Genomic DNA, 72,089 nt, shown 5'->3' with positions numbered 1-72,089 from the left:
TTTGGACATGATGTTCGGTTTTTCCTCCCACTCCAGAGAGTTTGCTGGTATCTCAGGCCTTGCTCATCTCTCTTAACCTAATGCCTATAAGATGGTACACAATTGCACACACAGTGGATTCTGCCACATGCTGTTAGTTTCACTGTTTGTGAGTGTCTTTTTTATTTCTGAAAATAGACTGTGAGATTCTAGACCAAAGCTACCTGGTCAAATCTACTTTCTTGTTCTTTCTAGAATGTATACTCTACTCAACAAATAGCCACATACTGAAAGCCCATTTACGTTTCCTGTCTGTAATGGTATCATCATGCCTTTGAGAAACAGTGAGATGCCCATGAGGTGATACAAAGACCTAATATAAAAGGACAGCTAGGAATTAAAGAGTTGGCACTGTCTAACACATAAGGCCTGAAATGGCAAGCCTGAAATGGTATGTTTTACAAAAAAAAAAAAAAAAAAAAAAGATTTTAGAGGAAACTACAGATTACAATCACACATTGAAAATACTAACAAGAGAAAATGGTTTGCAAATGTATTTTTAAAAGGTCTACGACCTTATTTTTTTATTAATCATCTTTTTCCAAAGCTAAAAAGGTTTTGTGTTACAAAAACTGTTTTAAAAACATTTTGTGAAAATGTTTGGCTAGAGAAGTGTTTTTAAAACATACAGATTCTGCTAAATGATATATGGTTGTAATTATCCATCACCCACCCTAGTCTCCCCCAGATGGCTCATTGTCACCCTAGAAAGTAGCAGTTCCTTTCCTTTGTTATGACTATCCTCAGCTGCCTTTGCATTGAACAAGGGGTCAGTGCCACTAGAGAATATAGAGTCAATTGCAAATTCTCAGCCTCAGAGTCTAATTAGTGGTAGTGTATGAAATGCCTTCCTTAATTACTTCTGAGTCATTGGGGTATTTCATTAGTCTCAGTTTTTATCTTGTAACTTCATTCATAAAATATGTTCCTTATCAATTAGCTCCACTGGGAACTGATCACGGGCCCTGTGCATCCTGCTCTCTGTGTGATCCCTCAGCCCTGAAGAAGGAGGTCAGAATTACTCTGTATAACAGCACTGTCAACTCTCTCATCCGCACTAAGAATACCATGGTTGGGGAGCAAAGACTTTTGGTTATAAAATAAAATGCTATCTCCAAATTTTGATGAAAAAATTAGGTAAAATTTAGTATCTTCAAACAAGTGAAGAACAATTGTTATTTATACATAAATTGATCATAGGTTCTGTTTGTCATTCTGTAGAAATTATACTCTCCAGAAACTATTTTAAAAGAGAAATTAATATGACACTCTGAAGAGAGATACAAAATTCATGCTACAGAGAGAGATTACCTTGGGTAAGAAGAAAATTAAATTTAGGTGTCAACATAGCTGTAGAAAATCAGGGCAAAGAAACTAAATCACATAGATAGATATCAGCAAGGTCATGAGACATGTGGGTCTGTCTGAGAGTTACCACACCATGCATGCAAGCACGCATGTAAATTAGTTAAACATCTAACTCCTATAGTTATCTTTCTGTATCAAATTCCACATTTGGGATGATTAATGTCCATTGCCTACTTGACTGCACTGGAATCATCTGGTAGACACAATACTGAGGTATGACTAAGGATCCTTCTCTCTGAATGTGAGTTTAATGTGAGCAATGATGGACAGTGTTCCTTCCTATACCATGAACCAAAACTAAGCCTCTTATGTTACGACTCTCAGGTATTTTCTCACAGCAATGAAAAGGTAATTAATATAGTAACCTACAGTGATTGAAGTGACCTTTGATTACAATGTATTTTGTAAAGTTTCTACAGGCCAACAAAGACAAAACTCTCAGTGTTATTTAGAGCTACTTACTTCCTGGAGTATCTTACTCATTTTAAGTGTTTCACTAGGACAGTTTTTATTCTTATTCCAGCTTTTGTTTTAGGACAGGTCCTCACATTGCAGGTCAGGCTGTCCTTGAACCTGTAATTCTGTCTCAGCTTCCCAAGTGTTAGAAAGATAAGCATATAACATCATACTTTGCTCTCTCCCTCTCCATATGCTTATCTAAATACCACTTCCCAAGGATAATTTAGTAATGGCAAGGTCTTTCTTCCATGGTCCAGCCATGTCACTAAATATTGTTCCATTAGAAACAGTGTTTTGTTTTTCTTTGCTTCTTTGTTATCTTGTTTCATTGAATATATGTTAAAGAAAATTTTAATCTCAATCCCAGGTTTCTACCCCTCCTTTGATCATTCAGTTCCAGGATAAAACACATACACAAAACCTTTATATTTATAATAAGTCTTAAACAGCATAAGAGCTGGGCAGATATCTGCCCTCTATGCTATTTGAATCTACTTTTCTACTAATAACCCCAAGTTATTATTTACTACATTTCATTTGGGGTGCTCTTAATTCCAACTGGCCAGACCTTGGGGCCATGTTCTCCTGAACTCACCTAACCCATGGTGGCTCCTCCTCCATTCACTTTCTTCTCTGCCTTTGGTTCTACTTCCATCCCAAGCCCAGGAATTCTAAAGCCTACCTATATCTTTTCTGCCCAGCTATTGATTGTTGCGTCTTTTTTTAACAATCAGAAATAATATGGGGGCAGGCTCACTTGGGTCTAGGTGCAGACTCCAGGTCTTGAGGTCACACTTAGCATTATAAGAGACAGCAAGATCAAACCTCAATAAGGCAAAAATTATGCACTTGTATCATCATGGAAAGAAGGACTTCTATCTTGTGGTATCTAATGCCATGGCATTCAGAGACCAGAGCTATTGATAACACTTGTCTGCTGATGAGCTGTTGATTCATATCCACCAGTAGCAAAAACAGTGGCTCAAAGCAACAATCATTAAATTGCTGCTGAGTTGAGCAGTTCTGTTGCAAGATACAGTGACTATCATATCTCTCAGACTGCTGGTGGTAGGCTAATCTAGTGTTGCTCATGCCTGTCTAACTGCTCAGACTAGCTGAAATATGAAGCTCTTCCTCCTGCTATAGTACAGACACAACAGTGTGAATGGAACTACTCAAAACCAGCCTTAGAACAAGTCTAGGAAGATGCTACATAAACCTACAACCTGAGTCCAGATCCCTAGGTCCCCAGGATCTACATAAAAGTCGGATGTAGAAACACAATGAATCTTAATTCCACTACTCCCATGGGAAGATTAAAGGCAGAGCCAAGAGAATTCCAAGAAGCTTGTGGGACAGCTAGTCTAAGTAATACATAGTAGTGAACAGGAGACCCTACCTCAAGATGAAAGGCAAAGAATGACATCTGAGCATGGCTTCTATAACTTCACTTGTGTGCCTTGGTTGGTATACCCTCATTCACATGAATACACACACACACACATACACACACAGACAAAGAATAATTTGCTTGTTTCTTGTCACTACAGTAAAATACCTAGGTCAGTTGCCTTTATAGGAAAACATACCTATTTAGCTCTTAGTCTGGAGGTTCAGGGCATACATTATGACAACCCAATTGTAATTTATATGTTACACCACAATTGCAGGAGCATGTATGAGAAGAGACCACATCACCAAATAGGAAGCCAGTGTGGTGGGAGCAGGTAAAAAGTTTGCATTAAGCCTTGTCACTGAGAGGTCATACTATGCCAACACAGATGCCTTGAACTCTTGGGGGATGCATCACATCTGCTTCACAGCATGCTTCAACTCAAAGTTGACACTGCATCAGTAAGAGCAATTTAAAAGGCTAAACTCAGTATCAAGGGATAAGGACATTGTTTCTGCTATTTTAACAGAAGGGACTACAGTTACATGATATGGAATCTGGAGAGAGGCTGAGCTATCCATGGTGTCACATTCACAGATCCAGAAGCCTTAATAACTGCAGAAGCAGTATGAGAAGTTCTCAAATATTTATTCTGAGAATGTGATTTCTTTGGCTCAGTCTCAAAAGTGCAGAATCTCCCAGGAACTAAACCACATGTACACCAAAGCATACACATGGAGTACCATGGCTCCAGCCACATATGTAGCAGAGGATGGCCTTGTTGAACATCAATGGGAGGAGAGGCTCTTGGTCCTGGAAAGGTTCCATGCCCCAGTATAGGGGAATGCCGGGGTGGATAGGTGAGTGGGTAGGAGAGTGGGTGAGCACTCTTATAGAAGCAGGGCGAGGGAAGATAGAATAGGGGGTTTCCAGAGGGGAAACTGGGAAAGGGAATAACATTTGAAATATAAATAAATAAAATATCCAATAAAAATGGGGGAAAGGGCAGGGCAGTGGTAGCACACACCTTTAATCCCAGCACTTGGAAGGCAGAGGCAAGTGGATTTCTGAGTTCGAGGCCAGCCTGGTCTACAGAGTGAGTTCCAGGACAGCCAGAGCTATACAGAGAAATCCTATCTTGAAAAACAACAACAACAAAAAAAAAAAAACAAAAAACAAAAAACAAAAAAACAAAAGGGGGGGGAGGTGCATAATCTTTGTATCTCATAGCTGAATCTCCAAACACGCAAATCCATTATTATGACCTACACATTGATTTCTCTGATTTTGGGGGGAGCTTCTACATCTAACCAGTTTTCTTTTCTATGGGCAAGTCTGATTTCTTAATGTATTAATTGCTCCAATATACCTATATTTACCAAAATGGGCATTTGACAGTGTTTTCCAATTACTTAGCACTAGATAATGAGCCACAAATGAGTTAACCTTTGCTTCCTCACTACCATCTAAATAGTACTCCCGGATATATGAAGTCCTTGGTTGGTTACTGATCCCTAACCCTGACCACAGATGAACTCTGACTTGAGTTTGCTGCTGTTGACCACTGACCCTAAAGACGACAGCGAAGCAGGATAAGGAAGCCCAATAGAGTTTCCTTTGTCTCCTAGAGATAGGACAGGAAGGACAAAAGTGAAGAGATAGAGACATCACGTTTCCTCACATCATTTCTTTGAAGAAATGGATTTATCGCACCCCAGACTTGAATGACACATGTTACTCACAGAAAGCCTACAGTCAAAAAGAAAAATAGGGCTGAGCTCACACATAAATAAGAAAACAGTTTTTCCATAATACAGTATTTCTGCAGTTGTTTGAATGCAGAACTATCCACAAAATTCAGGGAACATTTGAATGTGCTAATGGAGATGGAAATTATCTATCAAATAAGTTGGTAGAATGCATTTCTATCTATTGTCATTATCTTGGAGGAAATGGTACAATTTTAGTTTACATTTACAGAAGGAGCAATGAGGTGCAAGTCCCATTGAAGGTGTGATTTTTCTTCATAGGAAGACACTGGGGAGGCAGCAAAGGACCCTAAGTGTGAGCCTCCCTGTGCCTGAGCCAATTATGGGAAACACAGACATAACTTAATGTCTAAGTACTATGTACATGATATATTGTTATTTTGTTCAAGGGCCCCGAGGCAAAAGAAAAATCAAAATAATTTTTGCAATAGCACCTGTTTGAAAATAAGCAATTTATTCCATCCTTATAAAATATTTATGGATTTCAAATGGATGTCCTTGAATAAGGCCATTTCATTTCTTTTTACAATGAGACTAGGTTAGTTAGAGAAAACTCTAGGTCTATTTCCTGCTAATTTAATACCGATCCAACCCTTTTGTGGAAAAGCAGCCACCCAATAACTTTATTTACTAAACTTTATTCTTAATGATTCTGCCTTAGCGATTGTACCAGCAACAGCCCATGGATCGTTTCACCTATTGAATAGAAAGGCACCACTTCTATGCAATGAAATAATTTGATTTCCATCGAGAAAATGTATTTCAAAAAACCCAAGAGATTGAAGAAAACTATTACTTTTTATTACCCATATCATAATGTTCATCTTAATTACTGCTAAAGCAGGTTCACAGATGTAGTCTAATTGAATGTATAACTTTTTAATTGAAATGAGGGAAAAGTATGAGATTTGAGTTCTAACAATAGGTTGAGACTCAAGTTAGATCCTGCCCTCCCAACAAGCTTTTCTAGGAGAATGGAGTCATTTAGAAATGTCCCGCTTATCAGATATTAACATTGCACCAGTGGAGTATTTTTAAATCTGGAGAAATATAGAATCAGGGTTAGAGCCTAGTCCACATGCAAGGGTCTTGAATATTAAAACAAAATCGCTACCTCTGAAATTTTGATCCTTATCCCCAATGAGAACTTTGACATATTAAATGAAGAATAGTGGGTGTGATTCTCTTTCACCTTTCTTGAACTTGAGTTAACAGTCTGTCTTCATGAAATCCTGCTAAGAGATTTCTCTGAAGCTTCACTGTCTTCCAGACCTGCATGCACCTGAAGGCTCCCTCTGGAAAAGCAGGCTTTTAGGACACTTAAGACATAAAGACCAATCAATATCTTGTGCTCGTTGAAACTCTGCTCGCTGACCAGTAAAACAAAGGAAAAGGGGATCTGGCTGCAGCTCATGCCTTTTCAACCTAAAGAGGACTAGCTGTCCACCCATGTCAGTTCAGAAGAAATGGGAACCAGTAATGTTCACAAGATATTTAGTATTTCCCTCATAATCTGATACCCTATTTATGCTTTTAGACAGCAGATAACAGTGCAGCAATTATGTAAGCCTAGATATTTTAATCATTAGGATCCTACCAATTGTATTTTTTACGTTATTGCCATCTTTCACATTTATGATTGAACTGTATTTTCCTGTGTTCTTTTTCCATATTAAATTATTTCTCATTTCCCCAATAGATCATGTACTATCTCAACTTACACAAAGAACACCTGAGTCTCTCAGGAATAAAAGCAATTAGTTGTAATAAAATACGTATGTGTTAGATTCTTGTTATCTGGGGATGGAGCAAACATGCAACTTTTCCTTTTTAGACATTTCACTTTGCCAAAACATCAATTAGTCTCACTCTTCAAGTCCCCTCTTCATATTCTGTATCATGCATTTGACATGTTGCTATTTATGCACCAGAAAACAACCACTCGAACTTCTACTGCAAACAGGCTCTGAATACATAGACGGTAATCATATGCTTAGACAGCAGTGCAAGTCTTTCACAACTATTTTTAATGTATCTATAACCACTTCAGATGTCTTTTTTGGAAACCAGCTGCAGAACCAATGTGTTTAAAATGGCATCATTCAGTTGTCATTACATATCCATGTCTTCAAGGCCAGGTTCTCTGCTTACCCCATGGCAGGAGGAGCAATATGACTTTAAGGGTGTGGGTTATAATTCTAGTATGATTGTATTAGCATGAAAGAACATAAGCTGCCTTTCCTGAATGCAAACACAGTCCCTAAACCAAGGATGTAAATTAGTATCACAATGAAAGCAGCCAGAAGGACAGAAGCTTGGAAGTGTGTGCTTCTCTGCTCAGCAGGGGATTGTTCAGGTCCTGCTGTTTTGAAAACCTTTCTCCCCCCATGCAGGCTGCCCTGCTAAGAGAAATCCATTTGAATATTTTGGCAATCAGAGAGGCCCCCACATAAATTATGGATACAGAAATGCAGAAGACAGTCTAACAAATGAAACACGGTGGAATCTGTTTTTCCACCACCATATGGTGTCGACAGAATGCCACTTTGTTTCTCAGGGAAACAGCTCATCATTAAAAAATAAATCGCATCTTTTCTGTGGGGAAAGAACCCACAGTCATTATTTTGAAAAATAACAAACAGGAAACCCTGTCCTTTCATTTCACAATCTTTCCCCCCTTACAGTATTATTATTATTGCTGCACATATAGACTTTTCTTACAGGAAAGCTCATGATGACTTGTTCCTTGTCGATGCACGGGGAACTCAACATCATGTTTTCTTGATTGCAGAGCTGAGTCCAAGCACAACTTGTACTATGAAAAATAAGAGCTCTTCCTTATAGATCTTTCCTGTGGAGAAAATCGTTGCAAAGTAATGTACGGATTTCACTTAGCTCATGCTTTCAGATACAATGCTTATAGTATAAACCATCATGGCTCATGAAAAGTTAAGCAATTTGCAAATTGAATTAATTATTATTATTTATAGAATAAAATTGTTACTGGAATTCTTTCCACTATTTGATAACTTACCCTGTCTTGGGCCCAGGAAAGCCTTTTAGCACTTAGTACAATTAAGTGCAATTAAGCTTGTCTGCATAGTTCTCTTTCCTCCCTACAAAAAGATCTTTCTGTCATCCTTATGCCGATCAGATTGCTGAAAATTTGTTTGTGGTGTTGTCAGTACATAAATCACATTATTCCTCAACTCTGCCTAATTCCTCAAGTATTTTTGCAAACACTGTTCTATTTGATATGCAAATGTGCGCATGAGACAGAAACAGAAACAGGGTTAAATAACCACACTAAATTTTATCTTAGACTTGGTACCAGCTCACTTGGTTCCCAGTGGAGGGCCTTTTCTATGCCACATTATTTGCTGAGGCAGAGACTTGAGACTGTCACCATATTGCTCATGTCCTCTCATGTCTTCAGTGGAAGATACTGATCATGTGCATACATTGGTTCTGAAAAGAGTTGAGCCATTTGCACATAATTCATATAACTCTTTCTTCCCCTATCAGGCCTGCATTCTTGGATACAGCAGAGGCAGGGGAAGTTGTTTCTAAAACCAGTTTTCTTGGAGCAAATGAAAAGCTCACATTGATAATGGTTTGAAAACATGTTTCAAAGGTTTTGTTGTTGTTGTTTGGTTGGTTGATTGGTTTTTATTTTTGTTTTGTAGGATTTTGAGAGCAAAATTATCTGCTCCCATTTGCTTAACTCTAAATTTGAATCTGGGGTCAGAATAAATGGTTGTGTTATAATCAGGTTGTTATCATGGTATGTTAGAATAATGAGATCATGAAACAAGTAATCTACACTTTTAGGAGATATTGTTCTGTTAGTCTAAATGACAAAGTTTCACCAACATCAGCTAGTTTAGGAGAACACAAAATCCTGTGGGCCAAAGCTAACATTGAATCTCTAACAATCAAAGGAGTCCTCATAGCCACAGCTGATAGAATTCATTTTTCCTAGTCCTTAAGAAAGCTTATGGAAAACCTAAGTGATCTCAGGAAGTCGATGTTACTTAATTTCTTTGGTTTAACACTTTAAGCTTTGTCCATTGGTATTACCTGAATCCACATTTGGGTTGAGGATTTTCTAAAGGAAGTTGTACAAAAATCTTTCCTGTCTGCATAGTTTCAACACACATGCTTTGTTCCTGGTTACTTGAAATGCTATCCTCAAAAAGTACTAACAACTGGCAGATAATTCCACAGTGTTGTCAACAGTTTGTCAATAGTGGATGTTGATAGCTGTGTGCATAAAGTAGAACATGCCCAAACTGCAAAACATCAAAGCATGAAAACAAAGATTGAAAAAAGGAAAAAAAGCAGTATTAAATCTATTATATGATTTGGCATTAAGTTTAAGATTGTTAACTTTTAATGCTGTGACTTGGGTTGGTGTACATCATGGGTAAGTCAATATACCCAACAGACAACTGAATCAATAGAACATACCACAAGCTGCTGAACCTGAGAGAAAATGAAGAAAGAATACATTATGTTGTTATTATTAACTGAAAACTGCTCACCTTTCACTACAATCTGCATGATATCTTAAGTGTGAGTCTCAGACCTCAAGCAGCTCCTTTGGTGGGGAAGGAATAGATGAGTTAGTCCACAGATAAGAAGCTCTTTTATGAAGAGAGCAAATAATTGAGATTATACTTGACTCCAATTTTTTAAAATAAAGCAATAATATTTAGTTCCTCCTTCATAGCATGTACATTTTAAGTACTCACATTTTAAGTAGTACACTATCTAGCAGCTACTTTTGGCCATAGATGTATAATGCATCCATCCTTGATAAATGTGTTCTAGTACAACATTGATACAATGACTTAAATAATTGTCCTTGTGCAACTTTCAATTTTTTCATCAACAGCCTTTATAAATGAATGTCTCCCAAGAAGAATATCCATACAGATCAAAGACTTAGGATACAGAAGCCTAAGTCTGAGGAAAGTACATTCTTAGTTGCCTGTCAAGTGAAAGAGACACCCATGGCAATTACTATATTGGGCTGGTATAAAGATGTATATAAAAGAAACAAGCCTACAGTGCTGGCTACCTTCCAAGTGCTTCAATTACATTAATAATCATAGTCAATAGATCATATCCATGAATTTAGTTCTAAGAAACCAGTGTCACATCATGCTTTTTATGTGTTATGTTGAGAAAGGATTTTTGCCTTCCTTTCTGAGTTGCTAACAACTATAAATGTTCACTGATTTTTTTAATATTATCTAGGTGCATAGGTATCCCCATCAGTTCTGCTTTTGCTATACTTACCAGTGAAGCAAGTACTGAAATCATTATCTCAGCACATTTGTCTTGATTTTTTTCTAATACATGGAGTTGAGATGACAGAAGTTCTTGTGAGGAAAACATATATGCTGCATGTCTTGCTCTTAGGATACTTGCTCATGTATAGTAGATAAGTAAACACTTAAATAGCTACTTTTATCAAACCTCCAGATATTTTGATATGCACTGTACAGCTATTACAATATGCTAGTTCCTGAAAACAATGTAAGTTGTATATAATCATAGTAATAATCTCTGATTTGGTCAGAAAAGCTTGTCTTTGCAGTTGGAGGCAGCTAAAGCAGAGATTTCCAATGCTGAAAATGAATGGCTGTTGAGTGCTTAGCCCTAAACTAGATAGAACATCTATAACACATCCACTGCAAGGCCCAGGGGACTTCATAGAAGAAGGAACAGAAAGAACGTAAGAGCTGGGGAGTGGAGGGCAGTGTTGTAGAATGCTGTCAATATGGATATAGCATGACCATTGTACTCAAGAACCTGTACAGTTGTGGTTATCTGCACAATTCTGAACAAGACAAAGGTCTTCAACATTTGAACTGTTGTAAGGTAGAGGCACACATTGCCCAAATACCTAGCTGGGGAGTTATTGACAGTTAAGGGATACTGGCAACTGGAGGATAAATTTTTCCCCAAGGGTATGACCATGGATTACATGCCCATAATCCAGTAAAAAAACCTAGTTCCATACATATGCAAATGATCCTAATGAAGCTCAGCGAGTTACTATACGTACACACACATATGTATGTATATATGTATGTATGTACACATACGTGAGTGTGTGTGTGTATAGAAGGAGATGTATTAGAAAGAATTCAGAGGAAGAGGGAGGATTTAGAGAGGAAAATAATCAGAATATGATTACAATACATTTATTCATACATGAACTTGTCAAATACTAAACAAAAAAATCTTCTAAAGGGAGAAAGAGAAAAGAGATGTATGATCCTCAGTTACATTTAACACAGAAAAAAACTGGGACTTGAACAGATAAGGAATTTCACCAGTTCTGCACAGAGAAAAGAAGTGGAGCCAGGATTTGTACCATTCTGATCTGGAGCAATGGATGCCAGTCACCGACCTGACCTGTGGATTTATTATTGAGAAGTTTTAGGGAATAATGCATGCAAAGCAATTAGCAGCTATATTTTCAGTGATTGTATTATGGCTATGCCTGGGCTCATTAAGTAATGTTTTTCAGCTTGGTAGTAATTTTAGAATTTAGAAGTGAGTGCATGGTTTCAGTGTTATTAGAGTGGAGGTTGCATCTGAAGCTTTAATATTGCAGAGCACTTTAGAGCCATCTAATATGCATCTTTTATGTTCAAAGTGCTATTCTTCCTCTCAAATTTCTTTGTGCTTAAAAATAATAATTACAGCCACTCTATTCAAACAAACTGCTAAGCAAGGTCTGTGTAAGTGAGGGGCAGTAGCAATATAGTTCCTTGGAGCCATAAGCTATCTTTCTGTGCCTAAACAGTCAATGACTTCAAGGAAAATAGCTATAGGGGGAGCTGTCCCCAGACGTGGTGCTGAAGTAAGCATTCTGAACTTCCAGAACTACACTCAGACAGTGGTGTGCAAACTCCCTACCGATCTGGCATGGAATAACATCAAAAGAAATGCATGGCAGACCACAATTTTCTAGCATGTTGTTGTAGCCTGAAGCAGCCTGCTAATATTAGCATAAAGCAGCATAAGTCATTTTGGAAGGCACAGTAGGGGAGACAGCATTTTGTATTGTTCCTTTTCAGAAATGTGTTAAACTACAACTCTGGATACATAAGCTGACTATTTCTGCTCCAAATGACATCTGACCTGTGAAAAGGAAAGCTCTTTGGGAACCAAGATCAAATCAAAGAAGCCTTCTTTTGGGCCACTAAGGAAAAAAACTAAAAGTTGGTGATAAGAGACCATTTGGAAATTTGGGTTAAAGCTAACATGTTGTTACAATAAGAAATAACCTTTTACAAAATAAGTAATGTTTTTTCCTTATTAAACAAACTGAATAAATCAAATTTCTGCATTTTTATAAACAGTATAGACTGAGTTAAAAAGTAGATTGTATTTCTAAACAATTCTGATAGTAGCTACACAAGTAGCTACTGAAAGGCACACAAGTGAACTTAATAAATAGGTTAATACTGTAATTTTAAACATGGGATTGGTTAGAAAATGAACCAAAATAAACCAGGATGGATTTTAAGAAAAGTTATTACTCCACAGGAATTCCAATTTTCAAATTCCAAATTTGGGGGATACATGTTGTCAGAGAAATTTCTGTAGAAAATAAAACAAAAACCCCAGGCTTCCAGGAACTGGACAGATATGTATAGTGCAACAAAAATCCATGCAATCAAAAGCCCATATAAATTTGGACTGTTTTAAAGCAGGTAGGCTCTCCAGACCCTGGGAACACCTGTACATATTGGATAAGGAACATTTCCAGTGCTCCATGAACTTCCTAACCGAACAGCAGTTCAGATATGCTGGAAAAATAGAATCCAAAGTATGGGCAGTTTATACATAGATATTAGAAAATATAAAAACTGGAGGGGTCACATATGTCCAAAGGAATTGTAGTTAGCAAAGTGATAGAGTCTGAAAATTGTGAAGTGGGTAAGAGATATCTAACCATAATAGAAATTATAGCACTTCTATACGTTAACTAACAGTAGTTATATTTAAGGCTTTTTATAGTGTTTCATTGCAGTCTCAAGTACAGCAAAGCATTGGCCATACATCTGCCTCCTCTAAAACTACACAAGCCAGATGAGTTTAGTTTGATTTCTTATAGGAGTTTGTTTGCTTTTCATCTAGCATTGTATACAGTTGACCTCCCTGGGTCTTGGTGAGCTTCCCATAACCAGGATCCTGGCTTGCTTAGTTGAATGTTTCCGGGAGGCAGCAGTAGTCCTGTTGATTTCCCATCTCTTTTGAATGGAGTTTCTTTGTTATTAAGCTGAATACTGTTTAGAAACCCGAGAAGAGGTTCTATTCCATCTTATCTGTTGTTCCTGTTCTTCCACATGGGCAATCAAGATGATTTATCATTAGCAACCTCTTAAAATGAAGTAGTTAGATATTTTGTATCAAGGGTGCCTAGAATACAATTGAGTTTATATACTCCACTATCTACTATTTGGAATCCAAAGGAGGAACTTTTAGCCTTTGAGGGAGCAAATGTTCTAATTTAATTGTAAACACCTGCAGAGAGCAGATGATAGGTGTACAAAGAGAATAAGGAACCATCTATCCTCCAGTCAGTCACTTGCAAGCACACATTCCCATTTGTGCAGAGTACCTCAATGGTGTAAGTCAAACCTCCTTACAAGAAAGAGACTATCAAATGGAAAGATACTAGAATGCGAAAATCACTTTCAGAAATGTTGTTGATATCCGTAATGCAAACGATTTTGTCTCTTTCTTCCCATTACAATCTAAGTTATTAAGGGTAGGAATTCAAATAAATATATCTTACCAGAATAGTTATTCAAGTAGGATTGCTTGTCATTTCCCGATGCTTACTGGCAGAGGGGAAACAAAGCTAAATGACTTCCTTGCTGTATCCAGGGGTTTTTGCTATCTTTTAGTCTACAATGTTCATTCATTATCCAGGGATACTCACACCCAGACAGTGCATAATTTGGTAACCAAAAGCAAAATAGTGAAACATTTCTCAAGGTGCTCTCACCATATTTTAAAGGAATTTAAATGCAAGAAGTATATATACCTCCTATTGTCTCATTCCAGGCATTGAAATTCCACACTCAGAATTCTGTGCATCACTTCCCCCACAGTGTGCTAGAACACATTTCCAATTCCAGTTCATGGAACCCCTGGGCTTTCTGGGGCAGTGGACAGGTTCCCAAGCTTCCCACCATTATTTGTTTACCATGCTTTTCAGATTTTCAGATTAAGTCCTAGGCATGGGGAAAAGCAACCATCATGAAATGAGTGTCTTCTAGCCTGCTTACCAATGGACAAAATCACCCTCTGCATTGTTTATTTCCATTTTAATCAGCCAGCCAATCAACTCTGAAATGAGAGCTTGCTTAATTATGCTCTTAGCCCAGTACTTAGCTCTGCCAGGAAGTACCAAAGAGCACAGTGCAGTTCTGCCCTCTAGGAAACTTGACTTGGACACACCCAAGACAATTAGAGAACCAAACAGGATGAGAAGCAATTAAGAGAGAAAATGTTAAGTAGAAAGGCTGTAAGTGCTCTAAAGGGCTCAGGGGTGTGGTTCCAGCAGAGAGAGCATTCTGAAGAAAAGTGTTGACTTTCTCTCTGCCTTATGAACTTTCTCAGCTCTTCCTTAGCACATTGCCAATGCCCAGAGATGAGAAGAACAAGAAGATGTCCAGGTGACACTGCTGCTTTTCAGCTTCTTGCTGCTTAATTTCATTGCTTTTAAACAATACAAGCATGTTTTCTGAATTTTAGACTTTGTTTATTTTTGAAACAGAGTCTCACTCTGTAGTATATGCTTGCCTCAGATTTGTGGCAATCTTCCTGCCTCCATTGCTCATGTGCTAGAATCAAAGATATATACAGACATGCCCACCTCCTGATCTTTTTCTACTTTCTGTGCAGATATACTCTAGCTAATGCTCTTGTGTCAGCTTGAACTTCCAATGGCCAACTGCAAACTGCTCCCAAGTTGTCATTTCTCAGAAAATGCCCCCATCACAGCTTCTAATATCAGTTGTTCCAATCTCATACATTTCTAGAGTCCTCTATAATGTGACAACCATGCTGTTGCTCTCTTAACAAGACTATAGGGCTATACAGAGAAACCCTGTCTCGGAAAAAAAAAAATAGCCAGGCGTGGTGGCGCACGCCTTTAATCTCAGCACTTGGGAGGCAGAGGCAGGCGAATTTCTGAGTTCTAGGCCAGCCTGGTCTACAGAGTGAGTTCCAGGACAGCCAGGACTATACAGAGAAACCCTGTCTCGAAAAAAACCAAAAAAAAAAAAAAAAAAAAAAAGACTATAGGGTCACCAAAATATGGCCCTAAGAGGCTTTTAGTAATTAGAGAAGTTTAAAAATAGAGATATTTCAACTTTCCTTTGGGTGGTCTCATGGTGTGATATAACAAAGTTTGGCACTAATATGAAGCAAGACACTACTTGGTAAGACCCATTTCCTCTTGAGATGACATATTTATATTGTGTGTATGTGTGTGTGTGTAGTCTCTCTCTCTCTGTCTGTCTCTCTCTCCCTCTGTCTCTCTGTCTCTGTCTCTCTCTGTCTCTCTCTGTCTCTCTGTCTCTCTGTCTCTCTGTCTCTCTGTCTCTCTGTCTCTCTGTCTCTCTGTCTCTCTGTCTCTGTCTCTATCTCTCTGTCTCTCTGTCTCTCTGTCTCTCTCTCTCTCTCTCTCTCTGTGTGTGTGTGTGTGTGTGTGTGTGTGTGTGTGTGTGTGTGTGTGGCTGTGTGGCTGTGCATATATGTAGGTAGATACCAGAGGAGGACATTAGGTGACCTAGTGTATCACTTTCCATCTTATTCCTTGACAGCAGATCTCTTGCAGACACTGGAGCTAGGCTGGTGGCCAACATGTTCAGGAATGCTTCTGTCTCCACCCTGGCACCCATAGATGTATGTGCAATGGAGAACTACAACCTGGTCCTTGTATAGTTTCTGGTGGTTTGAATACATATCTTAGGAGCACAGCAAGTACTCTAACCTGGTGATCCATCTCCCCATCTCAAGGTAACATACTCATCTTGATAAATGTGGAAAATTTAGGATTCAATTCCAGATGAATTCTTGAAGAAAAATTAGTATTTTGAAGAATCTCTTTGTCTACTTTCAAATTAGTTCTTCCTGCCTACCTTTTCATGCTATTACCCACTGGCCAATGGCCTTTATCTCATCCTTCTTATCACAAAGCCACTGAGCACCAGATTCTTGTGAAATAGAACTTTTACAAGGAGAAAATGGAAGGAATCATTACTTCAATCTGACACTTCCCTCTGTCTTTCTTTTTACTAAGTAATATGTCAAACTAATTCAATTCATTGTGTCCATTTTTCTCCAGCAGATCAGAAGTAAATGAATGTGCTCTATATAATCAGGAAGCCAATGCAAATACAGAATTCAACATAGACCATTCAAAGACTATAATATACCCAGAGATAAAAAAAATTAATGCAAAAGTTAATGATTCATATATCACTTGTTATCATCACCTGTCAACACTTTTGACAGTCCATTATAATATTTAGTATTTTGATACTTCATCTTGTAAAAAGAATTTTATCCTTCTCTCTCTGTATGCCTCAACATGAAAAGAAGGTCAGAGTAGAGTTGTAAATGTTAGACAGGGAGACTGATAACTGTACTTTCTGGTGACAATGAAATTCCTACCTTCATAGAAGGGACTGGTTCTTTTCAGCCATTGCCAGCAAATAATCTCTAGAACCAATTCTAAATCCATCCTAGTTGATTAATGACAGCTTTGCATCATTAACCATTCTTCTGAATGCCAGTCAGTCAATGACAGCCCAATATTTCTGAAAATCAGCCAATGAGTAACAATGATTTTTAAGTAACCATGTTTTCATTGCTAAAGGTCAAGCAATATCTAAACACTCTTGCTTTTGATATTTTGTCAACATCTGAACTCCACAACTGCTCATATAAGATGAGGTCTCAGCTTTGCTCACAGTGGTCCCACAGGCAAAGGGCTCCTTTGAATAAAGCTACTCTTGTGTTTTATTCACAAGATTAAGCCCTGTCTCTCTAAACTTGCTTGATAGCTAATTGATATATTTAAAGATTTGAATTCATTTTGTACCATAGCTATTTGTGAATCTGTTTTATTCTTCCTCATTAGTTGTTAATGTCTTAGAATGTAAAATAATGCTTCTTTCCTATCATATGATACTTACCACATGCTGTGTGGTTGAACAAGTTCTCCTTGTTATGGGGTGGAAGTTAGGAAGGCTCCTAGAAGAGAGGCAATTAGAGTATATGATATTCAACTATCAAACAAAAGCCTGACCTAATCTAGTTTATTTTGTCCCAGTTCTACTTGAAACATTTTTTTAATGTTCCTTCTACAGAGGATGAATCACAAGCCCTCTAAGAAATAAAAGTCAGAGCAGTGTATTCACAAGAGTATATAAAATAAGTTTTAAAACCTCTAGCTATTGGTAATTGTCAATCATTCCAAAAACTCTATCAATTTGACTCTGGTGCAGCAAGAATTCTATGTGCTTGGATATCCCTAAGGATACCATGTACTCCTAAAATTATCATGTTTATGGATCTCTCAAAGCACAGAGGTTTCCTTACAGAGGCTTGTTAAGATGACTAACAGAGACCAACACACACAAAGAAACAAGGATACAACCATTTTCCTTGCAGGGTGGAGGAGAGAGCAATTGCCACCATGTCTTCATGACCACTAAAGGTATCGGTGACTCTATAGAGATTTGAAAATGTTGTTAATGCATATACCAGTGCTTTAAGAAACATAACTTAAGCCAAGGATACAAAAACAAATTTGTATAAAATGAAACCCAACTCCTGGATGGGCTCCTGTTTTTAGGCTTGCCAGTCTCCATCCTAATGAGGCTTTATGGGATGGACCCCCTGCTCATGCAGTACCCTGCCTGGACCTGAGTCTGGGCAGCATCTTATTCTCCCACTGCTCCAGCTGGTATCTTGTCTCCACCCGCTCTCCCCCTGTGCAGGATTCCACTGAGACTGTGGATTCTATCCCTTTTCTTCTCCACCTGTCTCCTCTAGGAGTTCATCTGCTTTCAGCACTTCCTCTCTCACCAGGATGTAAATGACTCCCAAATCTATCTTTCCACTTTACATGTCTATCTCTCTCCATCACAATGTACTTACTGCATGCTGCTGGCGGGCAATCATTACTTGGTAAATACTTACTGCCTGATTGTGTGATGAGATGGAAGTGATCTTCTTTCAAGTAAATGCATAAAGGGCTTTACTGGGTCAAGATGGCCTGCCCTTCCTAAATTCAAAACCAGAGAGAAAACGATACAATTACTATAGGTAAACACCTTGGAGAAAAAGACTATATAATCTTTGTTCACTGTTTCTTTATTTTATCTACTGAACACTGCCTTTGTGTTCAAGAAAGTTCCTCTTTCCCTTTATTCTAGTGCCACAATCATTAGTGTTAGGTCTTTTATTTCTTTTTTCATTCAATTAGCACATTTTAAAATGACATACCCATTATACTGACACTTTAGCCTAAAGAAGCTAGATCTCTCTTCCCTGGGATTGTTGAACTTGGACCTCATAGAGTGTTCTTTCTGCTGGGGTCTGAAATTGGAAAATATGAAATTTCCAAGATGCTTCTCATCAGTGAGTCACTGACATTGTTATATACCAGATATAACGTAGACAGAAAAGAACAAATGCCCCTTCTGCTATTAGAAGAAGATAGAAGATAAAGAAGCAAGTGGATAATGAATGTATAGAATGTCAGATGGCATAGGCCACATAGCCATTGTCCATCACTTGTGACACAGAAAGTCAAAAGACTCAATCTCGATTCTCAAAGGAAACAAAGCAAAAACGTTCCCCATTATAATACATGCCAACCTCCCGTTCCCAATTGTATAGGTTTTGAACATAAGAGCAATAATGACAAAAGTTGTGTACCTACTGCTGAGACCCCAGGCTCTACTGCATCACCCTAACCCATGGTCACAGGGATAGCTCTGGTTAATCCTCATGGATCACAAAACAAAACAGATAGACATGAAGAAAAGAGGATTTGTGGGGAGGATGTGGGATAGGCAGAGGTTGTAGGGAGCTGGGAAGTGAGAGAGGGCAATATTCATTACATACATGTTCCAAAATGATCAAGAACAACTTTAATTAGTAAAAAGGAAAAATCCCGATAATAATTATCAATGCTAATGCAGGAGTTTGAAATGTCATATGCTGTATTCAGTACAGTACAAATCAGAGTTTATCCAGATCTTGACCTGATAGAAACATCTGTCTGATTTTATAGCTGAAGACACTGGAAATCTGGGCAAAATCACAGACTGGGCAACAGAAGTGACACTGAACCTCAGCTTCCTCCCCTACAAAGGTTTTACTTCTCACCCCAACAGACTGTTACCAAGCAGATTCAGGATGCCAGAATCTATGCTAAATAAAGTGTATCTTTCTTTAAGGCACTCACAGCCCACCTGGGGAGGCAGATTCAGAAGGAAGCAAGTCAAAATAAGTTACTATCACAGCATAGGCCAAACTGAGTACTCATATAGAACACGAGTGTGGATTTTAATCCTCAGCTCCATTTAACTTTTTCATTCTGGGTGGACCAGGTCTAGTCTATTTGTCTGCTTTTTTCACTTGAAGGTGAAAATGAGAACAAATTCTCCTAGGTGATATGTGGACTATCCATCGCATTTATTTTGTGATACTGTGAGTGAGTTATGCTGGGTATTTGCTGATAAATAAGAAATGAAGGAAATGACCTCCTAAAACACCTGCCTGGCTTAAGTCATCTTACAGTTCACTCAAAAGCATCACTTAGACTGTCCTTAGAGCCTCAGCTTGGGGCCAAGTACTGGCACTGTGAGCTAAGAAAGATGGAACATTCCAAACATTAGCACAGGCTTCTAACAAAGAAATTCCTCTTGCTCTTCATCAAATGAAAATTTATCATCTGAACTGCAAGGATGCTACTGGATTGTGATTTTGATATGTTTGTTGTTTTTTCTTCTAAGTTAGTTGCCTGTGAATTAAAGAAGTAGAAACCAGGAATATATAGGCTGCCATTCCATAATTTATTCTGTTTTCCTACTTCTCAACTCTCCATTTGGTTTTTTCCAGAAAAGCACACATCAGGAATTATGTTGCCCTAAATCCCTGGCCTATGGCATAAGCATCAGCCCATAAGGACATTGCAGAGACAGAAGAGGGACCAGGGAATGGAGCAGAAAAGTAGATTAGGAAGCTCCTCTTAGAAGCTAAAGTGCTTAGAAATTGAATGTCAAAACTCAGCCAGATTTCTTGTCCCTAAGGGCACCTTAACTCATCTGGACAAATATTAAGTTCATTTCCACTCTGTTCTCCTAGAATTCACATGTGAGTTAGTTCAGGAAACAGAGGTAAACTCAAGATAGGTCAGCTCCTCCACAAGGTCTCCTTACACTCAACCCAAGCAGGGTTCCTCTTGTTCTGGTCTGCCTAGCATAGCCTTTCGACTTCCTTGGTGAGCACAGCAGGTGTTGCTACCTCTCATCTATGATACCAGTGCTTACAGTGTCAATTGTTAGTCCATCAAGAACTTGGTCTCATTGTTCATAGACAGTTTCCTAGAGTTTTCAGAATGGCAGAGACTCTGAAGTCAAGTGGTTCTAGTCTAAACTTAGACAGACAAGGAGATAAATGACTGAAAAGTTATAGAACCCATTCGGAGATTTTATTTCCTTACCAGAACAAAGGAGGATAATAAAAATATATATTCCTATTCAGGTTATTTGATCAAAATATAGGAAACAATAAAAATTAAATCATAACTTATAGTTATTGAGGAATTTCCTTCTGCTATATGCTACTTTGAGCTATCTGTGTGCATAGGTGTGGCTTCTTTTAAACTTTCTAATATACAAGAATGTAGACTCTAGTATGTATACTATGTCACAGGCAGATTAAACACTCATAAGTGTTACATACTACCTTAATGTACTTAGCTTAAAAGAAACATCATAATAACAGTAATAATACTAATTATGCTTTTGGCCACACCAAATGTATGTTGCAGAAGTAGCACGTATCTTGCATGTAAAAATTAGATAGTCACTGGCTTAAAAATGTATGTCTAATCATATTTAGGTAATACCTGAATTATATCTATGCTCTTCATGTTTTAAAAAAAAAGAAAAGGAAAGAAAGAAAGAAAGAAAGAAAGAAAGAAAGAAAGAAAGAAAGAAAGAGAAAGGAAGAAAGGAAGAAAGCAGGCAAGCAATAAAGAAAGCCACTTAAATGACTTGCTGGAACTATTCAGTCATTGTAGAAGTGAGCAGAGCTGACACCCCTGTACTTTCTGAGTCAGAGCCTTTAAGTGTGACCATTGCTGATACCGCATAGGACTATAACATAGTCACTTAATACATTATGTTAAGTCAAGTTGACACTATGGAGAGTTTTTTACTCAGGCACATTAGAATTTTTAATAGAAGCCATAGGTTTCAGCTTCTATATGTGGTGGCTTAGATACATTCTTTTCAATTCTTCAGGAGAAGATACATTCTTTTCAATTTTTCAGGAGATACAACCTGAAAGAAGGGACTAAGAGGAAGACTTGGGGTGCTTGGTGTTTAGCATCAGATGTTCATTCCTTGAAGTGAGGCCAGCCAGCACACCAACAGCTTAATATGAGAACAGAGGTCCACAGCACCCACTTGAGGTTCCTATGCTAAACTTCATGATCACATCTATGAAAAAATAGGCAAAGAAATAAGCTAAATCCTCTTGTGCATGCTTTAGTGCCCAGACAATGGAACAGGAGTTAAGTGTGAACAGCAGAGGAGAAGATGACCCTATGACCTGCCACCTTGGTACAATACCACACATCCATGAAAATAGTAATTATGAAGATGAGTTGAAGTAGAAAATGACACTTATGATATTTACAATGCAAAATTAACTAAATCAAAAGCAACTCAACATGATTGTTCTTATTAAAAATAAGAACACATGAATTCTAGTAAAAATCAATATAAGAGGAATTAATTTTGTATTAAGATTATAGGGTTGTAGGCAATGCTTCTTTATAGTTCCTAAATACTGTTATGTTGCAGTAAAACATCAAAATTAAGTGTCAAAACACAATGAAGACACTGCCTTAAAAGAACAGGCAATGACTATCCACCTGTAACTGTCCTTGCTATCATTTTCCTGCCTCACTGGGAGGCTAGCTGAAGGGTTTTTCTGTTGTCCAGAAGACATAGCCATGTTCTGCTGATTATCTGACATTTAAGTCATACCTATATATACTAGATATTTCTCTACTTCCATTTCCAGGTGAAATACAGAATATTTGGGGAATTTTTGATGGCTGAGACAAAGGATTAAGAATGATGAGTACCGACCTTGAACTGGCTGTTTTATAACTGCTTGCTCATTTCTATGACTCAGGGATTATTTCTGTTTACGACTATGAGATGTGGTATATTCAATTGAGAGGTCTAAGTCCATGTGCTCTGAGCATCACAGGAAACACTCTTCATATTTTACATTTTATCATGAACATTTTGATTGGAGATAGAGCTGAGCTGCAAAGCTGAAGGGTGGGTGTTACAAAGGGTGAGACATTTTGATCAGAACTTACTCTTATTTGGAGGCCTTTTTATTAAGATCACCTCTCATTGAGACAAGGATACCTCAGTGGTACATTTTCTGGCCTCTCTCCTGAATGCTCTCCTTTGCCAATGTCCCTATTTACCTGTCAGTGACTTAATTCTTTAAGTTTGGAGGGATTTTTTTCTCTGCTCCTCTGGGTTGACTTCAATCTGTAGCACTGGTGTTCCTACAAAATTAAAGGCTAACTTTCTGTGTCACACACTGGATATATCATAAAAATCACACAATTTTGTTCAACTGCTGATCTGCCCTACATCCCTCCCACCTGCATCTTGCTCATATCCCAGGACAGTAGAATCAGGAGTTCCACCCTGTGCAGGGGCCCAAGGCTGTCTGTAGTTAAAGGGAGGAGGTTCTGTTTGAGGGAAAATAATTTCCTAAAAGATTCTTACTCTATGTGATATAGTCAATAATGCATTGTACATCCATCTAGAGAAACTCCTGTATCTCAAAACCAACTTTTAAAAGCTCGTTTTATAAGAAGTCATCACTTGGATGACCATGTTATCATATGGAAGGAAAATCAATAAAACATTATGGCATAGATTTAAAGAGACTTGGGCTCTGTGATTCATTGTAAATATTTTTCCTCCTTCAATAAATTTCCATTTCTCACCACTTCCTTACTTTAATATATTTTAAATTCTTAATGATTTATTTATGTTATTTTATATGCATGAGTGGTTTATCTATGTCTTACTTTTATATTACTGTGAAGATCCACCATGACCCTTGAAACTTATAGAAGAAAGAGTTTGTTGGGAACCTTACAGATTCAAAGGGTTAGAGTTTTGTAACTATCATGGAAGAGAGCATGGCAGAACACAGGCAGGCACACCACTGAATTAGTAGTGGAAATTTGCATCTTTATCCACAAGCACAAGGCAGAGAGAGGGATTGAGAAAGAGAGAGAGAGAAACATACAGATGGAGAGAGACACACACACAGAGACAGAGAGAGACAGAGAGACATAGAGACAGAGCTGGGACTTGGGTGGGCTTTGAAAATATCAATGTCCCCATATCACCATGACACACCTTCCCCAATAAAGCCATACTGTTTAATCCTTCTCAAACAGTTCTACCAAAACGGTCACATGTTCAAATAAATGGGCCTATGTGGCTCATTCTCATTCAAACCACCATAGCCTACAAGTATGCATATATTCCATATGTGTGCCTGGTGCCCACAAAAGCAAAATCAGAATGTAAATTTTGTAACTAGAGTCAATAATGGCTATGAACTTTCCATGTGAGTGTTGGGAATTGAACCTGGGTCTTCTGCAAAAGCAACAAATACTAAGCCATTTCTCCATCCCTTAATATATCTTTTAAAAAAAATCATGTGAAGCATACAATCTTGAAGTTTCTATAGATGGTTTTATTTAGTTATTGGTTCTTAAAATAGAATTTCTAGTTTACCAAACCTTTCCCTGGAATTTTTTTATGGAGACTGAGTAATCAGGACATTGTAAGCTCAAAAACCATTAAAAACTAAGTAATCCCCTTGTAGAAGTCAAGAAATCCCCTGACAGACAACAATAAGGACTTCTTGGGACAGTCTTCCAGAGTCTGAGCTAAGACAACTATCACGAAGATCTTGCCTTTCCAGGACTGTATGGTTGTGGCTACATTTTGCTCTTTGGCCTAATTTTTTCTCTATTTGTGACGGCTAATTTTGGATGTCAACTTGACCATATCTAGGATCAACCCAAGCAGTTGGGCACATCTTTGAGGGAACTATTTTACTGGATCATCTGAAAAGGGAAGATCTACCCTCAATCTGAGCCACACCTTCTGGTGGCAGTCAATATAAAAAAGAACTTAATACGATAAACTTTAGCTCTTTGTCTGCATGCCCTCATTCTCACCAGCAAGTTAAGTTACCCTGATGCTGAGGGATAGATCTCTTTACTGGTGTTAGGATCTACTTCTTCAGGATACCACCTTAGACTAAATGACAGCTGAAATATCTAGCCTCATAGATGGAATAACTATCAGATTCTTTGTCTTTCCATGAGGAATGGTCATTGTTGGACTAGCTGGACCTCACCAGTAAGACACTTTAATAAAACCATATATATATATATATATATATAGACACTTTAATAAAACCATTATATATATATATATATATATATATTCCTTTAGAGAACTGTAACTAATACACTATTCAAACTTAAACTCATAAAAGTACTCTAAAGATGGACTGGGAGATTACTAGACCCCTTCATCTAGTTTATATGTACATTGAGGCTCAATATGTAAATTGGAGTCAATTAGCCAATTGGAACTTCTGCAATAAAGTACCGTATAAGTCAGACAGGGTAAAATTTTTCCAGCAGTAATCAGAGTACCCTTTAGATTCAGCCTCAGCTGAAGCCCCAATTTCAGTTTCATAACTGATGCCTTTTAGCTGTGTTCTCACATGATAAAAGGCAAAGTAGGTTACTGGGCTTGTTTTCAATAAGATAAATAATTTAATTTGTAAGACCCCTACCTTGTAGGTCAATAAGTCCAAATAGACCTAACTACTGTCACGACATTTGGAGAACAGTTAGAAATATGTGCTTGGGAGGTAGCATAGACACCTAAACCATCATAACAGGGAGACATTGGTGAACATAGAATACTTGGTGAGTTCTAAGTACTTTAGAAACAATGCCTCATTTAAGATCAAGGCTTTATTTTCTTTTTTTACAGGTAAGAAAACTGAAGTACTGGTTACCTGTGGTTCAGCACTTCTCATTTGTTAATTAGAACCAAGGAAGTTTGGATTTGCAACCTACAACCTTAACCTCCATTCAACTTCCTTCCCTCCATAGAAGGTCAATACTTGGATATTAGATCTCAGCCTGTAAAAGACACATTGTGAGGTAAGCCACAAGGAGTGGTACCCTTGCATGATTCTTTCTACTTGAGTGCATGTAGAACCTGAGGCTTATCTATAGATGAATTAACATGGATGAGATAGTAGAAAGGTTTATCATGGTGTTGGGACATTATATGAAAGTCAGTCTTAGCATTATGGACTGAGACGTTTTCCTACTAAGTCTAGAGAAAGAAACTGAAATGCTCTTGAGGGTTTATGCAAAGGCCACGGTGTAAACCGCAAGTGGGTATCTCAAGTTCAATGTAAGGAGCAAGGCTCTGACTCTCTGAGAACAAGAACATGCAGCTTCCCTCCTACAATAGCAAGGACCCAAAGCCAGCCAATAGCCACACAAGCTTAGAGAGGACCTCGCGCTCCAGGTGAGAATGTGGCCTACCTAAGGTTTTGTGAGAACTTTACTGACCCAGGCCAACCATCCTGACTCCCAGATGCTGTATGAATTGTTCCTTATAAGCTGCTGCTCTGTGGTCATTCATTGACTTGTCTGTTGAGTCCTATTGTGGCAAATGTTCACCCTTGAATTTATTTCATCAGCCTCCTATAAATCTTTCCATCCTCAATTTTGTCTTCTTCCAAATTTTCATGATATGGTGATTTTTTTTTTTTTTTTGTAAAAACAAGATCTCTCTCTTCTCCATTCTCCAACATCAAATGTAACAAAAACACTCCTAAAAACCTATAGAATGAAGCCAAACTCACAAATCCATTGTAAAAAGCCTTAGTTGTCAATAACATTACGGACTCTTTCTGAGAGTTAAGGGAGTCAATTTTTGTGTCTCAGTCTTAGTGTTCTCGCATGTAAATATTAGAACTAACACCTATGTCACAGTATCATTGAGAGAGATTAGACTGGATGATATAAATAAAGTTATTAGCATAATGCTGAATACAGAGTGAGAATTCAAAAAAGTATTAGGTACAGTCACAATCAGATGTGAAGACTGGATTTGCATTTATGGACACTTATTTGGTGAACAGAAAGGGAGGAAGGATGGGAGTCTTGGAAATTGTGGCAAGGCAGACTGACCTGGAGCAGTAAGGATAAGTGTGGAAGGATAGGAATGTGCTTTCCAGGTGGGAAGAGAGACTAAGCAAAGAGACAGATGCCGGAAATAGCAAGCCAGACAGGGCTGCGTTCAACCAGGAACAGGGTGTACAAAAGAGAACAAATCGAAGGCTTCTCTCTGGTTTCTTTTCCCAGCACACACCTTTATTCTCCAAACAGGAAAAGAAGAAAACTCACACTGGTGCTCAGTATGTGCCGGGCACTAGCTGAAGTACTTCACACTCTACTGAATCCTGCCCACGGAAGTAGGCATTGCACACTCACCCATTGTACAGACCAGTGAACTGAAACCAAAAGGTGGAAAGTATTGACTCTAGGGTCCTAGAACGAATAGATGGAAAGGCTACGATCCAAACCCAAGCAAAGGGAAAGAAGAAAGTTTCTCCCTGCAGTGTGTATACATTTCCAGTCCTACCCACACTGGTAGACACAAGCAAACAAACAAACAAACAAACAAAAAAAAAAAGACTAAAAAGCAGTCATAATAATTTGCCTGAGTTAGTCTCCTTAATACAAATGAAAAATGAAAATCTAGAAAGGTTTTGTTATTTCAAAGTAAAGTATAAAGGAGCTGGCCTAAGGCTAGACTTTAAAAAGCATCAAAAACTGAGCATAAATGTTATCAGTGGATATGTCGGCATACATAGCATACACATGCACACATGTGTTTGCATATGTGTGCATATGCATGCATGTTTATGTAGATGAGTACATGTTGGGGATATTCATGTAGCAGAGTAACTCATTTGTTTCTGGAGTTGTATACCTTGATGCTCTGGGCATAACACTCTAAATTAAACATATGTGTCTTTCCCGTTGCATATGAAGTAAGTAAAGCAGCTTTTCCTACGTCGCTGGAATCTGCAGACAAAGCACCTCAGACAAGGCTCTGAAAGAGAACCTTGCAGCTCACTGAGAAGAAGAAAAAAAGAATATTTAAAGTGAGCAAAATAACAGCTAGTAATGTATATATATGAGACAGTGCTTGGTACAGATCACAGATAATGAATTCAAAAGGCCTAAGGTCACTAGACATATTTTTGCTTTTGAATTTTCAAAACATGCTTCTAAATATATCTAGCTTTCACACATAATTTTCTCTTTTCATCATTTAATAAGTATTTCTTGAATGCCTACTAAATGTTATGTACAGTAGTCCTTGCCTGTAGGGATGCCAGAGAGACATGTAAAGCTTACAGTGTAGCATAAGAGAAGAAACAATGCATTATACAAATAAAAAAAGTTATATAATGTGCTATGTAGCTGTGACATTTGGAAGAGTAAAGACAGTGGGTCAGATAAGGGTTAGTGTATTAATTAATAGGGGGTCCAGTGTGACCCTTCAGAGAGGATGACAGTTGGTGGAAAATGTAGATGATAAGGTCATCTGGCATCAGTGTGAAGGGAAGCTCTTGGTCCTGTGGAGGATTGATGCCCCAAAGAAGAGGGATGCTAGAGGAGTGAAGCCAGAGTGGGTGGGTGAAGGGGCAAAGGGGAGGGTGAGGGCGTTGGGCGTTCATGGAGGGGAACCGGGAAAGAAGATGGTATTTGAAATGCAAACAGATAAAATGACTAATAAATAAAAAAGAAAAGAAAAACAGGCTGTTAGTTGTCTGGGATGAGAACCTTCTAGTCAGAGGAAATATCTAAGACAAAGGCTAGTGGCTGAAGTTTTCTGAAGAGTTTAAGGTGTATGAAGTAGGCCAGTAGGGGCTCACACAACATGAGTAGAACCACAAAGCAATAGAAAGGAAGAGAGGCCATGCCAAGAAGGAACAGAGCTAGGCCATGGAGATAGCATACAATCCCCAGTCCCACCTTGAAATGGAGAATTATTGTGGAGATACCATAGAAAAGTGTCACAACCTGACTAAAGTGTGAGAAGGCACTATGTGCTAACCCAGGGAGATGATGGCCCATGCCTAGAAGCTTCGACACAATAGAGTGGAGGTCATGCTTTGCTCTCTATCACTAGGTATCACATTTCCTGCAGACGGCTTAGAGCTAACGATTTATTCTTAGGTTCTAATATTTGTTCCCTATGTTATTTTAAACTTGAGTCCATGTTAAGGTTTATAAAGTGCATCTCAATTAGAACAGCCTATGTCTTTATCTACACATGGTGAATCTCATTGGCTGATTTTCCCAGGCCAGGGTAACATTATAAATGTAATGTGAGCTCTGACTGTGCTCGCTTGTATCCTTGCATCCATCTTCATTCACAGAGAAAGCCTTATAGCCATCATCTCAGTCACAGAATAGAGATTTTTTTCTTTGCTGAAATTCTGTTTGCTCACCAATATTTGTAGCTGTTGAGTTCCTGCTTTGTTGCCAGTCACACAGTTGATAAAATCAAGACATTCATATTATTGAAGTAAGATCTAATTTTCTATAGCTCATTATTATTTAACACATTGTTAACACTAAATAAAACTATGTCCTATCTTTATTTATTTATGGATTTTAGTTTTATTGTCCAAAGTGAAATTGGCTTGCTGGATCTTGCATTTACATTCTTTTGAATTATACATACAAGTACACACACACACATACACACACACATGCATGCATGTACACACACATGCATACATATGTTATATATATATTTTTATGTGTATAATATGTCTGCATGCATGTATTATGTATTTGTACATGTATATGTTGTATATTTATGTGTGTATACGTGTACATGTATGTATGTATGTATCCTAGAATTTAGCTTGGGTGTTGTTATTAATGTTTATTGTTTGTTTTGCTTTGTTTTCAGACATGCTCTGATGAAGCTCAGTTGGGGCTAGAAATCACCATATAGCCAAGGCTCTAAGGCTACCGACTCAAATAACTGAGCCTTTAACAGTTGATATTAGAGGTGTGCTACTATGTCCTGCTTGGGTAAGGCTTTCCACCAATTCAACATGATAAAAACCTGTAAAACTTGCTTGCTTTTTCTTTCCCCACCCTCCTCATTTCTATTGACTAATAAAGGTTTCCATAATCCACTTATTTCTTCATGGGCTTAAAATATGCTCAAACACATCACTCATTTAACTTCATAATCATTTAACTTCCTATTCTTTTCTTATGACTCTTGAAGTTAGTCAATGTTTCTTTTTCTTTCCAAAACGTGTGAAGAATCTTAGCATGTTTACAATAACATAAAACCACATTATGCCACTGGAATCTATCTATTCTCATAGTTTATGACACAAAGGACGTTTCAAGTTTACAGACGCAGTGTGTGTATGTGTGTGTGTGTGTGTGTGTGTGTTTGTATGCATATATGTGTATGTACACATGATGTATGTATGTGTTTGTCCCCTGTTTTATGCCTCTTTCCAACACTCTTGCTTTGCTTTCCTAATGCATGCATGATAATGATTCTTTTGGTAGTGCTCCATAAGTGCTGAGTCAGCAATATGTGACCACCTTATAGTCCTACAGAACTCTCGAATGGGAACAAAGATTGAGCTGAGCAGGAAAGTCAAGGTCAACAGTGCATCCCTGAGGATTTGGAATGTATAGTTCTGCAGCCATCTGCACACTTTCCTCTATGCTAAGTCAATACTCAGCCAGACTCCAGTTCATGAGTATGCGAGCTGTCTGCTCTCTGCTAACATTGTAATATCACCACTATATTTTAAGCTATGGATATTTTCTTTTATGTAATGTATGAGACTCAAACTTCAGTATGTTATTCTGAGTAAGGTCTAAGAGTTTCTAAGTACACTCAGCTCTTACATGATACTTTGTACCACTGTGTCTGTATTTTCTTCTAGAATACTACTACAGAGACATAGACTTAGAATTGGGAATTACACACACCATTTGTTTAAGGATTTTATTTGTTGTAATCTACTATATACATCAATCTCAACATTTGCAAGTTCTAAGTATATTGTGGATTAAGGTTTCTAGAGAAGCATGACAGAGAGATATGTAATAACGAACAGGACCACCCAATTTGGAGGTTGGCAAGCAGGCTAGAAACCTTGGGGAGGTGATGGTGCAGATTAGGCCTGAGAGTGCTCTTCTGGGTAGCTTATTTTAGCCTATGGTCAATTTTTTGCTCTATTTGGATCTTCAGAACTGTTTGTGAACTATCCATATTGTTGAGGGAAATCCACTTTCTCTAAACCTCTCTAATTCCAGTGTTGATCTCAATCAGAAACACCCTCAGAACTGCTACTTAAAAAATGCCATATTAACATTGTAATTTGGCTCTTTACATGATTTAAGTCCATTCATGGCATTATTACATGTCCCATAGAATGGATATTATTTGATTATTTCCTTTCTGACATCTTAATTATACTTATTTAAAATAATTCAAAATTCATTTTGCAAGGAAAGATCAAAAGTAGAGTTAGTTATGGCAGCCTTCTTTCTGGCCCCTTGCTTTTCCAGTGGGGTTCAGAATTATTTTCATAGTCTCACTTCAGCCTGTCTCTGTTCTCAACATTTTTAGTGAAAACCCGTGGGTAATCTCACATTGATTCTTCTAGGTTCATCTGGGAATCTCTCTCTCTCTCTCTCTCTCTCTCTCTCTCTCTCTCTCTCTCTCTCTCTCTCTCTCTCTCTCTCTCTCTCTCCTTCTCTAAGACATTTTCTTTCTCTTATTCCCTCCTACCTTCATAAATACTGTAAAACCAGAATCCCAGAGATATTCTATAAAAGATTATGTCAGCCTCCTCTTTCTGGCTATGGTGAGACACTGAGTCTGCCTCCTGTCTCCAATCTAATGTGAAACACTCTTCCCACTTACTTCCAAGTCCAAGTTCTGTCTGCCACCTCTTGCTTTCTCCTCAGCAAGAATGACTGTGGCCTCTAGCTACACAAATGCAGTGGCCAATGATCTGTTCAAGAATAACATACAAAGTAAACAAACCTATGAAACTTTACAGACCAGAACTTTTGTGACTAGATCAGCCAGAGCCAGAAAAACCAAAGCACAGTGAAGTGAGGGTGGCTTTCTGGAAGCCATGTGTACCCCTGGAGACTTCCCTCTCCTTGGCAGAAGAGGTGAAGCTGAAAGGCTTGGCAGGGCCTCTGTGCTGCAAGACAGGAAAACAGCAAAAATACTGAAGATGTCATGAGGCTGAAATTTGTATTCTAAATGGAATTTTGCAGCTTCCAAAGCAGTGAGGACTAGAGGAGAGATGGTATCAGAGAGGAGGGTTACAGGGAAATGCACCTGCATTGGGTGCTTAGTCCAGGACTTCCTGCCTGCACTCCACAATACTAAAGCATCAGGCCAGATAATTCTTTATTATGGGTGGGACAGGGTAGAAAGGGCCAACCTATTTATTATAGGCTGTTTGGAAATGGCCTAGCCTCTACATTCTAGATACGTGTGGCAACTCAAGCACCTTCTTGCAGAGCTAAGCCCTCCAGCATTGTTCAGTGTTCTCAAAGAAATAAAATCGCCCCAGTTGAGATCTACTACTTTACTCTCTTGAACTGCTTGAGCAATTGCTAAGGTCAATAATATGGATAACAAGACAGACAGAAAAAAGGGGACGACTCAGTAGAAATTCAAATCATGAGCTATAATGAGAACAATAAGCATTTCCTGAGAAGAGGAATCTTGGCAAACAACTATGGCTGTCAATTGTTACCTCCAGACAACTCTGCATCATGAATGAGATTGTCCATCCTAGTCTGAGCCTGATGACATTGGAGGCCTAGCCTTGAGGAGCCCAGCAGTGATTGGAGGTGATAGAGTCTATTAGAGTTGCTTGTCAAATAACAAAGGAAATTACACCTCAAACAAAGATACAACTAGCCTATACCAATCTAGGGCAGGCCAGATTGCTCAGTGGGTAACTATACTTACTAACAAGTCTGACAACTTGTGAGTTTAACCCCTGGGATGCACATAGTAGGGGGGACACCCGACTATTCCTGGTTATTCTCTGATTCCCACATGTGTATGACACGCCCTCCTTAAATGTAATTTAGAAAATTTTAAGTGTATTTAAATACAATATCTTTCATTCACACATTACTTAAAGTGCATACCAAATAGAACCAAGGGAAAATAAAACCAAAAATATGGATTGGCTGGTGACCTTAGTACTTGGAACTCTTAAATATGAATGACAAAAATAACTACCAATGGGGTGATTAAAGTAGATTTCCAGTTGGAATATTTCATGTATATATATATACATATATATATATATATGAATATATATATATATGAATGAGTTAGTGAACTATATACTCAATTGTAACTTTATAACTAAAAGATATATGGTTAATGAAATAATAGACAAATTTAGCATTAGATGAGACACTACTACAGAAAGGGTGCTAAGTTGGAAGAAGGCTTAATAGAAAATATGCAGACCAAATGAAGAAAAGAAATAAGATGGCATGTGTAGATTTAACGCAGTCATTGTATGGAACCTGGTGGAGGTGATCTAGCTATAACTAGATACCTCAAAGGAGATGCACATAATACAGGGCATTAAGACATTACTATAATGTTCTAAACCTATGCCTTTTCTAAAATATTAAAAGATATAACATTATACAGTATGAAACACTACAAATGCTGAGTAATGAGTAAAAAGAAAATAAAAGGTGAACAACACTAATATATTTTGGAAATTGCAAATAGAAGAAAAGTTTCATATTAGGGCAAAGCAGGAAACAGTGGTGCACACATGTGGTCCCAGTATTGGAGACATGGGCAGAAGGGTGATGAGTTCCTGGTCAGCATGGGCAACAAAGTGAGACCCTGTCTAAGAAACTGTAGAGGAAACGCTGCATACATTCCAAGGAAATGTTAATCCTGGAAGTTGGAGATGCATGGTGCTCAACCACAGAAACATTTTATCACAAGAGATGACATTACAATACAGGTAAAGAGCAAAATCCCAGGAAGTCTGCCATAGCAAATATGCACTAAAATAAGTGTGAAGGGAGGTTTGGGGGCAAAAGTGAAAGGACACCACATAAGAATACAAAAGTGTAAGAGAAAATGGAAAGGACCTATAAAGGCAAATACATAGGCTGGTAGAAACCTTTGTTGATTTCCCTATACACCAGTAATACATTCAGGGACTTCTGTATTTGTTGACTTATAATACAAAAGAAAGATCAGCAAAAATGGCAAAGAAGCCGGGCGTGGTGGCGCACGCCTTTAATCCCAGCACTTGGGAGGCAGAGGCAGGAGGATTTCTGGGTTCAAGGCCAGCCTGGTCTACAGAGTGAGTTCCAGGACAGCCAGGGCTACACAGAGAAACCCTGTCTCGAAAAAACAAAAAAAAAAAAAAAAAAAAAAAAAGGCAAAGAATAAGTAGAGTGTAAGGTATTCTATCAACCTAGACTGGTCTGGAAAGTGGGGAAATGGCCACCAAATAGTGGGCTTTGTTTGTATTTACCTTGTTGGCCCTAATGGTCTACTAAAAACAACATTCATTTATTATCTCATAGTTCTAGAACCCAGAAGCCCAGAACAGGGCAGCCAGGATGTGTTTTTTTTTTTTTTTCCTACTTTTCTATAGGTCAACATCCAGCAAGTGACCCAGTTTTCTTCTTCTGATGCCAGAGGCATCAGATTTCCTTAGCTCAGAACCTTTCTTTGATTGTTGCTACCATTTCTATTCATCCTTCTCCACTGGCTCCAACATTCTTACTACTTTGCCATGAAGACATTTGTTGTAGTTGACACAGAAATCTTTGTGCTCCCTGGAAAGCACTAGAGGAACCTGGAACATTAAACACACAAGGTTGTTTCTTCAAAGGAATAGATGCTGTTGTCCACCCAGAAGACTGGGCGTGAACATGGTTAATAGCCTGATGGCTTTGCAATATCTGTGTTAGCCGCACTGGACTCTCCCTGTGGATTTTTATCATAATCTTGTTCTTTGTCAGTCTATAAACCCATCTTTGTAGAAGGTGTTACATGTTCTTTAGAAAGGGTTTTGATTTAGTTACAACTGATGTTTACTTTGCTCCTGAAAATTTATGTAGGCTTTATTGTGCACACAGAATTGAGATAATTATAATCAGAAAAAAATTACCAAATTGTTTTGTGATTAATTATGAACTTCTTGGGGCCAGACTCCTGAACTTTGGACCAACACTGACAACTTAGTTGTTTTGAACCAAACTACCTCCCTGACACCTGCTGATTATAGTTACTCTGCTAGCTGTGGTAGTTACACAGACCTTCAAATTTTCTGACTATATTGGACCTAATAAATAATCCAGAATAATCTATCATCTCAGTCTCTTTCTTTAATTTAATCCCATTTTCAAACATTGTTTTTTTTTCCTATACAGGAATATATTTGCAAATATGTTGTGGTATAAATAACTTTGGTTAGAAGAGTTGTTGGTTAGTCTTCCTGCAACAGTAGACTTTCGAAAGCCATACTTCATAACTTTCTCACACATAAAATATGGCCAATCTAGTCCTATATCCTCAACAATCTCTACTTACTTTTCCTTATGGTCATGTTTCTGTGGCAATCATTTCTGCAGGACCTTTCTTTTCCTTCATTAGGACCATCAGTTGTCATTTAAGAGGCTTAATGAAAGGAGGCAGAGAAAGTTCACAGTGGGTGCTGGTTCTGTATCTGCTCACTTCTCCTGTGAAGAAGCAGCAGCAGCAGTGTTTGGCATCTTGGAAATAAAAGTGGTTTTGTGGAGAAGCTTGGTAAGTCCAAATCAAACATTGGTTTATGAAGAGGAGACAAAATATAGGATCCAGAGATACATAGAATGCTAATATTGGCAACTAAATCACAGTCTAGTGGTTGAATTTAGAAGGGACACAGACCAAGGGGCCTCTCTTCCTAATGATGGCCTACTAGGCAATCTTCTGCTACATATGCTGCTAGAGACACGAGCTCCAGGGTACTGGTTAGTTCATATTGTTCCACCTATAGGGTTGCAGACCCCTTTAGCCCCTTGGGTACTTTCTCTACTCCTCCATTGGGGCCCCTGTGATCCATCCAATAGCTGACTGTGAGCCTCCATTTCTGTGTTTGCTAGGCCCCGGCATAGCTTCAAAAGAGACAGCTATATCAGGGTCCTTTCAGCAAAATCTTGCTTGCGTATGCAATGGTGTCAGCGTTTGAAGACTGATTATGGGATGGATTGGTCTCCATTATTCTTGAGTTTCATGTGTTTTGCAAATTGTATATTTAAAACTTTATATGCCTCAGTACAGGGGAACACCAGGGCCAAGAAGTGGGAGTGGGTGGGTAGGGGAGTTGGGGTGGGAAAGGTATGTGGGACTTTTGGGATAGCATTTGAACTGTAAATGAAGAAATTAAAAAAGAAAGAAAGAAGGGACACAGAATGATGGAAAGCTGTGGCAGACAACATGCAGGGTTGCCTCATTGCTGTGACCGAATAACAAAGCACATACCATAGCAGCCTTAGAGTACCTTGCTAGACAGAAAGAAGGAATTAAGTATCACTGAGTCAAATAGTCCCTTTCATTGCCTTCTCCAAAGAACTAAACTCTCTGGGATATATGTTTGCCTTGATTACCCCAGAACCCGATGAAATCACAGCACTGTTTTTCTAATGCCTATAATGTAAAACCAAATACTTTGGTTTAGTACACAACATGTTACTTTTATATTGGCTCAGCCTTTTATCCATTCCTTCTTGGCATCATTCATACTCTTCGTGTTTGCTGAGCTATGGGCATTTCTTGAACATCCCATTTCATGACTGTAAGCATGTTTGTACATATCATTGCCTCAGTTTTTTTTTTCTTTCATCTTATCCATAAAGATTTCCCACCCACTCCTCTCCATTTATCTTGTCTCTTATTTTCCATAGGTCCTTCATGGAAAGTTGTTCTGCTATATATAAATGTATTTTTCTATTGATTTAAATAAAAGTCCATGGTTGTGGAACTTCTCCAACTTCACAGTTTTATCTGTATAATCAATATACCAAAGTAAAGTAAAAGTGTTTTTGAAAGATTTGTCATGCATTTCTCCAATCATTGTTACATTTCAGTATATCTTAGTAGTCATCATAAGAACTGAAAAATAATATGTGTACTAGATATAAGAAATAAAAAATAAGCTTAAACATTAGAGGAGAAATTTTATTAAAAATGCATGACCATGACAACTGCATAATTACCAACAGAGTTAGCGCCGAGGCTATGTGTCTTGGGTGTAGAATAGACATAGAAAATTAACCGTGAGGAAGTAACTCTTCCATAGTACACCATGAAGAAACTGAGCCTACCAGATATAAAGCACCTTAAAGACCCGGGAAAGAAGCACAGCACTATGGTTCCTGAGGAAAGGTGAACAACTAAGCTGTCACTGCAAATGTCACAACATGGCAGAGCCTGGGACTGGGTTTCCAGGAGCAACAGAACCCATTATTGACCAACATTTGTCTGAGTTGAGGTGATAGAGGACAGACTTCCAGGAAACCAAAACCACTATAGTTGTGAGTTAGAATGCCAGGGGGAAAAGATACTGCATAGGGAGATATTCCCTCTGAAGATCTGCAGAGAGGTTCTGAACTGGGTCTGGGTAGCTATTTGACATATTATGAGACAGCTACCTGAGGCTGGAAAAGAATCCCAGAAGGATAGGAGGATATTGAATTTCCAGAGTTTTCAAAGAGCTGTGATTTATTAGTGAAGAACCTGACAGTAAACAAGGGTCTGGTAGGCTGTTCATATCCATGCTTCGGCTAAGCCATCCTTATAGCCTTTTGAAGACAGTTAGCATGAATACAGCTCATTCAAGGACCCATACTCAGTTGCCAGCTCCCACATTCTTGCAGCTCACAAGCACCTGCAATTCTAGTTCCAAAGTCTCTCACAGCTTCTCCTGCCCTTCACAACTACCTGCACTCATGTGTGCACAGACATGCACATAGACACAAATATAGATATATGTTTAAAGCTTAAAATAAAGCATAAATATGGCACAGTCTTGAGCCTGGCAGTAAATTAGGAACCAAATCTTTAAGCCTTTAACATTTTTCTTAATAACAGCAAAAAACAGGATCAAAATTCTACAAAGACAGTAATTAAAAACCAAACAGCCAAAGTTCCAAAGTTTACAAAATCCAGAATACCATAAAAATGAAAGGATTTAAAAGAAGCAGATTTGTGCAGGACACAATCAAAGGGAAAATTGATCAATATTAAAGAACTAAAATAAAGATGATTAAATATATAGACAGGAGCACACAGACATCTATTATAAATATTCTACATATATAAGGAATGTAAAAAAAATATGACCATGATCATGATCAGTATGCACTGGAGCATACTATTCAAATACTATTGAAAAAATCTAAAGTTAGCAGTAGGAGAATATATATATATATATATATATGTGTGTGTGTGTATGTGTATATATATATATGGTGTATATATATGTGTATGTGCATAATATGGTGTATATATATAGTATATATAGTATGAAATATATATAGTATGAAATATATATAGTATATATAGTATGAAATATATATATATTGTTCATAGATATAAACACTCAGTGTCTTTTTTTATATTTTTTATTAGGTATTTTCTTCATTTACATTTCCAATGCTATCCCAAAACTCCCCCATACCCTACCCCCCTCCCCGGACCCCCCTCCCCACCCACTCCCACTTTTTGGCCCTGGCATTCCCCTGTACTGGGGCATATAAAGTTTGCATGTCCAATGGGCCTCTCTTTCCAGTGATGGCCGACTAGGCCATCTTTTGATACATATGCAGCTAGAGATAAGAGCTCTGGGGTACTGGTTATTTCATATTATCGTTCCACCTATAGGGCTGCAGTTCCCTTTAGCTCCTTGGGTACTTTCTCTAGCTCCTCCATTGGGGGCCCTGTGATCCATCCAATAGCTGACTGTGAACACTCAGTGTCTTTTTAATTTTTTTATTACGTATTTTCCTCAATTACATTTCCAATGCTATCCCAAAAGTCCCCCATACCCTCCCCCCCACCTCCCTATCCACCCATTCCTACTTTTTGGCCCTGGCGTTCCCCTGTACTGGGGCAGATAAAGTTTGCAAGTCCAATGGGCCTCTCTTTCCAGTGATGGCCGACTAGGCCATCTTTTGATACATATGCAGCTAGAGTCAAGAGCTCCGGGGTACTGGTTAGTTCATAATGTTGTTCCACCTATAGGGTTGCAGATCCCCCCAGCTCCTTGGGTACTTTATCTCCTCCATTGGGGGCCCTGTGATCCATCCAATAGCTGACTGTGAGCTTCCACTTATGTGTTTGCTAGGCCCTGGTGTAGTCTCACTAGAGACAGCTATATCAGGGTCCTATTAGCAAAATCTTGCTAGTGTATGCAATGGTGTCAGCATTTGGAGGCTGATTATGGGATGGATCCCTGGATATGGCAGTCTCTAAATGGTCCATCCTTTTGTTGGTTCTTCATAAAGTAGTCACGGAGGATTTTATTTACTTGATTGTTTCCTTGTTTGTTTGTTGTTGTGCTTTGCTTTGCTTTAATGGAAATTGATATGTAGGTTAGATCCATTTATTTATTTATACTTTAGTTATAATTAAAGTATATGCATATGGCACAGTGGGCATATGTAAGAGAAAACTGTGTAAGCCAGTTCTGTCTTCTAACAGTGCAGGCCCCATGATACTTGGTGGCAAATGTCTTTACCCACTAACCCATCTTGATGTCCTGATTTTATCATTTATATAGAAATTCAAACAACTTATAAGTTAATAAAAACAGTTCTAAAAAACAATAAAGGAGACTTACACTATTCAATTTGAGTTCTATAACTCTATGACTATCAGTAGACAAATGAGTGCTTTTGTGTGTTTTTTTTTTTTGAGTGAAGATAAATACATGTAGAGAAAGTGTGTGTGTGTGTGTGTGTGTGTGTGTGTGTGTGTGTGTGTGTGCAGAGTGAGAGAGAGAGAGAAGAGATTCACATATATGTCTATACAAAATCTACTAAATATATGGTTAGTTTCCATCTCAAGACACTTACCATAAATCAAAAATATAATGTGCCAAATGTATTCGGTGCCCCAGTAAAATCCATTATAAAGTTTAAAACATATAAGTCAGTCTCTTGTAAATCAAGAACCAAATTATAATGAGAGGGAGAGGCAGAGAAGAGTAGAGGGGGGAAAGGATGGAAGGAAGGAGAAAAAGAGGATGTGTGTATTTGGAATGTTGAAAAAATGGGGATACTATCTACATAAAGGTGACCTTAGGCAATTTCGTGACATTTATGACATTCCCGTAAATCTAGATAGCACAACACATTACACTAGTAGGAAAGCCACATGTGCAGCCCATAAGCACGGCTATAATGAAATAAACAAAGGAATTTAAGATTAAATCAAGCACAAGAGAAAATCATGCAGTAATTACTGGGATACCACAGAAGACCCAGAAAGTCTAAGATACTTTTATTTTTCCCAATGCACATTGTCCAAGAGCAGCTAACCATTGATCTTTAATGCCCCATACAATTTGCAAAAATTAACCTGAGATGGATTCTGGAGCAGAATAGAAGAGTGAAATCTAACACTATGTAAGGAAAGAGAGGCATAGAAAAATATATATAATCTTGTTGAACAAGGTTTCTGTGGCATAGAAAAAGCACAAACCATAAATAAAAATAAACTGGATTTTCTCAAAATTAAAAACATTTGCTTTACATATGATATTTTAAGAAAACTTTTTCTCAAAATCACAGATAAGGAACATTTTCAGAGTCCACAGTCAGATATGATCAGTCATAAGAGATAAACTATTTCAACTCAATAATAAAAAATCCACACAATTCACATTTTTTCAAAAGGGCAATAGACATGACAGTCACTTTAGCACATAAAACAAATGATAGACAAGTGTATGCAAAGATGCTTAACATCATTAGTCATCAGTAAAATGTAAATTAAACCTGCAGTGAGGCATCATTACATTCCCAGTAAAATAGCCATAATTAACAAGACTAACAATAGCAGGTGCTTGGAACCATTTAGGGAAACTGTAACTCTTCCATGTTGATGACAAGAATGCAAACTGCAAATCAGCTCGCTAGTTCCTACTGCAGAAAGATTCTCTCCAGGTGACTTGGAAGGTTGTATCTTTAGGTATTTCAGTGTTTTAATACATATGGCCAAATGGTTCCACTGACACATTAAAAGAAATTTGTTTCTAAATAACCATAAATTGGGAGTAAAACTACATATCCATCAACTAGAATATAGAACTGGTGGCTTGTGCATAGTGCACTATACTCAGTAGTAAGAGAAAGTTTTTTACACATGTGACAAGCTGAATGAAAGATAAGCCATACTAAGCAAATGGCACAAGATGCAAGAGACTTCTCACAGCTGGATTTGATACTTACGAAATTCTGGAAAAGCTGAAACAATAAGGTGAGTAAACATCCTGTTTTCCTAGAATTTTCTGGCTATTTTAAACTGGGCAGAACCCCATGGAGACTTTTGGGGGTGATGCAAATGTTCTATATTTATATTCTGAAGGTGACAGTGGTTGCAAGACTATATATAATTGTAAAAAGCTGGCTGAAGGCATATTCTACTGTTGCCTGAATTTCTGTTGCTGTAATAAAAGGGGGTGGGGGAAAGGTTTATTTTGTCTCACAGTTCCATCACTGGGGTGAACTAAGACAGAAACTCAAGGCAGGAGTTTGGGACAGAGAAAATGGAGGGACATTGGCTAATGACTTCTCCCAGGCTCACATTCGGCTACTACTCATTTTTTTTTTAAATATCAACACTTTTATTTAGTTTTTATTTAACATTTAAAATAATTTTATGTGTATGGGTGTTTTGCATATATGTATGACCTTGTACCATGCACATGCAGTGACCACAGAGGCCAGAAGAAGGTGTTAGCTCCCTTGGAACTGGAGTTAAAAGCAGTTGTGAGCCACCGTGTGTATGCTGGGCATCAAAGCCCCGTCCTCTGAAAGAGCAGTACGTTCTCTTAAGTGCTGAGCTATTTCTTCAGCACTAATCCAATTTAATATTTTTGAAAAATAAGATCAACTCTTTTAAATCTCGTGACAACAATGAAAAGCATAGGGATCTCATATTTCAGACCAAAAACTCAATCATTGACCATTTTCTGTGGCAAGCCTGTTCAATGCTTTTGAAAAAGATTGCTGTCCAAACGCCATAGGCCTAGCTTCAGACACCAATGCAGATTCCCAGCATGAAGAAATTCCAAAGACGTTTTCATATCCCAATTCCAACATGTTACTCATAACCTTCCCCCAGAACCATGGTAACCAGTCTGCAGATGTTGAATCCGTTGTGGGTCTCCTCAAAGGGCACTTCCTAGGAGTTCCATGCCTCAAATTTTCCCACTTGCCCTTCATCCAGGATATAAAAAAGACGGTTCTTACAAACCACACTTATTTGGGGATAATTCATCAAAAGAATTGTTTTTGTTGGTTTATATCTCTGTGAGTCTCTTAATAGCTCATCCACAAAAACAAACAAGCAAACCACTGTTCACATTACAAATCCAGTCCAACCGAGTGCTTGAAAGCACAAGGTAGGTTAGGTAGCTCCCCATCCTCACCAGCCAGCACCTCATTTCTGGGAGAAGTCCGCGGTCTCCCTCCCCTCATCAGTGCCTGGTTTTCTGGTAGCAGTTCAGTCTTCCTGCAGGACTCTACACCTTTGATGGAGGCAGAGCCTTTGATGGAGGCAGAGACTGAAAAACACAAGCCTAAGCTGGCACAGAACCACCCCCCACTCTCCACCCCCGGGGACCACCAAAAAGGGTCTCTCCTTTCTTCTCAGAAAGTTTGCTCTGTTTTGGGAATTCCCCAAGCTGACTTTTTTTTTTTCAACTGCATTGCTTGAGTCTGACTGAAGACTGGTCCAAGCTGGATGCTTTGGGGGAAGAAGGCCAAACTGGGTGCATGGTCAAGTAGGTGGCCTCTGACTTTCCACTTGGTCCTCTCTCTACTGTCTCCCATGCAGTTATGGAGGAGTAAACATGTTTCTCTGGTCTAGTCTTCTCTTTGTTCTCCAGGCTCTTCACAGAAGCCATAGAACTTACTATACTCTTATTCCACTTGGTTTTCTGCACAATGAATATCAAAACTGGAAACAGCAAGAGAGTGGCACAGACGATCCCCACAATGATCCCCAGCTGATTCTCATCCAGGATCCCCAGCTGATTTCTGTCTGTTGAAATTGACCTTTGAGATTCATCCTGGATCACATGCAGCACACGATTCTCCTGGACTCCAGCTTTTCCAGGTAGATGCTGCAAGTGTAGACTCCTTGGTCAGACTCTGTCACTGAAGCATGATTGTGCCATCATTGTGGGAGATGTCACCTGTCAGGTTTACACAGTGGTGGAAGTAGCCCAGGCTCTGGAAGTTTCCGCTACGCATGTTGAAGTCATAGCTCAAGAGAGTTTCCTCCTACGTGTGTCTGTCTTATCACATCTCCTTCGTGAGTCTCCCCTCAGCTATTATTCTTACACCTTCTTAATTCTTCATCTAAGTTTACCTATTCCCAGGTATGTCAAGTTAACCAAGAATAGCCATCACAGGTATTCATATAACTGAATCTTAATAAAATAATATATAAGTATTAGGTAGGAATTTATATGGGAGGGCCCAATTATAGGCTTACAATCTAGACAGAGAAGTTTAAGTTTGGAATAAGGAACAATAAAGAATTAGTATTCTTATAAATAAATGACCCTCTTGGGGTTTATAAAGGACTTGGATTTTATTTTTGGCATCAGTAATTATTTTATTTTCCTAGCTATAAGGAGTCCTAGGGATTTCCTTAATAAAAGAAGTAAAAACATGGACTTTTCACTGTATTTATGTAATAAAACTGCACTTGGTAATGTGGAAAGATGGATGCAGGTGGAGATAATTTCACACACTAGTAATGAGTTAATGGATTCCCTTAAAGATGCTGTAAATTGGCTAAATTTTATATCTCACATTGAACTCTAACAAGAACAGAAGGAAAACGAACCTGCAGATATAATAAATATCCTTTGACCCAGCAGTCTGAAACAATACTTAGATAGAAAACTTCATCCCCATATGTTACCCTTAAGAGAATTTACCTGCTATGACATAATGAGTGTGCTGATCATGCCAGACCAGATGAAGGCATGGTTTTCAGGTGCGTCATTTCTCCCTTGAAAGAAGCTGTTAAACCATGAAGGGCATGCTACAATCACTATCATGTTTTTCTGAACACCAAGGAGTTCACCAGGAAGAGAGCAGTACGTGCATATCAAATCAATCCAGGCTAGTACACCATTTTATTAACCACTCAGCACTATGAATTACTCCATGTTTTACATATAGGATTAAATTCCCTTTGGGAATGAAGTGGTGTGAAATCCTTGTTACAAAGAACCACTGGGGACAGGAGGGCTCTGTCTAATTTTTGTTGACACAGAAGTGCTATGAAATGACACACGCACATAAACTATTGCCAAGAAATTACATTAAACATTGAATGTTTTGAGATTTTTCTCCCAAAATACTTGTAAATAACTACAAGAAATTATTTATTGCATGTATAACAAAACTAAAATCCTTCCTATAGTAGGAACCCAAGGTGAGTAAACAAGGCATATAGATAAGTGAGAACTTATAAGATCTGATAAATAAAATTATCTATCTCCCCATGTGTATTATATAGTCTATCTCCCTAGTAATGTTAAAAATAAAATTAAAATAAAAATTGAACTATTTTTAATTTATAAAAGTGATCCAGAATGCAAATTAAGGTTGAAAATGTCTAGTGTACTAAATGATGATGAAAATGTTGCAAAGCTAAAAATTGACTCCATCATTTTTGGAAAACATTTTGGCAGAATGTATCAAAAGATCAAAGCTCATGTGCCTGGACCCATCAATTCTTTTGCAACAATGCTTCTACATAAAAAAAAAAAATGATGTGTGTGCAATGATATTTGTTGCAGTGCTGTTTGAAAGGAAAATACTGAAAACTATCTAGATAGTCATGCAGGACTACTAACTTAACTCCACCCACATTACAGAATGCTTTGTAAAAGTAAATGACGGTATATACATGTAGGGTAATGAAAAGAACTCCTTTCCACAATATATTACCACATACTACCATATGTCACCATATCACATCAAATATCACTATTATCTAGGTCTTAATTATGTGCCATTCTGTTAACTATTTTGTAGTGACATTTCTTTAAACAATTTCTTTAAACAATACAATTTTTAAGGTTTAATTTTTATTTGTGTTGTCTATGCCACATGTGTGCCTGTGCCCAGAGAGTTCAGAAGAAAGTTTTGTATCTCCTGGAGCTGGAGTTATAAAAAAGTTGTAAGGTGCCTAATGGTCCAGTGTGAATACTGAGAACAGAAATTGGCTCTTTGGGAAGAGTTCAAGACCTCTTAATTTCTGATCATTTTGTAAATACAGAGTTACAAAGCAATTTAGGAAGAAAGAACTTGACATGACTTAAGCAGAGTCCTCTTTTTTCTCTGTTCTTTCTGTTTGTTAGTCACTTCTCTCACACACACCCTGTTGCTTTCTTTTTTCTCTTTAGTATTTCATGAATGGTTTCTATTAACTAGCTCTATATACCAATGATACCATATGAGAAAGACATAAAAACAAATTTAAGATACCATAGATTATGAGAGAGACCCAACCTAAGACATTTAAACTTTGAACAGAAGAGTCAGAAAAGGATAACATGGCTGTAAAGGTAAAAAAGAATTTCCCAGATGAGTAACTAGAAAAGGTCTTTCATAAAAAAAGGCACCAAATTCAGCATTAATCAATCAAGGTTTTCTGATTGCATTTGTTTGGAAATAAAAGGGAAAAGCAACAAGATTGTCTCTATAAACTTAGGGAGTAAAATGTCATCAGGGTTCATTACAAGGAATGCCAAACTTCTCATCTCACAGTTGTCAAAACAGAGAAAGTTTTTATGCTCAGTTTTCCAAGATGAAAACCTCAAGAGTTCAGGATTTTTTTCCCCATTCAGCTGTGGGTTTGTGTGTGTGTGTCTCTGTGTGTGTGTGTGTGTGTAAAACTGTTTATCCTACTTTCAAAATCTATGAGTTTTCATGAAGTCACAAGTCAGTACACAGCAACCATGAGCCATCAAGTACACAATTGACATAATTTATGCCTCTCACAATGACTACAGGAGCTACCTCTAAAGAACAGCACAGAAATTCTGACATGAGATAAGAGAGAGAGACTTGTAGGACTTCATCCAACACCAAGTGTCTAAGGAGCACTGTTGTGTGCTACTTTGCCTCCTGCTCCACAAGCTGTAAAGAGCAAGGTGGAGTGCTTCCCACTCCCAGGAGACAGTCAAGACCCCAGAGGTGCAATATCCAACAGCAGCAAAGGACAGACACAAGTTTTTGTTGTTGTGCTGGATTTTTTAAAATTTTATCTTTGTTTTTGTTTTGTTTTGTCTTTTTCTTCAATAGAACATTAGTTTAGATTTTAGGGCAGAAAGTACAATATTCCCATCAAGTTGACTTTTGTTTTTGTTTTTACCCCCACACGTCTACCTGTCTTCCATTTGCACCTCTAGGAAGATGTCAGTTGTAAATTCTGTCGTCAAGATATAACCTTATTTTCATCTAAAATTCATTTAAAAATATATATTATTTCAAATTGGATATGAACGGAACATGTCCAGAATTAACACACCACATTGAAAATTTTTATTAAACTAATGTTTTAGTTTTAAAGTTTGAATAGCAAGAAAAGAAAAACTCTTAAAAGCCTTTAAAAGAATTCTTTATCAAGTAAATCTTCAAAAGGAAGGTTGGTCATCTACTAGGTCTACATTTACATTGGAATGATTCTATAAGCCTCTCCCTATTCAAATAGGTTGCATGTCCTTTTTTTTTTTCTTTTGAAATGTTAAAACATGAGTTTGTACAATTGAAGTTTTCAGACAAGAAAGTAGAGAGGCTTCTGTTTACCTTGAAGAAGAAGTGAAATGTTAATTAAACATACACTTCACAAAACTTTCTTTCTAAGTGTCTTTCTTTGGGATTTAAATGAATCTCACTTTGGGGCTGTGCATTTCTTGTCAGCAAGCTGCCTGGTTGTCTTTAGAACCTCACATTGCTTACAGAGCACCTCACTGGCTGCATAGGAGCAGGTTTTCTGAATGACTTCATGCTAGATTGTATATCAATGAGTGAAGCAAGGCGGGCTTTCACTGTCCATGTGTGTAAGGCAGGCTTTGAAGAACTCAAACATGTTTGTTGACATTTGAAGAGAATTATGTTTTCCTGTAATAAAATAAATACAATGTCTGGAAACTCGAACTAAATCTAGGTCAAAGGGACATAAGAAAACCCAGGGCAATACATGAACAAGTCCACAGATGACCTCAAGAACAAAGATGGGGAGGCAAAGGTACCTGATGTCTGGAGTGGAAGAATTAAGATATTACTGTTGAAAAAAGAAAAACATTTTAACATATATTAACAATTTCCTTTTACTTTCTAGCTGAAAATAGGAAACTCAAGGTTTGCTCTAGTTTAGTAAGTCCCTCCTCTGTGTGGCTGTGAAGTGTATTACAATGCTGAAGAGATAGAGCTCTGCCTACTCCACAACAAGTAACATTTGAAAGAGAGAGGCAGTGGATAGACCGGGACCAGTCATGACCCAACCAGACACTGGGATCAGGCTTATTAGTAACATAGGAGGGAACATCTGCTGTAGAAAAACATCTGAAGATATAGAACTCTAGATTTCTTTGTGCTTCTGTTTTGCCAGATGGGGTCTCTGCCTGGAGAGCGGAGGAGAGTGACCAGCAGTGGAACTGGCATTTTGAATGATATGCCTGTAGGTTACTACATCACAATCTGCTCGTGAATCGGTTGCCAGGAAGATGACACTGCCATTTGACATCCCAATAATTTCTTTGGTAACATATGCAATCAGTTCACAGACCCAGCCCAGCACAGTTGGCCAAAGTTGGAGGAGTGGGTGGGGACTTCTTGGCACTCCCAAGAAGACAGGTGGAGAAGCTGCGGATTAAGCTGTTTTTTCATCCAGCAAAGGGAGAGAGAAATGTCAGAGCTTCTTAGCCTTTCTCTTACTGGTCTAAATACACTGCCTATTAACCAGACTAAGGCTGACTATATAAATAGTGGTAATTCCAATTGTGTAATCATGAGTTAATTATCTTATTTCTGTTTATATGCCAATAGATAGAAACCTCCCTTAAGGCAGAAAACTGGTTTATTTTTGTCTCCCTACAAAGAAATCTTCTATATTTTAAACATTATTTAAATAATAGACTATGCATAAATGTACTTTATAAAGTGCTGCTTAAATGTTCTGCCTTATTTAGAAAGGAGCTAAAGCAAAAGGAACAAAAATAGAAGTTTTAAATAAAAAAAATCAGAATTACAGGATATCAACGCCACACCTAAAAAGAAAAGTCTCACGCTCTGTAATAATTCTTAATGCTGTCATGTTTCTCTAAGGACCCTCTTTTATCTTCTTTTTTGAATAAAAATTGAGTGTGCATTAGTGCACTTGAATCCTCTTTGGAATGCATTGAGAATACAAGTGCAGTCATCAGGCAATCATAAAACTTGAAATGGAAAAGAAAAAAATCTAACAGTACACTGTTATGATGGTGGATGAATCCCCAGATGTGGGCAGGTTCACAGTACAAACCATCAGCCGAGGACTTAGAACGATCACACCTGGTTTTATGGGACAGCAGGTTCACTCGGGAGGTTTAGGTCTCTGAGGATCAGCAATGTGAAACAGAGCCAATGTGTGTTCAAGGACACAGACAAAGTTGAGGCTCATGAGGACATTTACAGGATTTAGTGGCATCCTAAAATAGCATAAAACGTGCTATTAGAGAACAGAGTCCTGGACGTGCTCCTTCCCATAGGCATCCGCCCTCAAGTAGCCTACATCATAAGGAAGATGCAGGTTAACACAACGAGGACATACAACAAGATCCTACCTTCCCATAGGCATCCACCCTCAAGTAGCCTACATCATAAGGAAGATGCAGGTTAACACAACGAGGACATACAACAAGATCCTAAGGAAAAGAGGAGAAACAAAGAGTTGAGACTGTACAGCTACATCACGTAGCAAGCAGGAACTGGAAGTTGGTAGGATGGGCTCTCAGCAGCCTCCCTTTATCTACAATTAGATAAAAGGTGAGGACAGGTGTGGAGATGGAGGGTGAGAATGGGGATGATAAATTAGCAAAGATACAGATAGAAGGAACTAAATGAATATCCTCCGTACATGGGTTTAAAATCAAAGATTACAGGTGTAAATAGGCGTCCAGGTTGCCACAGACATAAGAAACAACCTTGACTGATTTCTTAAAACTCCCTTTGGCATGTAAATGCATGATAACCTGGGCAGGAGAGGAAATGAGAAGCTTGAAGGAACTGAAGCCTGAAAATGCTGATGAGAATGTGTGAGACCACCCAGAAGGGAGCCAGAATAACCAGATTCTTCTTTTGTGCATTCACAAAACAAGCACATAAATAGGGGTCAGGGGCCCACCCATGGGTCTAGAATTAAAAGTACAATAGCTATAAGCCTGCATTACTACGGGGCAGCATGAAACATGCCTGCCTTACCCTTGTAGTCGAAGCTAAACAGTGAGCTGCCTATAATTTAGCTAGGATTCTGACCAGACAAGACCCCTCTTTATAAACCTGATTCCCTTATTTTTATTAAGGATGTAGAAAAGAACTTTTAGTTGGAACTCTACTTGAATTTGCTGCTACTTTTAGTTAGGTATTTTTGGGGGAAGGAAGGTGTCACTGACCATCATCCTTTGACTCATGGTCAAAGCACCTCCCATCTGGCCATAACAGATGTCCCAGTAAAAGCTTTGCCTGGATCCATTTAACATCGATGATGTTTTCTCTATCATTTTGAAGCCAAAATCTGGCTCCAAGAATACAAGAAACAATGTGCTAGAGGCGTGATGGTGGCTAGAGTAAACAGTGCCAGAGGCTGAGAAATAAAGGCTCAGGATTTAGAGAAGAGTGCAGTTTTCTAGCCATTCACTGAGAACATAGAAGGAAGTGTGTGCTGTAACTTAAAATAATTTTGGTAATAGCCAGTATTTACTGACTTTTATTCATGTGCCAGTTAGTGTGCTAAGTGCTTTCAATGTGTTCATATCATTTACTGCCATCCTGAGCATTAGATGCTACCCACCTTTCCATTTATGTGTATGTGAAGAAACTGGCTAGGAGATGCTGGGAAACCTTCTATCCTCAGATACCTAAGAACCAGGATTCTGCTTAGGACTGTCAATAACTCATCTCATTTCCTGTTTCTTTACCTGTATCATGTAACTTTGACTTTAAATTGAGTCAAGGGCATATAAGATACCTGAAATTTTCTTGCTGGGGGTAGGGGAATAAATGAAGGGCTGGAGAAGTTTAAACATTCACAATCATTAATTTCAAGCTTTCTTAAGAGAATCATCACAACAAATATCTCAGACTCAACTGACTTTCCTGTCTCCATTATTTCTGCTTGATATAAGCCATGTTCATCTTTCTCCTAGGCCACTGAAACAGGTCTCCTATCTCTCTCTCGTCCTTTCATATCGTCTATACTTATCTTAGCAGTTGCAATGATTCTTTCAAAATGAAAGCCAGATTATGTTTCCCTTTGTCTTAAACCCATCCAAAGTCCAGATTTATCACTTGCAGCCAGTGTTCAAGCTCTCCTAATGACATACAAGGCTTTCTGTGATTTAGCTTTCTCCCTGGCCTCATCTCCAGTCTTCCTCCTCGCTTCTTTCTCCATCTCAGCAACAATCAGCTCCTGAATGCAATTTCTGGTCTCACTGCCAGAAACCCTTTCCCCAGCTCATTTATATACATACATTTCACCTCATATTCTCCATGTTTCTAATCAAGCACCCTCTCAAAATTGAGACCTTCCTTGATGGCTCACAATAAAATGGCACCCGCATGCATCACGACTCCCACCGCATCTTATTTCTCTCTATAGCACTTATCACAATCTGACCTTCTAATTATTCTGCTCACTGTCTGCCTTCCCCCCAGGAGCATGCACTTCAAGAGTGCTCTCTCTTCACTGATGCATCATCAGTGTCTGAAACAGTGTATAACATGGGCCCAGTAAATACTTGTTTGATGAATCAAAGCAAAAATAGAAAAAAAATCAAGTTCCCCATTAGTGTGTATATCCTTGATAGTTAATTATCAATAATGGGGAGATAATTACAGTGGGAGAAGGAAGAGGTACTTCTGGTGGGGAAAGTGGAGAAGACAATTCTAAAGAAACTAGAGGACAGCAACAGATGGAACTGGTCGATAAGCAACAAAAGAGATGCTGAAATCATTTCTATCCATTATGAGAAGCTGGGAGTATAATTCTCAAGAACAATGAATGACACTCTTTGAGGCCTTTTCCTTCTGCTATTGATGTATGGAAGCCTAGGGACACACTTTCCGAGAAAATCCTTATAACCCATCACTGTCCAATCAATCGGAAGTCTTGAGCAGAGTCAGGCGATGAGAAGCTTGAGAGGTCTGGATTAGAAGCCATCCAATTAGATCGCCAAGCACTCTGCCAAGCCTGATGGCCACAGCACAGGCACTTATGTCGATGAAGCTCATCACTTCAAGGTGGGTGGGCAAAGCACATTTTAAAAAATTGCTGGGTTACTTCTCAGATTTGGCCATTCATGTGGATTCTTTTCCAGTAAATCACATCAGCATAAACTGTCTGATGTAAATCTTCAAAAAAGGTACATCTCAGAGCCTGGAGGTGACTATGGGGTCGTCTAAAACATGTCAGATATGTCTAGTGTATAGTGGCCAATTGAAAGCCATCAAAACAGAGTTTAAGTATGCCAGGTGTGCACTTTATGATTTTGTCTTACTGGAAGGCCTTTCTATTTCGGGTGAATTTCATTTTAGAGGTGTTGATTGTTTGCAGATGCTTAGAAAAAGAGAGAACAGAATAAAACCACGTTTTTGGAAGTCCTTAAAGAAAGTTTTACAATAGTAATAAAGAGTTTAAGGTGGCTTCAGGACACTGTGCCTAATAAAGCTAACCTGGAGTGGTGCAGTATGCAGAATTTGAAAGTCTGGATTCTATTCTCAGAGTCTGAAAACGACGTGTGTGTTCTCCTGTAAGCCATCAAATCACCCTAAGTTCTCCATGGCTTCATCTGAGAAAATGAGAAGTGATCATCCACTTCCCCGAGCACACGGGGGTGTAGTGCACAACCTGCTCCTGCTGTGACCCACTTTGCTCCTGTCATTGCTCCACCTACTACAGCTCTGTCAAAACCATGGTAACTAGACAGAAACTAAATGTGTGACAGCCAGGGAGATAGAACTTCAGGTCTTTGCTCTCCATTTCAAAGGACAACAGCTGCCTAAAAACTGTGTGACCTCTTTGGATGCTAAAAAGATTTTGTTTCATCATTTTATGTCACCAAGTATGCCTCGGTGATTTCCAAGATGAGCATTTCTTTGAAAACTGCCCTGGTTGTTATCCTACAGAAGCAAGCAAGCAGTCACTGACTCTTTAACAATCTTTTTGTTTTCAATTTCTTTCTAGTACTTAGTGTGTGGGTGTCTTTGAACACACACTAATTTTTTCTGCTTTAAAAAAAAAAAACTAACAAACAAAAACAAGAGGCATGAATATCCCTGCATGTAAGTCAGAAGGAAGAAAAAGATCCTCAACTGCATTTTAATTTTATAAAATTTAACATATTGATGATGGGTAATTTAACTTCAGCAAACTAGGCGGCTAGATTGTCATAGCTTAAATAATCATTCTCCCTTATTAAAAATATTAATAAAGTAAGAGTATTATGAAATTTTAATCATTTTCCCCAAAAAATTTCAACCACAATGCAATTTAAACATGTTTGGAGTAAAATCAATTAATTTTTTATCAAGGACAAATCACACCTCTCAAAATCTCTGTTGGCAGGCAGAGTGGCCCACACAGGACTGACTGGAGGAAGGCTGTCCTTTGGAAATCCATACTGTAGCGGACAAAGGCTCAGAAACCGAACAGTTGGCTCCTAGTGGGGCTCCCAAGAATCTTATTGTTGTCTTTTTAAACTCTCATCATTCCACAGTACTTCAGTTTCAAGATCATTAATAAAACATCAGCTGGAGAAGGCAGTACCCAGGCAAATAGGGATGACAGCAGGTAGAACTCTGGGGACTGTCACAGCCTAATGGGTAAAGCTATAGTCCATAAGCAGTGCATAAACTTCATGGAGACATAACTAGGTAGAAGCATTATATTTTGGGGGCTGATAACTAGTAGAAAAATGTAAATTTGTAAAGACTTAAAATGAATCTATTTTCAATAACATTTGCTTTTCTGTTATAAAACCGTTCAATATATATTAGAAAAAACTTAGAACATTTCCTAAGCCATTAAATACCTTTTCTTCCATTTACACATACATAAATAGATGTTTAAAGCTTCTTACCTAATGTTCTATATATGATGCTACACTCCTCCCAGCTGTCTCCAGGACACGACTCTGTTTCGTCATCTATTTTCCACACAGTCTCTTCTGTGAGTGATACTTTTGTGATATAGAATAGACCCTAGGTTTATTTGATGAATAACTGGATTTTCTCACCAAACTGTTAACTCACTCTCCATCTAAGATTGTTTTCATTATTAATTCTTATTGTCCTTTAAGCTGACAGGAACTCAATCCTGAGAACTGTCTTCAGAAACAGCTGTAGCTAGAGGACATGTTAGCAAACCAGACAGGGGGTGGGTAGGAAAAAGAACTGCTTCAGCCTTTGAGGAAATTGAAGCATATGTGGGAATTAGGGTGGTTGAATCAAACTTTCAGTGAGCATGCACAGCTCTCCAGAAATGAAGTCAGAAACAGTGTTCTGTTCCCGGCTGTGTGTTTGCATTGTTCTAGATATAGAGATCTGGGCATTAAAGTACATCTGACCCTACTACTGCCACTTAACCAAACCAGCATAATTTATAAATGCATTTCAAATATATATCATTATACCCACAGGTAAACATAGCTCTCACCCTTTTTCAAAGATGTTCTCTTTTTAGCAGAGACAATTACAGAATACTACAACTGGTCAAAATACAGAGAACAAATGATTTTGAGGTGCACAGCCCCAATGAGTACATCTACAACCCAATGCCTACAACTGAGTTTCAGGGAACACTGTGGAAGAGTAGACAGAAAGATGATACAAGCCAGAAGACCGGGTAATCTGCCATGAAATTATGTCTCCTGGAAATGTCAGGGATTCCTCAACAGTAGGGCTTCCGAAATAAAAACCTATTCGAAGGCAACATCAATAGTTATGCCAACATAAAAAGGGGAAATCAGCCCTAGACAAAGAACGACAGCCAACTAATGACTGCTGTGAGAGAATTGGTCTTCCCCAGAGTTGAACACCCTGTTTGGTTATCCAAAATCAAGTAGTCAACCCAGAAATGAAATACATATGAGCAATAATACATGGAATTGTGTGTGTGTGTGTGTGTGTGTGTGTGTAACAATACAGTAACAAACAAAAAGAGGCCATCAATTTGAGAAGAAATGAGAGGGAAGTAGGAGGAAGGAAAGGGAAGACATGATGTAATTATAGTTTAATTTTTAAAATGATGTCCCACTGCTACTGTCTTTTCATATTTCAAATAGCTTCTTAGTAATATGTAGTACATTCTAGCCAGCAATGTAGTTGGTATTAGATATTAGCCCATCTTTAATATGTTAGCTACAGATGTTTTGGATGTTGTTTTCTTTTCTTCTTGGATTCTGAAACTCTTCTTTCTCGACTCTTCCTTCCAAGTCTCCTTTTGTCATTTTTCCTCCTCTGATTTCTACATTTTTGATACCTCAGGGTTTTGTCCTTTAATATCTTCATTCTACATTCTTTTCTTGGTCAACCCCTTTAGTTCAAAGACTCTGACTCCTTTTCAGTAAAGTTTCCAAACTATGAATCTCAGATGTGAAGCGGAGATTACATATAACTGGCAACCTTCAAATTCCAGGCCTTCATGTGACTGTCAACTGCTCCAGATGTTGAGCTCCAAGTGTCATTCATCTTCTTGCTCTCTTGCTTGCCTCAGGCCATTATTCAAACACTGAGTTATTAGAACTATCTTCCTTGTGCAAACTACCTTTCTCTATAATCTCTTATACCCTACTATACCATAGCCTGCTCTATGGTTCTGTTTAGTACCATCTATTATCCAGCTTAGTATATAGTTTTTGGTATGTTTCTTTTCTTGTCCTTGGGCTATAAATCCATTCAGTCGTAGATGTTGTCAGTTTTGTTAACTGCTATATTTTACTACCTAGCAAAATGACTAGCCCATAGTAGCTACTCAATAAATAGGAAGAGGATGACTTTGATACACTAACATACAGTTGAATAAATTGATACATTTGATGCAGCTTAGAGTAGATACTTATTTAATAATTCAGTTCTGTCCCAGTGAGACCACGTGGACCTAAATTTGTTTAGTTTTTGCTACTCTCTAAATCAGTGCTTGGTGACTCTTAGAAATAGAGCAAAGAATGACAAGAGCATGCATCTAAATTCTACTCTCCTATACTCTACTGCATGAACACTGCTCTCCTGTTTTATACTTAAAGCAAAAATAATCATGAAAAAATATTTCTGAAGTCACAGAAGATAGTGCGGGTTTTCTTCCAGATGAGAAAATCAAGGCTTTACACAGACTTAAAATTTTTTTATCACAGTTTTATAAGGCGTACATTCTTTCAATACAAATGTAATAAATACCTCCTAAGTAAAAAGTGCTACAGCCATGACCTTGGTTATAAGAGCCCTGAACATTAAATGGTCATATCCAACTTCATATTTTGGAGTACAGACAAGAATTCAGCTCTCCTATTCTATATACCTCTTTTTCCTTTCCAAGAATATCAATATTTAGCCTTTCAAGCTTCAAACTTACTATTCCTTTGTCTGCACCCAGCGCTGTCCTTGGCTCTGAGTCAGGTGTAAATTGGTCTCTTCAGTTCCCAGTATTAGGAGGGAGATAAATATAGAAGACCCGGAAGCATTTAAGCTTTTCTTCCCTCTGCAATAAGAATCTGTAAAACAGTAGAGTGCAGACTTCACTGTGTAAGAAGATTATGAGGTGTGTGTATGTGTGTATGTGTGCACGCACGTGTGTGTGTGTGTGGGGGGGTTAATGGGTGCTTCCTATCTGCTCATTTCCACAGCCCCATTTTGAGGCTTATCCAGTTGATTGGCCTTCCTGAAATCAGGCATTTGTGGATCTACTGTTTCCTGTGTAGTCACCAGCTGCAGGGTAGATTAGTCCCTAGCAGATTTTAAGCCAGCTGGAAGAAGGTTTATACATTGACTGGGTCTTGGGCATTTCTAAATGGGGGGGGGGGGGGTAATGAAATACTTTGCAGGAGTTAATTTGTAAACTTGGAGCCAGACTTCTTAAAACAGGATCTATTTAAGTTCATCTCAAATCTGGTGTTACATACATGCTCTCAGAGTCAATGCACATAGAGAAAGTCTATCCTTTTCATTTTGTCTACCTTTGAGAAATGTACAAGGTTATTTTATTCTTTGACATGCTCAGAAACATAAAAGCCACCCTTTCCATGCCTCTACAAATGATCGGTTCATGGAGTTATATCACTCTCCAGTGTGTCCATATATGTAAAGTCTAACATTGTTTGGCATGAAACCCCCCCCCAAAGCAAAATCAAAGTCACTTGAACTGGAAAAAAAATCTTAATTTTATAAATCATGTGTTATATGTGTAACTGCAAATAATTTGCATATTTTAATGCTTCTTATTCCTAGAAAATAGCATAATAACCCTAGCCATGACCTTGGAAACACTAGGATGATATTAAAATCTGTGTTGACCATGTCTATAACATCACTTATTTAGGATGCCCTACAAACACATTAACCTCTATGAATTTTAGAAAAAAAAAATGACATTCTCTTTATGGAAAAGATAAAAATAAAAACAATTGGGAAAAAGAAAACAATTTTTGAACTGCATTTAACAGTAGAATGCTTCTGGACAGCCATTAATTATTCCAGATGCACTGATTTTGTTTTTTCTAAACCAGCTTGGTGACGCCTGTGTACAACTTGAGAACTCTTGAAATTTCTCTGCCTTTCTTCAACAAATAGGGCATGCTCCTGGGAGAAGTCACTTGCTGTTGATTGTGTTTCGATGAAAACTGACACGTCTTAGGGGAACATTTAGCCTGGACTAGTATGCTGAGTGATGAGACCACAAATTCATAATTTAACAGTTCACTGTGTAGCAGAGGTGGCAACGTGAACACAGAAGGTTCATACTTAATATCGTTTGCAACTCTACAAAGAGACATCTAAGATGGAGATAACATAGCTTAGACAAAACGATAGTATAGAAAAGAATATAGTTTTGAAATGGAGAGTCGGAGAATTACTATTGAACTGACAAACAAAAAGGAGTTAGGATTTGAGCCATGGCTGTTCTTTATTGTAAGCGTCTCTCAAGCAGGCAATGTTTCAAGTACATAATAGCTTTAATTTTATGCAGATTACATATTTACACTATAATAAAATGGAGAATGGCTTAGTGGAGATACTTACTGCCAGGGACATAATTATTAATCAATATGTCTGTCTAAAGCTGTTAAGTCAGTTACTGGAAGTCATGTAGAAATTCAAATTCCTCTTGTTGTCATCCAAGTTCTCTTCAAAAAACCAATGACATATAGCCAGATTCCCAGGAGTTTATATCCAGAGCGATATAGAAGGAAGGAAAGAAAAAGAAAAGAACTCCTTCAATCTCTTTACAAAGCAGATACACAAACACATGCTCCTTGTGCTATATCTGTCCACACTGTTGTGCAAGCAGGCAGTCTAGCAGCTGAAAAATATTTTTGGATGTCTGTCATGTTTTGTCATTAAAGACCATATCCCAGCAAACAAATGTGGAGCATTTCTGACCTTCTGTAGCTATAAGATAGACTGTCAATAAGGTAGTATGATTTCCATATGAATTTAACATATTCTAAAACAGCTGACTTCATAGTTTACCTACAATACGTCAGTTAAGACCTTTGTGCTATCAGCACATCTCTCTCACTTTCCCCTTTCCTGGGCACTGGACAATAAGGAAGAAGAGGGTCTGAGGATATAGCACTGTAACTACAGTCGTTGATAGGATACACACAGCTCTGGACTTGGTCTCTAGTACCTCATAAACTGTAATCCTAGCACTTGAAGGGATGCAAGAGGATCAGAAGTTCAAGGTCCTCCTCAGGTCCATAGAATTTTTCTATGCCAGACTGTGATGCAGAGACCTTAGCAAAAAGAATACCATAGTTTTCCTCGAAATATTTACTTAAAGGAGAAAACAGTTGACCTCTAAATCTCCTTGAAAGTCTCAGTTTTTGGAATCAGGTTCTCTTCTGTTCCTTTTACAGGAGCTAGTGTTTCTGCTGCATAGGAACCTGACCCTTTTACACGTGAGGTTTGGCAGATTCATTACCAATTTCCTTCAGATATCCTCCCTCTCCATGTCCCAATCCTAATAAGAAAAGGCAAACCTCAAAGGAAACTTAAAATATTTAATGACTTTGACTTTTAAACATAACCCAAATTAGATAATAATGTCAAGTGATCCAAAATATTAAACTGAACAAACTGTATTCTTCTATAAAGTTCATATCAAGCAAATCCTCACTGGTTTTGGGTACTTGTAAGAGAAGAAAGAATTGTATAGAATTTGAGAATGCTTTGGGCTGGGGAGGTGGCTCAGTCAGAACAGGACTTGCTGTGGAAACGTGGTCCTGAGTTCGAAAGTCCAGCAGTCATGTAGTCATGTAAAAAGAGGTAGACACACACACACAAACACACACACACACACAAACACACACACATACATGTAACCCATACACATACAAAATGTACAAATACTTGCCATTTCATCATTTTCAGGTAGAGATAATTAATAAACATCCTAGCTGGTAAAATGTAACACAACTGTACTTATTAGAACTGCGCTAAGTATTTAAGAACATATGTATTATTCTATTCATGTCATATAAATGAATAAAAAGGGCATGTGAAGGAACTGAATTAAATTGCATAAGTGGGCTAAATACCATCAGATCTTTTGCTTTTAAATTATCTTTGAAAACAAATTCGAAGATCAATGAAAATCATAGAAGGGCATGAGTCAAGGCTAAAATCAAGCTATAGCAAAAACAAGGCTAGAATCCTATTGAGTGATCCCCCCCTTTCTCACACTGGCTGTGTCATGCCCATAAAAAAATTAGTATTTTAAATTGATTTAACATGCTGGAATCCTTGGCAAGAGCAACCATCTTACCCAAGGCTACTTCCTAAAACTGGACATTTACAATAAGGGAAAGGGGGAAGAAAAGGATATATGCATATATGCATGCAAATAACTGTTAGTGAGAAGGCCATGAATTTGAAGGACAGTGTGTATAGGTATATAAGAAAGAGGGAGGGAAAGGGAAGGAGGAAATGTTTTAATTATATTACATTCTCAAAAACTTAAAGGATTATATTTTATTCATGTGGGTGAATGTGTGTCTGTGGGAGTGTCATGTATGTCAAGGTGCCTTTAGCCAGCAGAGAGGAGAGCGGATATCAAATCCCTAGAAATGGAGTTACAGAGAACTCTGAACTCCCTGATGTGGGTGCTGGTAATGACCTCACATCTTCTGGAGAATCAGTAAGCACACTTCACCACTGAGCCATGTTTCCTGCCCCTCTTCCAATTTCCTTCACATCCAGGGATGAAGCCTTCCCTATGAGGACACAACAGAGAACAATTAACTAGAACAGCATGGAGACACTGAAGCAGATTCGAGATGAAAAATGGTCCTTGCATGAGACCTGTGAGGGCCTTGCTGTGATACCTGGGGTTATTCAAAAGGTTTCACTGTGTTTGAATCAAGGTTCGAACCAAAGGTTCCCAAACAAAAATGTCTTTAGCCTGTTCTAATCAGCCTAGACACTGCACCTATCTGCACGACTTACTCCGTGTCCAGTTGAAACATCCTTCTTTCCCTCTCAGTGGTTATTTTTTGATGTGCAAGGCTAATTCTGTTAGGATTTGTACAAAGGGAAATGCAAACAAATAGAGAAAAATGATTGCCTGTGGATTTTAGTGATCTAGAGTTGTGTTTGTATGGGATGTGCACAAGAACACATGAGAGAGGGGTGGAAGAAAGGGAGAGAGAGGGAAGGTGATTTTAATTTTAGATACAATAGATATTGCTACAAGTTTTATTATAGAGACTGGGGAGATGGCTCAGTCAGTAAGAGCACTTGTTGAGAAAGTCACTGGTACCCAAGTAAAAGCCAGTCATGGCTGTTAGAGGTGAACTGACTGAGGCACTGTGGAAATAAAAGAAAGAGGAGATTGACCTCAACAGAATGATGAAGGGCAGAAGCAGTCTCAGTGGGAGTGGTAACTGCACCAAGGTGCAGGTGGATTGGAGCTTTTATGAGGCAGGAAGGAATGGGTGACTCCATTTACAGATCTCTTTTCCTACAATCTCAAGGTTGTAAACACCAGTGAAGGAAGCTTGGAGTGTTGACCTTCTTAACAGGGGCTCCTCCCATCCTAACTGCCTGAAGATGTTATTATCCTCTCAACTTTCCTGTCTGGAGTTTCTTAATTCACCTGAGGCTTTTAGGTCATTTAGCTTTTACTGACCTCCTGTGCCTGTAACTCCAGAACCTGGGGATGGAGATAAGCTAACCCTTGGCACATGCTGACCAGCAAGGCTAGGCCAAATGCTGAGATTCATGTTCACTGAAAGACAGTGTCTTAAAGTACAGAGCAATATAGGCAGGTGCCTGACACCATCCCCTATCCTCTGTAGGAAGTATGTGGTATATGTACCTGCAAATATGCATGCATGAGAATGCATGCACACACATACACACACACTTTCTTATATATCATAGTCATGTCTATGTCAATAAGTACAATTCTCAGGCAACTAAGTAAATCTGAAGGGCTTAGAAACCATAAGCAATTCGAGGCACTTTTTTTTCCTTCTGGTTCTTTTTGGGCAATTATAACTTTTGAATCCTCATTTATCCTCAAATACCTCACTTGATTGGACCTGAATATTAGTGGCAATTCTTAGGGCAACTCCCTGTGTGCACTTGGAATTCTTCAGTAGTGAACAGAGAGAAAGTTGTGGGAAAATAGAGGCTAGAAAATAATGGGAGTGGTGAAGACTGGTAGGCATTAAAATATTGAAAGCAAGAGATAAGATCATTAGAGGTAGCCTTTATAACTGCTGTGAGAACCCAGGACTTCCATAACCTACCAAATCTAAGCCCAAAGACCTTTGACCTCTTTTCTTTTAAATGCTTCCTTATGAATTGGATCTGCATTCACAAGTCACCAGCCACTACACAATTACACAATAGATAATCTATCAGAATCTAATCTGAGTAGCGTACCTTGACTCAGGGGCTTGGGGACTCTTGAGTTGGAAGGCACTTACTGTACAAGTATGTGTGTGGCATGAGGACCTCCCAATCCTTTGACATCACATAAGCGACAGTGCAGCCTACAGATCTGTTGTCAAGACAATAGCTACCTTGTTCCAGAATACACTTGGCTCACCTCCCACCTATACCTGTGTTACATCATTTTTCATATAAATAAGGGGAACGCCCCTCCCCCTCTTTCTCTCTCCCCCCCCCACCCCTCTTCTCTTTCTGCTGCCACCTTGTCACTCCCTCCCAATAAAACCTCTTGGCCTAGTGAGCTGTTGAGATGCAACCTGCCATTCTAACACATCAATGTGAACGTAATTTCAGTCCCCATATCTATGTTTAAAGAAGCTAAGTACGGTAATGCAGGCTTATGATACCAGTACTGCTAGTCAGATCCTTGGGAGTTGCTGCCTACTTGAATCAGTAATTTCGCATTCCTAACCAGTAAGATACTCTGTCTCAATACATACACATATATTCATTTTTAAAATCACAGATCCACAAAAAAAAAAACCTAAGAAAATATGCACAACAAAATCAGACAGAACTAGTCTATACACTGTCTGGTTCTATTTCTAAACATCATTATATAAATGTGCCACATAAATACTTACAATGCCTTAGTGTGACATACTTTGAGCCTCCTAACATGGTCCTACATTGTTTTTACTCTGCCTACACCTTTTCTTACTAAACCCTAGTGTTACTATTTCCTTTGTTATATTGCATTGCAATTGACAGACAGTTATTTATTAAACAGTGATTTATTGCCAATTTCTAGGCCAATGACTAAGGTTATAAAAAAAAAAAACAAACAAAGAAAGAATTGTAACTTCAGAGATAATTTTTAAAGAGTTGAAGAAATGACAGTGTATATTCCAAAATCATCCCTGAATGACTCAAAAGGCTTTATGGAGCTTATAAAAGAGACTCTCATGACTAGACAGAGATCAGAAGCCTGTGCCTAAGACACCCTCTTAGAAATATAATGATATTAATAATAATAATAATACTTTTTTAAAGGAGAAAAAATGAAAAAAAAAAAAAAAAGAAAGTCCTAACCAGACAGAATGGAAGGCCACTTCTCTAAGAATTTGCCCTTTATTTGTTAGACCACAAGCAGTAGGGTAGGTAGTAGGTCATACTTCAAGTTGTGCACATTTGACCAGAGGGGAACCATGTGAAGGATTGGTTAAAGAGGTCAGGACAGGAGAGAAGAAAACTAGTTAAAAGCTAAGAGACAAATAGTGCAGACCTTAGTGACTGCAGAGCCACGGTCGTAAGGGAGAACTTCAGGATGACTTGTAGTTTGAGGGGCTCACTGAATGGGTATAGGAAAGTACTGAGGAGGGAGATGATTGACTTTGGGGCATGCTTTGCTTCTGAGGTTGGCCTATAGGTTTATGTAGTAAACTAAGGTGGGAGATTCTGGATACAATTCAAAGGCTATAGGTATTGTGACTTCAGTAGGTAACCAAGCTCTGACTTTCTTCTAGTCCTAAGACTAACTACACTAATACGGTAAGGAAGGAAATATCTATTCCCTAGGGATAACGAATCTTCCTCAGCATTGCCTTTTGAGGGGTGTTAAACAGCCCCACATGGTCAGTAACTAAATTAAACATAGCTACTATTAGCTTTGCCCAGCTTTAGCTGGCCTGCTATAGGCCTTTCTATTCCTTTCTTTCTATCCCTCCTAAGAAGTAATTGCATCTCTCCATTTTAATTAAATTTAATTCGAGCAAAGTTAAAGTGAAGACCTCCTTTCATCAATCTTTGAGATGAAGGCAAGAGGAAGAGAAACGCAAAAGGAGGAACAAAGGGGGTAACAGGGGAGGAAACGAGATGAAGAGGGACAAAAGGAGAAGGGTGTGGCTCTTGCAATTGTATAGACAATTTCTAACAATTTATTGACATCATAATATTTGTCTTTGAGAAGTTTAGAGTCAAAAAACTGGGGAATGAGGAAATGAGGTAATTTTTATTATTTATATTTAAATTGAAATACATTTTCATTTTATTTTTCTTCTCTAAACAACAACAATAAAATATAATTCTTAAATTTGTAGCCGAGATGCAAGATACAATAAGCACACACACACCATCATAGATTGATAAGCCTGGCCCAAGTCATGTATGCTTACATGCAGATACTGTCAAACTAACTGCTCTTTATCACAGGTGGGACAGTTAGCAAGTTTCCTCTCCTGATAACAGCTAACAGGGCTGAGCAAGTATTTGAAAGCAATGAGGCAATGAGTCTTTTATTTTATTTTTAAATTTTCTTGAGAGGAAATTAACTCCTTCTTGAGAAGGCTGGTAGGTCTTGACACTGAACAGTTGTATTGGCTCACCACAAAAGGGTCCTTTCTCCCCTCCTATTTGTTTGCCACTCATCTTCTTTGAAAGCATTAGAGCCGCTAATTTCCAACTCATTCCACATCATGAGTCTCACTAGTTCATTTTCTAAGTGGATGTTACATACTCCCAAAACAGTCTTGTGCATGAGCCCAAGCTTAGGTCCTGGAATGTAATTCAATGGCCATTGATAAACAGCATGCCTTCCTGCTTTAAGTAAAGGACAGCATCATTGGGTGGGAGATTTTGAACTTCTGGCCACTGCTTCCTCATAACAAGCTCCTGACTTACTCACAGCATCATCAGCCAACCAGGAATCCATCAACATCTGCCATTCATGTCAGAAATTACTCCACCAAAGGAAACTGGGAATTGCTACAACGATCAATCTGTGCTCGTTTTTCACATTGAAGCAAACTCCTTATGTATTCTTATCCTAACTGCTCAGAGTTTTGTTTAGTAAACACCAGGGAAGTGCATGTAGAATCAATATGCCTATAAAGGCATGAAATCCGACTTAAGGAAGGTCAGTAGGCAGCCTGATTCTAAGGGGGAAAGTCCTTCACTCAAAGGTGTAACAACACTTAGTCACATATTCTCTTGAAATAACAGATTCTGCAGCTATTCCTCGAGGAAATGAGTTTATGTAAACGAGAGCATTCTGTACTGTGCTGCTGAAGTCACAGAGTTTGCCAGATGTTCATCGTCCCAGGGCTCGCTTGCATGACGTTGGCAAGTTCTGCATAAACCCAGAAGGATTCGCCTGTACTATGTTTTCTTTTCCACCGTCTGAAAGAAATTTATACATTTCAGTGTGCTGGTTTTATTTTTAAAATCTAGCTGTCTTTAGTTAAATGCCACAATTTATCTTATAATGGTATTTAAGGGGTTTTTGTGGCACTGCGCCAGATTTATATTATTAGAACCTAGGCGTTTGCAAATGAACCTCTTTCAATTAGTGTTTCAGGAAGCAATTAAACTGTCTAAAGTGTATTAATGAATACACTGGAATTGGGAAGCTGATCTTCCTAATATCCCCATTATTAATGCACCATCTGTTTCGCTGCCTTAGGAGCAAGCATGATCTCTAGCCTCTGGTCCAGAAAACCCAGTCATTTATTCAAAAAGGTCACAGAAGCATACGTTTGTAATCAGCTCAATATTCCATACAATATGTAGATATTATATGGAATTATGGACATATATTTTTCTTGGCTTTTGCAAATGCAAATGAACATGCATATGGATTCTTTTGTATTTCCCTTTATTTTCTGTGTCAAAGCACTAACAGCTTCAGGAATCTATGCTGTGTCTACTGTTGCTGCAGACAGCATGATTGCTGTGATTGTGAGGACTATCATGGGATCTTAGATGAGACTGTCTCTTTTCATTACCAGAGAATGCTGTTTCCTATCATCTGTAGCTTTGATCATAGGAAGCGGCCTAGGTGCTGCGACAAAGGCCCAGTGGCTCTTCCTAACATTCTCCTTAGGGTCCATTGCCACAAGGCATATTCTGAAGGTTCTACAGAAGGCTGGGATTTCCTGAGGTTCTTCTTATTGAATGTATGATAGAAAGAGACTTAGAAATTGTGGGAAAGACTGGGCATAAGGGTGAAAGCAAGGTCCACATCATGCTGCTCCACACCATACCAAGTCTTCAACTCACTACTATCCAAGCATCCATCTGGCTTTGGTAACTAATTGTTACTAAGGCAACCAGAATGCTAGCAATACATCCCCTGCTTTTAAAGTCAAGGAAAAAAGACTTGTGCTTAAATAAGGGCTGGAAACTAACTGGGTGAGATGCATGTGTAGTGTAATCACTGAGGAATAGCTTGTGAAAGAGAACTCTATGTTCAGAGGGCACAGAGAATAGAGCTTCACCCCATAGAACCCTGCACTTCTCCTGACTTCCTTTTAGTAAGTTCTGATCTGAGATAGATTTTAGTCTCCTGTGAGTTCATGTGTAGATATCATATGCTTCAGTTCCTTGGAATGAGACACAGGTTTGACATGAATATAAATAATCAGAATTTGGTTCCATGATTCTATAATGACCAGTGCCTTTCAGAGAAAGGGAATTTAAAACAAGGGGCGTATCCTCCATGGAAAGACAAAAACAAACAAACAAACAAACAAAAAACAAAAACAAAACAAAACAAAGGCAATAGAAGCCAGGGAGTACTGAAGATTTCCAGCAAACTTTAGAAGCTACAAGTAAGACATGGGACAGATGCCTTCTTCAGGCCCTCAGAGGAAGATGACCCTGCCAATAACACTGTGATGAGCAACAAACTTCTTATGCAAAGTGCCCAGTACTCTATTTATGGTAGGCCTACAAGTAAATGCCTTTCTCATAAACTGTAAAATGATTGATGGTAAAAATTCTGAAAACCAGAAAAATGTTGTTTTTGCAAAAAGTATGTTTGAGGAGAAACAAACTAGTATTTGCTCATTTGAAATAATTTGTATTCTGGGATCTCCAATAAGGACTCCAACTGTATGAATTGACTGAAGCAGATAGTATGTACCCAGACTGCAGGAGGGAGAAAGTCTCAGTGAATTAGAATCATTTTGCATGTAGTGTGTAGAGAAGCTGGATTTCATCTGCACCTCCATTTTCTAATTTATAGTATCAACTTTGATCCTCAAGACAGCACAAAGTCAATACTCCCCTGTGTCTACACAGCCTCCTCCTTTTCTCTTATTTGTGCTGTACCTGGCCCTTTAAATAGGCTGGCAAAATCTTCTCACTAGCAGCTGGCACATAAAAGCTAGCTTCTGACAACAATGGCTTGCCAAGCCATTTCCCAGGTTAGCTCTGTCTTGTATATTATCTATTAATCTTATTACTGTTCCCTGGCCTCTCTGATTTTTGGCTCTTTCTCCTTGGCTCTGAACTCTTAGAACTAGTTCTCTGGCCATGGGCTCCCCACTCTGCTCTTGGCTTCGTGTGTTGTTCTAATTTTTATACCCCCTTTAGCCTTAGGTCAGAGAGACCACCCTCCTTCAGCTTCATTCCTGTTTTAATGAATGTCTAGTCCAGCTTTGCCAGTGAACCAATTCTCCTGTCTTGAATAGATTAAAGGCACTGAAAAGTTTCATATAAATACAACAATGGGTGGAAGTAGAAAGAACCTAGACTAGGAAACGATATACAAAGATTCACATTTAATCTTGGCTGCTATGGTCTAGATAGGTTCCACACATTCACACTGTAGAAATGAATAAACAAGAGGTAGACTCTTTGGTTGCTGGTTCACTCAAGAGGACAGAGGTCTCACTAAAAAGTTAGACTACTCATGGTTTAATGAGTTTATATTATAATATACTTTTTCCAACCCTTTATTGTCTTGCTAGAGAATGCCATTTACTATCATGAGATATAATATGAAAGTCCTTGCCAGGTGCATAGAAAATACTAGCACCATGTCCTTGAACTTGCAGCCTTTCAACTACAAAAATACATGTCTTTTCCTTATATAGTGAGCAGTCTGCTTTATTTCAGCAACAGAAGATGAACTAAGAAATTAGAAAATTTTATATAGTTTGAAGAAAGGCACTATTTTTGTCAGCCAATATCAAAGCAACAATATTAACATAAGATATTTTAAATTTCCATACAGAATTAATAATCTACATTGTTTTCAGTTAAAATGGGTATGCAAAGCATACAACACTACAAATAACACCATAAAGATACCATTTGCATCTTTCAATCATTTTTTAAATATATTGTTAATTAACTAAAGAATAGTACTTCTTTCATATGCTTGCTTGGATTTTTAAAGGTCAGCTTTGGGACAATCAATCATACCTCTCTGGTTACTGTAAGAGCATGTATCAGAAATATAATTCAATCTCATGTAGAAGCATTCAGGGGAAAGTACAGGTATGTCTGGCTTATTTAGTTTAACATAATGCTCTCCCATTCTATCCATTTTCCTGTAAATGTCATGACTTCAATTTACTTGAAGTTAAATAAAATTTTTCTATGTATGTGTACCACATTTTCTTTATCCATATCTTTGCTGCTGGCTATTTAGGCTAGGTCCATTTCTTAACTATTCTGACTCTTTTGGCATTAAATGTAAATATGCCAGTATCTTATGGTATATTATCTTTGAGAAATATACCTAGGTGTAATATAGTAGTTTTAATTGTAGCTTGAAGAACTACTTGTTTTCCACTGTAGCAGGACTCAGAAAGAAAAAGTGTAATATATTTTCTTACATGTATGGAATCTCTGTTTAAATGTATTTGTCTGTGTGTGTGTGTGCGTGCGTGTGTGTGTGTGTGTGTATGTATGTGTGTGTGTGTACATTTATGACATGAAAACACAAAGAGGGGCATAGGAGAGGAGAGTGTGATATTAAGCAGAGAATGGGGAGTAGATGGGATAAAGGAGAGCATGTAACATGAAAGTAAAGCAGGGACTTCCTGAGAGGTATGCAGGGGACCAGCAAGATGGATCAAAAGAAGAACACAAGCAGGGGGAGGAAATAATAAACTACAATGATATATAAGCACAAAATAACCCAATGAGCATCATTACCTTGTATGCTAACCTTAAATAATTTCCCCCATAGAAGCAAAGGCAAGAAACGACCAGGTAAGAAAGGAAAAGACATCTACTAACATGATGTTACAACAACCAAGCTCCATACAGTTCCCAACCTCACTCTTGCACTGAAAAGTCTGTCAATATAATTTTGCTTGGTGCATACAGCATTTCCCTATTTTATTTATGTTTTGGGGGGAGGGGTCTTTTTAATTCATTAATTTATTTACTTACATCCTGATTGCAGCTCATCTCCCTCCTCTCCTCCCAGTTTCATTATTACAAATCCCTCCCTCATTACACTCTCCCCTTCTCCTCAGTGAAGGAGAAGCCCCGATCCATACCACCCTGCCCTGGGACATCTCAGCAGAACTAAGCACATCCTCTCCCACTGAGTCCCAACCAGACAGTCTAGTTGAAGGGGATCCAATGGCAGGCAATAGATTCAAAGAAAGTCCCTACTCCGATTGTTAGGCAACCCACATGAAGACAAAGCTGCATATCTGCGATAAACAAGTAGGGTGTCCAGTGCCTGCATGCTCTTCGATTGGTGGTCCAGGCTTTGCAAGCCTCCATAAGCCCAAGTTAGCTGCAGGTCTTCTTGTGGTGTCCTCCACTACTCAGCTTGCTCAGTCGAGCTCTGCCTGATGTTTGGCTATGGGTCTCTGAATCTGTTTCCATCTGCTGCTGGATAAAGCCTTTCAGAAAACAGTTATGCTAGGTTGTCAGCAAGGATAAAAGAGTATAATTAATAGTGTCAGGGGTTGGGTCCCTCACATGTGATGGGTCTCAAGTCAGGCCAGTTGTTGATTGGCATTCCCTCAGACTCTGCTCCATCTTTATCTCCTACACTTCTTGGATGCAAAACAAATTTTGAGATGAAGGTTTTGTGGGTGAATAAATGTCTCTCTTCTTCCATTGAAAATTCCACATGGCTATAGGAGTTGTCCACTTCAGTCTCTATATCCCCCACCAGTAAGGATCTCAGCTAGGGTTAAGCCCAAATACTCCCCAGAGCCTTCCTTGCCCCAAGTCTCCATCTCATCCCAGAGATGCCTTCCACTAATTTCCACTCTTACTTCTAGCCCTCTCAGGCTTCCCACTCTCCCCATCCCTGATACCCTTCCCAGTTTCCCTGCCACTAGAATTGAGTACGAATTCAAGGACCAATGCAGAGACTGTAAAAGTCTGCTCTTACAGGTCTCATAATTGATATGGGCAAATATCAATACTTACACATATGCAAATAATTCATTCCCTAGTATATTGTGTAACTAATTCACTGTGCTGCATTCTGTCTCATCAATAGTAAGTCTCTAAAACTTGTACAAATAAAATGAGCTATTTTCTTTTAGAAAATAAGAACATCCAGAGGAGAGACAGGGACTGAAGAGCTAAAAATGATCAAGGTTCTTCAAATTCATTAAATCAGTTCTCTAGTTGGCAAGTAAGATATTCCCTGGGGGCTATGTAAAGAGGGCAGGTAACCATTCTGTCATTGTCTCTGCAAGGCCTGGGGAACAGCATACAACTGCACTGGGTTATAGTCTAATGGCTTCTCATTAATAGCTCTGAAGGGATTCATGCTCCTGGTAATTTGGTTGGCAACTTACATTGCTTTTCTCTTCCTAGTTCAATCCTGTTCTCAATTACCTTTTGTACTTTCAATAATTCTTGGGGTCCCTTCTTTTCTATGAAGCTTCTCACAAATAACTGAGAGACATAATTTCTTCCCTCAAACAGTGACCATCTGCTGTACTTTATCAGACTTTACAATAAATTTTACAATAAAACTAATAATTCCACATCCTGGGAAATCCCTCAACCTTGGACAAGTAGGACCTAGTGATTTGTGTCAGTCTATGCACTGTCCCCTCTACATTACATGACCACCAAGAAATGTTCTCTTCCACTTAATGTTTACTAGCTCAAGTGTTCTTGGTATCACAGTGAGAATGGTCCACACAGGCTGTAGAGGGCACAACTGTTTTTGTGGAAACTTTTAAACCATGTTAGATACCAAGGCCACTTGTTATTTGGTGATGTGGGACAGACTGCATCTGGCTAGCTTTGTGTAACTCCCCAATTCAGAAATGGAATCATTTGGAATTGTTTTACATAGGATGGGGCTTATTTCACAGATAGTAATGAGAAGAATGGAAATTCGGAAGCCCTGACTAATTGGAAAACAGCTGATTTATCAGACAATCAATTGACAAATAAATATTTCCTTTGGCTGTTTTCTTTATAAGCAGGCATACATTTTGAGAAGGGGAAACTGGTTTCTTTTTTAGTTTTTTTCAAGACAGGGTTTCTCTGTGTAGCCCTGGCTGTCCTGGAACTCACTCTGTAAACCAGGCTGGCCTCCAACTCAGAAAAACCCCTGCCTCTGCCTCCCAAGTGTTGGGATTAAAGGCATGTGCCACCACTACTCAGCTAAATTTATCTTGTTGTTTTTTTTTTTAAGATTATTTATTATTATGTGTAAGTACACTGTAGCTGTCTTCAGACACAGCAGAAGAGGGTGTCAGATCTCATGACAGATGGTTGTGAGCCACCATGTGGTTGATGGGATTTGAACTGAGGTCCTTCGGATCCACAATCAGTGCTCTTACCCACTGAGCCATCTCACCAGTGGAAACTGGTTTCTAATACAACTTTGACACTCCTTGCTTTTCTGATTTCAATATTTTTCTCACTCCTCTGAATTTCTATACCTGTATCTCTGAGATACACATTGACATGTTTCTATCACAAGAAAATTATGGAGATTGAATGGTGGTCACCAAAAGTGAGCAGGATATTCTATCACAAAGATTAACTGAAGTCAATGTACAGTTATAGCTTTTGCTCAATGTGATGAAGGGCACCATGGAAATGTGTCTATATATCTACATCTACATCTACATCTACATCTACATCTACATCATCTACATCTACATCATCTACATCTACATCTACATCAACATCTACATCTACATCTACATCTACATCTACATCTACATCTACATCATCATTAACATCTACATCTACATAAACATCAACATCTACATCTACATCATCTACATCTACATCTACATCATCTACATCTACATCTACATCATCTATATCTACATCATCAACATCTATATCTACATCATCAACATCTACATCTACATCAACATCTACATCAACATCTACATCTACATCATCTACATCTACATCTACATCATCTACATCTACATCTACATTTACATCATTTACATCTACATCTACATCATCAACATCTACATCTACATCAACATCTACATCAACATCTACATCTACATCTACATCATCTACATCTACATCATCTACATCTACATCTACATCATCTACATCTACATCATCTACATCTACATCTACATCTACATCATCTACATCATCTACATCTACATCTACATCTACATCTACATCATCTACATCATCTACATCTACATCTACATCATCTACATCTACATCTACATCTACATCTACATCTACATCTACATCTACATCTACATCTATCAAATCTCTGCAAGCTAAAGTTAGACTTGCAAGTACTCTATCCTTTTCTCTCAGGTGCTGTCACTACAGCCAAAGATTTGGTAACATTCTATATACCTGAGCATCCACATCAGTAACTCATACCCATACCTCTTTGTAGATCATAGTTTATATGTTGAGATCAACTTAGCTATCTCAAGATTCCACTCAACCAACAGCATTGAGACAAAACTCATATATGTCCCCTTCTAGAACACTATTCTTTAGTGACATTACTTTTCCACTTGTCCCCCAGGCAATGTACCTTGGGGGCAATGGTTGCCATCTTTCTCCTCTTAACCCCTCACTCATGCTGTCACAGAATTCTTGCCATCTAGTCTCCTGAATATTCTGACTTTATGACTATTATGCT

The 72,089-nt window shown here is 38.3% G+C and overlaps 1 pseudogene; it reads right to left on the bottom strand.

Annotated features, from left to right (window-relative positions):
- Nucleotides 1-42,525: 42,525 nt before the first annotated feature.
- LOC110307291 (junctional adhesion molecule-like) lies at nucleotides 42,526-49,542 on the bottom strand (annotated as a pseudogene).
- Nucleotides 49,543-72,089: the final 22,547 nt, after the last annotated feature.

The sequence above is a fragment of the Mus caroli genome, unplaced genomic scaffold (genome assembly GCF_978045245.1).
Source record: "Mus caroli unplaced genomic scaffold, Mus_caroli_1 scaffold_14, whole genome shotgun sequence".
Lineage (NCBI taxonomy): Eukaryota > Metazoa > Chordata > Mammalia > Rodentia > Muridae > Mus > Mus caroli.
This window is presented reverse-complemented; position numbering and strand designations above follow the sequence as displayed.